General features: G+C 45.0%; 1 protein-coding gene across 1 annotated transcript; it reads right to left on the bottom strand.

The window, feature by feature from the left end:
* Nucleotides 1-21,973: 21,973 nt before the first annotated feature.
* Nucleotides 21,974-58,074, bottom strand: LOC144930177 (collagen alpha-6(VI) chain-like). Its single transcript, XM_078851332.1, has 5 exons — nt 57,885-58,074; nt 30,946-31,506; nt 29,095-29,652; nt 26,593-27,168; nt 21,974-22,554 (listed from the first exon to the last, which is right to left on the bottom strand). The coding sequence occupies exons 1-5, from the start codon at nt 58,072-58,074 to the stop codon at nt 21,974-21,976; spliced, it is 2,466 nt and encodes an 821-aa protein (XP_078707458.1).
* Nucleotides 58,075-60,948: the final 2,874 nt, after the last annotated feature.

Below are 60,948 nucleotides of genomic sequence, written 5' to 3' on the forward strand. Positions count from 1 at the left end.
CAATAAAAACTCTTTGGAGTATCAGCCATCACTCCAAAGTTGTATATCCATGCATTTTTCAACCTACAAGACCACACCATAACAGTGTATATCCATCCTTCAAGTGCAGAGCAGAAACTGTATTCATGAGAGCTAGAGGTGTATCTATTGACTTAAGAAATTGTGCTTCTATTTTATTTCAAATATACCACATTCATTCAGTGCCCTGCTGTAGTAGGCCAGTTAAAAAGTCTAAATCATTTAACCAGGAAATGCATGAGTAAAATTTCTGCAGCTAGAACTGGTGAGCTGGGGTGAGTTAAAAGAGCAAGTTTTACCACCATCCTTTAGCTTTTGGAATGGGTATTTATTAAAGCAACCCACTAATGTGATACTCAACGGATTCACTGAAGGGTGATGCAGATGGGGCACCATCACTTCCTGAGCAGCCCATTATGGAGGAGTGTGGTTCTGCTGTGGTCTGCCTCAGTTTCCCCTTCTTCCTGAGGGGACAATGAGGTCACTTAAACAGCCCAGTCAAGGAGAAGCCAAACAAACACTCTACAGCAGAGTAGCACCCTTTCAGAAAGCCTCCTGAAAGGAGCACTTCTGCAAATGTTCAGAGGCTCTTACCCAGATGAAGCATCAAAGTCCCAAACCAAAAGCCACTGGATTCCAGCACCTCCTTCTGTTGTAAGGCCTCTGGCTTCTTCACTGTTTGGAGAGCTCTACTGCCCTTCCCCAGCTTGGTCAGGATCTCTCCCAGGCTTCCCTACCTGGACAGTTTTTGCCTAGCTCAGACTCCCTCGGAGCATCTTCCTCACCCACCCCCAATCCAGGGCATCCTTCCTCTTCCAAAGGTTCCCCTCAGTTGAGCTCTCCTAGCCCTTTTATTAGGCCAAGGTGCTTATTTCTTTATTATCTGCTTTCCAGGTGTGTAGGCAGTTAACTATCTCCAGGTGGACCTGGGTTGGCTCATTCCCTTCAGTAGAGCCTGTCACAGGTAGGCTGGGCAGCTGAGTCCCTTAAAGGGCCAGCCCTGTGACAGGTAGCTAATGGCTAAAATTCCAGTTACTGCTTTTAATAGGGAGAGTCTACAGAAGCACCACACCCTCTGTTACAAACCTTGTGTTTTCTCCTCCAATAATCACTGTTTTGGTACAAAACGAGGAAAGGAAATTGGAACAAAATGATTTTTGCCCAGTTTCTGAAGATGAAAGATTTGCTCTGCTTGTTTATGTAAAACGTAATCTTTCCATTTGATCACCTCATAAAAATGAGACCAAAGCAAGAGCTCTGTGCGTATTTTAAAATCTCAGAATCCGTGTACGCCATTATTCGGCTTTTACCGATTGGTTTCCTTTTCATTTTTTATATCCCTTGCCACTTTCCACATCATACCAGCTCTTGTTCTCTTTTTCCATGCCATCGAGCGCCAAGGCTCCCAGTGATGTTTAAGGGCTTGCCTACACTTAAACCGCTGCAGCAGCACAGCTACACCCCTGTAGGGTGTCAGCGAAGACACTACCTACACCAACGAGAGTGGTTCTCCCATCAGTGTAAGTACTCCACCTCCCTGAGAGACAGTAGCTAGGACAGCAGGAGAATTCTCCCAGCGACCTAGCACTGTCTACACCAGGGGTTAGGTCGGTTTAACTGTGTCACTCAGGGATGTGGCTTTTTCACACCCCTAAGCAACATAGTCATACCAACCTAATTTCCTAGTGTAGACCAGGCCTAAGATACAAAACCGTGTACACCCAGGAGCTTCTGTTCTTGCTAGTCCCCACTTCTGCATTCACTTATGTCCAGGAGTAATTTACCCATCTGAGAACATTTCACTGGAACTATTCATAGGGACAGAGTTCAGCACGTGCATAAATGTTTGCAGGTTCAGACACTACGGCTATGTCTACACTACAGCCTATGTTGGCATCATTTATGTTGCTTGGGCGTGCGAATAAACCACCCCCCGAGCGATGTAAGTTACACCGATATAAGCGCTCATGTACACAGTGCTATGTTTGTGGGAGAGCTTCTCCCACTGACATAGCTTCTGCCCCTCGCGGAGGTGGTGTTTTTATGCCAACAGAAAAGCTCTCTCCCGGCAGCATAGAGCATCTTCACCAAACACGCTGCAGAGTTTAACTCTTTTTCTGTCATGTTCTTCTGTAGGGCAGTATGGCAGCATTGCTGTACATTGGAATGTTAGCACAGACGCTGAAGCACAAATACCAGTCTGGCCGTATCACCATCTGACGTCAGTATTGGTGTTTTGAGATCCCATATCTGCCTATCTACACTGGTGTTTACATACCATCCTTAACTTTCACCAGTAAATAGACACACACATATAGATATAGATATAGATATAGTACTTCCCAAATATTTAAACACTGAAATAATAATCTCTCTTCCTGTCCAGACTGTGGGAGAAACAGCTCAATTAGTTAATATATGTGCTGAATATATGCAAGTGGGTAGAATTGATTGAGTGAAGATGAAAAGACAGGCTTTGCATTTAGTTGGAATGCAGTGGAGCCTTAATTAATGAGATACTGTGATAAATGAGGGGGGTAGCTCCCTTTTATAGACACCCAGCCAGAAAGTAGCTAGAGCATCCTCCTTAGCAGCTGTACCCTAATTGCCTTAAGTGTAAAGTGTTAAGAGAAGCTTACTCTGAGGGTATGTCTACACTACGAAATCAGGTCGAATTTATAGAAGTCAGTTTTTTAGAAATCAGTTTTATATATTCGAGTGTGTGTGTCGCCACAGAAAATGCTCTAAGTGCATTAAGTGCATTAACTCGGCGGAGTGCTTCCACAGTACCGAGGCTAGAGTCGACTTCCGGAGCGTTGCACTGTGGGTAGCTATCCCACAGTTCCCGCAGTCTCCGCTGCCCATTGGAATTCTGGGTTGAGATCCCAATGCCTCATGGGGCTAAAACATTGCCGCGCGTGGTTCTGGGTACATATCGTCAGGCCCACGTTCCCTCCCTCCCTCCGTGAAAGCAAGGGCAGACAATCGTTTCACGCCTTTTTCCTGAGTTACCTGTGCAGACGCCATAGCACGGCAAGCATGGAGCCCGCTCAGGTAACTGTCACCCTATGTCTCCTGGGTGCTGGCAGACGTGGTACTGCATTGCTACACAGCAGCATCAACCCCTTGCCTTGTGGCAGCAGACGGTACAGTACGACTGGTAGCCGTCCTTGTCATGTCCGAGGTGCTCCTGGCCACGTCGGCCAGGAACGCCTCGGCAGACATGGGCGCAGGGACTAAATTTGGAGTGACTCGACCAGGTCATTCTCTTTAGTCCTGCAGTCAGTCCTATTGAACCGTCTTATGGTGAGCAGGCAGGCGATATGGATTGCTAGCAGTCCTATTGCATCATCTTCTTCTGGGCAGCCATGAGATGTGGATGGCATGCAGTCCTTCTGCACCGTCCGCTGCCAGCCAAAGATGTAAAAGATAGATGGAGTGGGTCAGAACAAGAAATAGACCAGATTTGTTTTGTACTCATTTGCTTCCCCCCCTCCTCCGTCTAGGGGACTCATTCCTCTAGGTCACACTGCAGTCACTCACAGAGAAGGTGCAGCAAGGTAAATCTAGCCATGTATCAATCAGAGGCCAGACTAACCTCCTTGTTCCAATAAGAACAATAACTTAGGTGCACCATTTCTTATTGGAACCCTCCGTGAAGTCCTGCCTGAAATACTGCTTGATGTAAAGCCACCCCCTTTGTTGATTTTAGCTCCCTGAAGCCAACCCTGTAAGCCATCTTTTCAGTCGCCCCTCCCTCCATCAGAGCAACGGCAAACAATCGTTCCACGCCTTTTTTCTGTGCGGACGCCATACCAAGGCAAGCATGGAGGCCGCTCAGCTCACTTTGGCAATTAGGAGCACATTAAACACCACACGCATTATCCAGCAGTATATGCAGCACCAGAACCTGGCAAAGTGATACCGAGCGAGGAGGCGACGTAAGCGCGGTCACGTGAGTGATCAGGACATGGACACAGATTTCTCTGAAAGCATGGGCCCTGCCAATGCATGCATTATGGTGCTAATAGGGCAGGTTCATGCTGTGGAACGCCAATTCTGGGCTAGGCAAACTAGCACAGGCTGGTGGGACCGCATAGTGTTGCAGGTCTGGGACGATTCCCAGTGGCTGCGAAACTTTTGCATGCGTAAGGGCACTTTCATGGAACTTTGTGACTTGCTTTCCCCTGCCCTGAAGCGCATGAATACCAAGATGAGCGCAGCCCTTACAGTTGAGAAGCGAGTGGCGATAGCCCTGTGGAAGCTTGCAATGCCAGACAGCTACTGGTCAGTTGGGAATCAATTTGGAGTGGGCAAGTCTACTGTTGGGGCTGCTGTGATGCAAGTAGCCCACGCAATTAAAGATCTGCTGATATCAAGGGTAGTGACCCTGGGAAATGTACAGGTCATAGTGGATGGCTTTGCTGCAATGGGATTCCCTAACTGTGATGGGGCCATAGATGGAACCCATATCCCTATCTTGGCACCAGAGCACCAAGCCGGCAAGTACATAAACCGCAAGGGGTACTTTTCAATAGTGCTGCAAGCTCTGGTGGATCACAAGGGACGTTTCACCAACATCAACGTGGGATGGCCGGGAAAGGTGCATGACGCTCGCATCTTCAGGAACACTGGTCTGTTTCAAAAGCTGCAGGAAGGGACTTTATTCCCAGACCAGAAAATAACTGTTGGAGATGTTGAAATGCCTATATGTATCCTTGGGGACCCAGCCTACCCCTTAATGCCATGGCTCATGAAGCCGTACACAGGCAGCCTGGACAGTAGTCAGGAGCTGTTCAACTACAGGCTGAGCAAGTGCAGAATGGTGGTAGAATGTGCATTTGGACGTTTAAAGGCGCGCTGGCGCAGTTTACTGACTCGCTTAGACCTCAGCGAAACCAATATTCCCACTGTTATTACTGCTTGCTGTGTACTCCACAATATCTGTGAGAGTAAGGGGGAGACGTTTATGGCAGGGTGGGAGGTTGAGGCAAATCGCCTGGCCGCGCAGCCAGACACCAGGGCGGTTAGAAGAGCACAGGAGGGCGCGGTACGCATCAGAGAAGCTTTGAAAACCAATTTCGTGACTGGCCAGGCTACGGTGTGAAAGTTCTCTTTGTTTCTCCTTGATGAAACCCCCCGCCCCTTGGTTCACTCTACTTCCCTGCAAGCTAACCACCCTCCCCTCCTCCCTTTAATCATTGCTTGCAGAGGCAATAAAGTCATTGTTGCTTCACATTCATGCATTCTTTATTCATTCATCACACAAATAGGGGGATGATTACCAAGGTAGCCCAGGAGGGGTGGTAGAGGAGGGAAGGAAAATGCCACACAGCACTTTAAAAGTTTACAACTTTAAAATTTATTGAATGCCAGCCTTCTTTTTTTTGGGCAATCCTCTGTGGCAGAGTGGCTGGTTGGCCGGTGGCCCCCCCACCGCGTTCTTGGGCGTCTGGGTGTGGAGGCTATGGAACTTGGGGAGCAGGGCGGTTGGTTACACAGGGGCTGTAGTGGCAGTCTGTGCTCCAGCTGCCTTTGCTGCAGCTCAACCATACACTGGAGCATACTGGTTTGGTCCTCCAGCAGCCTCAGCATTGAATCCTGCTTCCTCTCATCACGCTGCTGCCACATTTGAGCTTCAGCCCTGTCTTCAGCCCGCCACTTACTCTCTTCAGCCCGCCACCTCTCCTCCTGGTCATTTTGTGCTTTCCTGCACTCTGATATTATTTGCCTCCACGCATTCGTCTGTGCTCTGTCAGTGTGGGAGGACAGCATGAGCTCAGAGAACATTTCATCACGAGTGCGTTTTTTTTTCTTTCTAATCTTCACTAGCCTCTGGGAAGGAGAAGATCCTGTGATCATTGAAACACATGCAGTTGATGGAGAAAAAAAAGAAACAGCGGTATTTAAAAAGACACATTTTATAAAACAGTGGCTACACTCTTTCAGGGTAAACCTTGCTGTTAACATTACATACATAGCACATGTGCTTTCGTTACAAGGTCGCATTTTGCCTCCCGCTACCGCGTGGCTACCCCCTCAACCCTCCCCCCTCCCCGTGGCTAACAGCGGGGAACATTTCTGTTCAGTCACAGGTAAACAGCCCAGCAGGAACGGGCTCCTCTGAGTGTCCCCTGAAGAAAAACACCCTATTTCAACCAGGTGACCATGAATGATATCTCACTCTCCTGAGGATAACACAGAGAGATAAAGAACGGATGTTGTTTGAACGCCAGCAAACATACACTGCAATGCTTTGTTCCACAATGATTCCCGAGTACGTGTTACTGGCCTGGAGTGGTAAAGTATCCTACCATGGAGGACGCAATAAGGCTGCCCTCCCCAGAAACCTTTTGCAAAGGCTTTGGGAGTACATCCAGGAGAGCCGCGAATGCCAGGGCAAAGTAATCCTTTCACATGCTTGTTTTTAAACCATGTATAATATTTTAAAAGGTACACTCACCAGAGGTCCCTTCTCCACCTGCCGGGTCCAGGAAGCAGCCTTGGGTGGGTTCGGGGGGTACTGGCTCCAGGTCCAGGGTGAGAAACAGTTCCTGGCTGTCAGGAAAACCGGTTTCTCCGCTTGCTTGCTGTGAGCTATCTACAGCCTCATCATCATCATCATCTTCTTCTTCGTCCCCAAAACCTGCTTCCGTGTTGCCTCCATCTCCATTGAAGGAGTCAAACAACACGGCTGGGGTGGTGGTGGCTGAACCCCCTAAAATGGCATGCAGCTCATCATAGAAAAGGCACGTTTGGGGCTCTGACCCGGAGCGGCTGTTCGCCTCTCTGGTTTTCTGGTAGGCTTGCCTCAGCTCCTTAAGTTTCACGCAGCACTGCTTCGGGTCCCTGTTATAGCCTCTGTCCTTCATGCCCTGGGAGATTTTGACAAAGGTTTTAGCATTTCGAAAACTGGAACGGAGTTCTGATAGCACGGATTCCTCTCCCCATACAGCGATCAGATCCCGTACCTCCCGTTCAGTCCATGCTGGAGCTCTTTTGTGATTCTGGGACCCCATCATGGTCACCTCTGCTGATGAGCTCTGCATGGTCACCTGCAGCTTGCCACACTGGCCAAACAGGAAATGAGATTAAAAAGTTTGCGGTTCTTTTCCTGTCTACCTGGCCAGTGCATCTGAGTTGAGAGTGCTGTCCAGAGCGGTCACAATGGAGCACTCAGGGATAGCTCCCGGAGGCCAATACCGTCAAATTGTGTCCACAGTACCCCAAATTCGACCCGGCAAGGCCGATTTAAGCGCTAATCCACTTGTCAGGGGTGGAGTAAGGAAATCGATTTTAAGAGCCCTTTAAGTCAAAATAAAGGGCTTCATCGTGTGGACGGGTGCAGGTTTACATCGATTGAACGCTGCTAAATTCGACCTAAAGTGCTAGTGTAGATCAGGGCTGAGTTAGCACCTGACCAGGGGAACCAATAGGAAGGCTGTACCCTTTCAAATTGGAAAAACTGCTGGGTGTGGGGGGGTTTTTCTTTCTCTCTTGGGCTGGAGAGAAGGGAAGGTAGCAACAAGCTGTAGGCTTTAAGCCAGGTATGGGAAATCGTCAGCATCATACCTAGAAACTCCTCATTTGGAACCCCAGATATGTAAGTAGCACAGGAAAAGTTAAGACAGATGCGATTAGGGACCTTTTTAGTTATTGTGGTTTGTGGATTCCTCTGTACTAACTCCAGGTGCTTTTGTTTTGCTTGTAACCTTTAAGCTGAAACCCCAAGAAAGTTATTTTTGGTGTTTAATCCCTAAAGCCTAAATTTTCAGATGTTTCTTTCTTTTTTAATAAAATTTACCTTTTTTTAAAGAATCCTCTGATTCCAAAGTCCTTAAACAAGGGGTTGGTCTGTGCTCACGTTGCTAAGGCAACTGGTTAGTATTTTTGTCTCAAGCCTCCCCAGGAAGGGGGTGAAGAGGCTTGTGGGGATAGGGATTCTAAGTGACCCTTCCCTGAAAATCACTTTGTGGTAACATAAATATCTGTCCAAGGCAGGAGACTGTGCCTTGGAAGAGTTTTAACCTAAGCTGGTAGAAGATAAGCTAAGGGGGTCTTTCATGCGGGTCCCCACATCTGTACCCCAGAGTTCAGATTTGGGCGGGGGGGGGGTATACCCTGACAGATACTAACTTTCTTTGTAGGGGAAACAGCTAATATAATGTATCAAAATGGTCCTGGAGTAATTTCTATGGTATTTTTCCAATAAATTTTGTCTTGGAAATTTTAACCTGATCTTTTAGTGTAAGGACATTATGATACTTTTATCAAAAAGTTGTCTTCAAGACTGCTTGGTTAGTCACTGACACTTTCCTTGCTTTAGTCATTGTTGAGCTCCATAGTTTTATTAGTAGAGCAATGAAGGTGCTCTTGGATGAGTGGACAAATTGGTATTGGTAAGAGGAGCAAGTGTGTTAGATACATGATGTCTTGCTGGTCCTGGAAGACCACAGTTAAGAGTGGGGCTATACAATGAGATCCTGTGATAGTTTAATTGTTGCTTGAAAGGTGTTCGCTTTTTGTAGATAAAATATACTTTGCTTCTCCCTGGCAGTCAATACATCAGATAAGAGAAGCAGGCTGGATACAAGGGAAAGAGCTCATTTATATATCAACTTCTGTGTTATCCGCTATGATGGGTGGGTCAATACAAGAACATTACATGACAGTAGAGCAAATGGCATTTTGATGAAATACTAGTTTTGCAGGGCTTGCCTAAGCATCATGTTGGAACTTGAAGGCAGTCCTCTAATCCAGTAGGCTAATGTTCTACATGACCCGCAACACACTGAAGAACTTACAAAACAGGGCAGTTTACTATTATTTCAAGTCCTATATTCAAGTGCAATATTATGGTCCTCAGTATCTATATCACCACCCTTCTGTGGACAGGCTGTGCGGCTTCAACACAACTCCTCTGTGGGTGCTCCTACGGTCCATAGGCTAACAGAGAAGCTCTTACCACTTTTCACCCCTATCCAGTGTGTCAGGAATGCTGGATCTTTGTAGTCACACATTCCATGGCCTATCCCCACCCAGACCTACATGCACATTTCCCATATGTCCAAGTCTATTCAGGCCCTGCAGGAGCCATTATTGTGATGCCCAGGTAGTGAAGAGGCCCTCCCAAAGCAGCCAGTCTGGGCTAAGCCCCTTTTCTGGGCTAAGGCAGTGCAGTAATCTTTGGTGGACCCTCCATATTACCACACTACTGGGCAAATTTCACACTACAGTAAAAATGTTTGCATGAGTATCCCTTTCCGTGTTTGAAAGGTATAGACTTTATCAAAACGGGTTCATCTACCAGAAGGGTTTAAATGCTGTTTAGTCAAAGTTCACAGGAATGTTTTTTCTTAACAGTGCAAAATACTGCTGCTGTCACTGAAGGCTACATAGGTTGGCCCACTGACATCTACCAAGTCCAGATCCAATTGCAGGATCAGGGCCTAAATTTTCCCAGACAATGGTATCTCAGTTACACCTGATTGCGCCTGCTCTCACCACCTGTAAAACAAGCCACTGGCTAATTGCATACTTCCAGTTCGAAATGAGGTGTGTAGTTGACTGGTCAGTTCATAACACTGAGGTTCTACTGTATTGAAAGCTAACACGTTCCAAAAAATAATCTCTTTGCAAGTGAATGCAGATGGCTCCTTGTCAGACAGCATTCTTTGTAAGGTGTATTTGATAGAGAATTCAGTTCTTCTAGTTGATGAAATATTTTCTCTGTTTTCTCTGTGTATTCATTATTTCTTTAGTGCAGTACAGAACATAGACCCCACACATTTCCTACCTGAATGAGTGTATAATCTGGGGGCCTGACCCTGTGAGCTGCAGAGATCCCTGTAATATTTACAGAGTTCTCTCGAGTAAAATTGACTTCAGCGGGAATTAAGGGTGCTTATCCTCTTGCAGGATTGGGCCTTTACTTAGGCCCACTCCTTCTTGCATTGACTTTAATGGGAGTAGGATCAGACACATACACTATACATGCTTTGGTGTTCAACAATTAATATATAATATCCTGAGTTCAAATTACAAGTATTGAAAACTCCATCAAATGCATCTTAGGTTACGTCTACAGTGACCCACAGTTTGGCCTGCAGGGGTGTGACTACAGTGCTGCTCTGTAACTCGCCTGTGTGGGTGCTGCACGTGCAAACTAAAAGGTTCTTAATTTGTGTTTAATGTAGTCCTCTTCAAAGAGGACTACGTTAACGTGAACCAGGAACTTTTTAGTTCACACCCGCAGCGTCCTCGCAGGGGAATTACAGTGCAGCACTTTGGTGCATACTGCTATTCACATCTCCATAGTCCAAACTGTGGGGCAGTGCAGTGTAGAAAAATCCTTCCAAAGGGCGCTGTCTGGACAGATGCACTCTGCTTTCATTTTCAGACAGATACCGGAATGTAAGATTTCAGAGGCGGTTAGTAGTGCCCAGCTCTGTGCCTAAAAACTTAAGGCCTGATCCAAAGCCCACTGAAGTCAATGAGAGTCTCTCCATTGGCTTCATTGGGCTTTGATCAGGCCCTAACAATATAAATATGTTTGCGCAGGAAAAGTTGGACAGTTGTATGAACGAGTTTCGTTTTAAAAACAAGTTTTTTCATCTTAACTGATATTTGTTAAATATAAACCTTTCTAAACTTCAAAGAGAGCTTCAAATTGCTTTAAATCCTACATATCTTTTCTTTTGAAAATATCGGGTTTTTTTACTACCTATTGTTCAGCAGTTGTCACTGAAACTTGTTGCGGTCACATCTGACTTGTACATATTTCTTTATTCTTCCTGATCTAAAATAGCCCCCATTATAGCTCTGTGTGCACTTGACTATCTCTTTGCAAATACACTAATAAATACATCCAGTGTTATCATTCGTACCTTTACTATTTGTCTAACTGATCAAAAGTGGATGAATATGAAAAATTACCTCTTAAAAAAGTGCCATATCAGTTGTTAGTTTTTGTGTGTGTGCGTGTATATAGTTATAACTTTGTGACAATAGAAATTTAAAGACATCGTTGAAAGTATACGTAAACAAACATATTTTAAGGCCTTGGACTTCAATGCCACAGATTGCTGTGCAGGCAGCAGACCATTGTGCCTCTACAGAGGACCATTGGTCCACTTCTGTGTGTGTCTTTGCAGGATTGATGCCCAGCCCAGCAAGTACTCCAGCTTTAGAAATGTGGAACTTGTAGTTATTCCCTATTTGAGGCCGAATTGCTCCCCAACAATACTTTTAAAGACCCTCAAGTGCACCATTTCTTGGCTTCTGTTTTTTCGTTCCTTCATTGTTATTTCCTGGGTGTTGTGCTCTGGAAGTTGGTAAAAACCAAATAGCTTTGAACATTATGGTTCCCACTTTGACACTTACAATCATGTTCTCCTTTTATGATGTGCAGAAAGACATCAAAGATAAATGGTGTTGAGTATGTCCCGTTCATGAGTGTTGACCTGAGGGAGCGTTTTGCCTTTCCAGTGCCATTTTCGTAAGTGATCATCAGTTACTCCAGTTATTTTTGTGCTTGTTTTCTCTCAAATTTTTCCTGTCTTCATTGCATTTCCTTTCTCAAAAATCCAAATTGTTCAAGTACAGCTGTAGCTAAGCCTCTAACTGTTGCCAGCCAGTGGAATGTGCCATTCACACCAAGTTAGTCTGACAGTAGAAGAGAGTGGTAACAGCGAAAACTGAGGAGTTGCATGCAACTCCTGCTTAAAACTCAGCCATGATTTTCATAAGTGACTATGGATGTTGGGTGCCTCAAACTCTGGATGCCCCACTTGACACCTTAATGAAGCCTGACTTCAAGAAAGTGCTGAACTCCCAGCTTCTGAAAATCAGGCCCCATTAAACAAATTGTCTCAAAGTGAAAACCCAAAACCACCTGCTAATGGAAAATCCCGGCCCTCCTTTGTACTCTCTGAACCTGGTGTTGCTCAATGCATGCTGATCCTACTGTGCTGTGTTTTTTTGCCTTGTCTTATTCAGTTGCACTTCCAATTTGTTAGAAATCTTTGGACTTCGGGGGTGCGGGGGTGGGGGGGAGTATAAGCCTGACACATTCACCACATAATTTCAGAGGGCAGCTTTAGTTTCTCTTCAGAGTGGAAATGGAAGTGTGGTTTAGTGCAGTGGTTCTCAACCAGGGGACCCGGGCCCCCAAGGGGCCGTAAGTAGGTTTCAGGGGTTCCACCAAGCAGTTCCAGCATTAGACTCATTTGGGCCCAAGGCAGAAAGTCGAAGCCCCATCGCATGGGGCTGTGGCATAGGGCCACAGGCAATTGTCCTGCTTGCTATCTCCCAGTGCCAGCCCTGGCTTTTATACGCACAGCTTATTATGGCACAGGTGGGCCGTGGAGATTTTATAGCATGTTGGGGTGGGGGGGGGCTCGGAAAGAAAAAGGTTGAGAACCCCTGGTTTAGTGGATAGAGCACTGAACTGGGACGTGGGAGACCTGGCTTCTATTCTTGGTTCTGCAGCTAGCATTCTGGATGACGCTGGGCAAGTCACTTCACCTCTCTATGTCTCTGTTTCTCCACCTGTAAAATGGGGATAGTGATACTGACCTATTTGTAAAGCACTTTGGGATCTATTGATGAAGTTGGTTGTATAAGAGCTAGGTGATATTAGGAGAGCAGCAACCTGGGACTCAGGTGACTTCCTTAGAAGAGGGGACTGCACTGGAAACAGACACTACTTTTAGTTCAGTTATGTGAAACTGTTGGGAAGATTTATAAATGTAAAGTTCAATGACAATATGGGGGAGATGGGAAATTATGAGTTACAGTCCAGTATCTTGAGACTTGCCAGGCCCTGAGTGGAATAGCTCAACACTTTCCAGCACTGAGTAAACTTCTCCAAGTGCTGATCCAACACCTGTGATTTTAAAAAAAAATTGATCTTTGTTGTTAAAGATGGCTACTGGAATTCCCCTCTCCTATTTAGTTTCATATTGGAGGGAAATGTCAACATTTAGTATTTTATGTTTTACTTATGATATGTCCCAAATAATTATTAGCTTTGCAAAGCTATTAACTTAAACTACTTTATAGTTGTATTTACATATGTCATAGAATTATAGAAGTGTAGGACTGGAAGGAACCTCAGTAGATCATCTAGTCCAGACTCCTACACTCAAGTCAGGACTACATAATAACTAGACCATTCCTGACAGGAGTAACCTTTTCTTAAAAATCTCCAACGATGGAGTCTCCAGAACCTCCCTAGGCAATTTGTTCCAGTGCTTAACTACCCTTACAGGTAGGAAGTTTTTCCTAACTTCCAACCTAAACCTTCCTTTCTGCACTTTAAGCCCATTGATGCTGCTTCTGTCCTCAGGTGAAGGAGAACAATTTTTCACCCTCCGCCTTTTAACAACTTTTTATGTACTTGAAAACTGTTATCATGTCCCACCTCAGTCTTCTCTTCTCCAGGCTAAACAAACCCAGTTATTTCAGTATTTCCTAACAGGTGATGTTTTCTAGAATTTTAATGATTTTTTTGTTGCTCTCCTCTGGACTTTCTCCAGTTTATCCACATCTTTCCTGAAATGTGATGCCCAGAACAGAACACAATATTCTAGTTGGGGCCTTAACAGCTCAGAGTAGAGTGGAAGAATTACTTCTCCTGTCTTGCTGACAACATTCCTGCTGATAGATCCCAGAATGATATCTCTCTCTTCTCCCCCACCTTTTTTAACAGTGTTACACTGTTGACTCATATTTAGCTTGTGATCCACTATAATCCCATATCTCTTTCCATAGTATTCCTTCCTAGGCAATCATTTCCTATTTTAATATGTGCAATTGATTGTTCCTTCCTAAGTGGAGTACTTTGCATTTGTCCTTATTGAATTTCATACTACTTTACTTCAGACCATTTCTCCAGTTTGTCCAAATCATTTTGAATTTTAATCCTATTCTCCAAAGCACTTGCAACCCCCCCCCCAGTTTTGTATAGTCTGCAAACTTTATAAGTGTACTCTCTCTTCACAAATTATTTAGCTAATGGCATATATTGAAAAGAACCGGACCCAGAACTGATCCCTGTGGGACCCCACTTGATATGTCCTTCCAGCTTCACTGTGAACCACTGATAACTACACTCTGGGAATGGTTTTCCAACCAGTTATGCACCCACCTTATAGTAGCTCCATCTAGATTGTATTTCCCTAGTTTGTTTATAAGGTCACGCAAGACGGTATCAAAAGTCTTAGTAAAGTCAAGCTATACCACATCTGCCACTTCCCCTGTCCACAAGGCTTGTTACCCTGTCAAAGAAAGCTATTAGGTTGGTTTGGCACAATTTGTTCTTGACAAATCCATGCTGACTGTTACTTATCACTTTATTATCTTCTGGGTGTTTGCAAATTGATTGCTTGATCATTTGCTCCATTATCTTTCTGGGTACTGAAGTTAGGCAGACTGGTCTGTCATTCCCTGGGTTGGCCTTATTCTCCTTTTTTATAGTTTGGCACTCTATTTGCCCTTTTTCAGTCCTCTGGAATCTCCCCATTCTTTCATGCGTTTTCAAAGATAATCGCTGATGACTCATATCTCCTTAGTCAGCTCCTTGAGCATTCTAAGGCCTTATCTACACTACAAAGTTTTGTTGGCAAAAGGTATGCCGCTTTAGTTAAAGCACTTTAATTAAAACTGCTGTTGCATGTCCACACTAGCTCCTTGGGTCGGCAGAATGCATCCACACTAGCAGCTCTTGCATTGATACAGAGAGCAGTGCACTCTGCTATCCCACTGTGCAGTTGGCTGCAGGGTGCTTTGGGAAGGGTTTCCAGTGCCTCATGGGGTAGGCACAGCATCACATGATGCAGCTTTCTCAATCCCATCGTTCCATGAGCATCCTAGTAGATTATCAGCCGTTTTCAACTGAAGTGGGGGGGGAGAGTGATGTGTGGGGGGAGACAGCAGGCTGATCAACCTATCCTAAGGCAGGGGAAGGGCAATACCCACCCCCATGTCAGCCCCCCAGCTCTGATCAGCACAGCAGTCTCTCCCACCCCACCCCCCGCAGAAGCAGCCCGCTCTGCCTGCCTGCCTGCCTGCCTGCCTGCCTGCCTATGGCTCTGTGATTCCCTCAGAGTTCTCCCACAGCAGCACCCTGAGCAGCTCTGTGAGCTGTCAGTGCTGAGGAATGTCAAAGTAGCACAGCAATAGTCCCCCTCACTCCCTGCTGCCTGCCCCTGTGTTCCTAGTACAGAGCGGAACAGGAGCATTCCACAATAATTATTTGCTCTTTGTTGCTGGAGCATAGCAGCACGCTCAGCTGTCAGATACTTCACCGAGCTTTGAAAGGGGAGGGGCGCATACTTGCAGGGCAGCAGAGATCAAAATACTGAGCAGAGCGGTCATGGAGGGCATTGTGGGATGCTGGTGGAAGCTGGTTAGGTCGACAAAATAAACAGCAGCGTCTACATTGACACGTTGATGCTTTAACTTTGCCACAGAAGGCTTTATGCCTCTCGTTGAGATGGTTTTATTTTGTAAGCAAAACAGAAGAGTTTTGCTGCAAAAAGTAGCTTTGCAGTGTGTACAACTCCCCTGTTTTGTCAGCAAAAGGCAGCTTTTGTCGAAAAAACTTTGTAGTTTAGACAAGGCCTTAGGCAGATGTCATCACGCCCTGCTGACTTGAAAACTTTTAACTTGTCTAAGTAATTTTGAACTTGTTCTTTCCCTATTTTAGCCTCAGACCCTACTTTCAATGGCATTCACTGTGTTAGACATCCAATCATTACTCACCTTTTTGGTGAAAACTGAAACAAAAAAGGCATTTAGCATTTCTACATTTTCTGTAAGTGTCTTTCCCCCCGCTCATTGAGTAATGGGCCTCGTTAAGTAATGTCTATGACTGCTGTAAATAAAATGGGATATACCATGGAAAGTTGTTTCTGATCTGTCTTTGGTTGATTTGAATAATTTTTTTATTATTATTTTTAAATCCAGAGATAAATGTGGCAAGTTACCATTGTCTCCCAAACAAAAGGCAATGTTTGCAAAGTGGGTGCGGCCAGATGACCTAACAAATAACCCTACAATGATCTATACTGTGTCAAGTTTCAGCATAAAGCAGGTAAGTTGCAGAATGAGTTTGGGGTCTTTTAAAGTAATGTTGGGGTGCTCATTAAAAACCTAGCAAGTAGGAGAACTTTGCTTTGCCCTCTTCTAAGACCTACATTTGATTTCACTGTGGACCATTTAACTTTGTTAGGGCTGTCAATTAATTGCACTTAATGCATCTGATTAAATGAAAACAAATTAACTAGATAAAAAACCGTGTAATTAATTGCACTGTTAAACAATAATAAAATACCAATTTAAAATTATTATAAGTGTATTTGGATGTTTTTTCTACATTCTCAAATACGTTGATTTCAATTACAACACAACACAAAGTGTACAGTGCTCACTTTATGTTGTTTTGATTACAAATATTTGCACTGTAAAAAAGATAAACAAAAGAAATATTATTTTTTTAATTCACCTCATACAAGTCCACTCAGTCCTATTTCTTGTTCAACCAGTTGCGAAGATAAACAAGTTTTGTTTACATTTGCGGGAGATAATGCTGCCCATTTCTTATTTATGGATGCTGAGGAAGGGAGGAGAGGAAAGGTGATGGGCCAAAGGGGATCCTTGGCGTCTGGACTTAAACTTCAGAGAAGAGGGAGGCGGAGTGAAAAGGAGACTAGGAGAGAGGTTGCAGGGAGTTGCCGGCTGGGCAGGGCATGTGGGCAAAGAGGGGAGAGGTGCAGGTACAGTGGGTGGCTGCTTGGAACAGCTGCTCTCCCCCAGGGCCACCAGCCTGCTCTGCATGAGGCCCTAGCATCTTTGCTGCTTGCTCACTGAGCCATACAAAGAACCCTGCCCCTGCTCTTTTCCCTTTCCAGCCCGGCTCCTCCCAGCAATCCACAGGCTGGTTCTTCCTCCGCCCCTGCACTCCCTGAAGTCCCGTGCCGGGCTCTACCCTCCTCCCCCCGCCGCCCCCCCTGAGCTCGGCTCCCCCCCCCTCTTCCCAGGTATTTCCCCCCCCCCCCACTGCCTGGCCCAGCTCCACCTGCTGACTCACATGCAAACTTTTGCTCCTGCTGGCCCCCTGAAGCCCCCCCCCCTCAGAACAGGGATAGGAAGAGGCAGAGGGACGGACACTGAGACGCAGGGATGCCCCAAATTTTCGGGTGGCCTACGCAGCGGTGTATGCTACATATGCCTAAGGATGGCCCTGCCTGGAGCATGTACACTTGGCGCTCCGTAACGTTTAAGAGCCGCTCCGGGGCTTCTTTCTGATGTGCCACTTTCTCCTTTCAGTCCCTCTTCTTGCTGCCCCGCCGCTCCTTCAATTCCTGTTTCTCGGCAGCAGAGTACATCAGAACCTCATGGAGAAAGTCCCCCTTAGTTCTTCTTGGCCACTTTCTAATTCTGCGCTGCCGTTCTGCCGCCAATAACAAAGAGGGGGCTGGGCTCCCAAGGTCATCCTATTAAGTTTAAATGCATTTCGCAGAAGCAGTATTGTTTGCAACACAGACAACACTGATTCAGTGATTTAAAACACAGCCAGTACTCACACACCTCTCACTAACTGGCTGACCCCAGGCAAGCGCACACAAGACCCCCAAAATGGTGAGTAGCTGCAGGGGCAGGGTAAATCTCTCTTCCCGGACCCCACTGTTCACTGGGCACGTGGCTCTTGGGGAGAGTCAGCACTGTAGGGGGGGCCGGATAATCATTCCTGTCCCCACAGTTTCCACGGGAGCTGATCGTTATGGAAGATGTCTCGCTACTGTGGCAGCGGATTGCCCAGTATCTCCACGAGAGTTTCCTGGAGATCTCTGAGAGAGATTCCCGTGAAGTGAGAGAGTCAATCAACAGCCTGTCCCACTGCTCGGACTAGACATGCGGTGGGAGACAAGTCTGCTTTCTGCAACTCTCCTGCCCCCAACAACTCGCTTCAGCGATTCCCAAAATCAGATCCACTTACCAGGGGCCTCCTCTCCTGTTTGCGCTTCACCAAGATCCGATTGCTGTGACTGGCTAGGCTCCTCCGGGGTAGAAAATAGCTCCTGACTGCATGCATCTCTGGCCGCCGAGTCATCCTCGGCCTCTGGGTTGCCCTCCCCATCTTTGTCCAAAATTTTTTCCTCCTGGCTCAGTCTACTCTTGACTGGCACACAAGCCAACGAACTATCCACAGGGGCCTTCACAGTGGAGGTGGGGTCACCACAGAGTATCACATCCAGCTCTTTGTAGAACCGGCAGCTTGTGGGCCCAGCACCGGGGTGGCAGTTTGCTTCCCGCACCTTGTGGTAGGCGTTCCACAGCTCCTTCACTTTGACCCTACACTGCAGTGTGTCCTGGTCATGGCCCCTTTCTATCATGCATCGTGAAATTTCTCCATAGGTATCATAATTCCTATGGCTGGAGTGCAGCTGGGACTGGACAGCCTCCTCTCCCCAAATGCTGATGAGGTCCAGCAGCTCAGCACTGCTCCAAGCAGGGGATCGCGTGGTGCATGGAGCAGGCATGGCCACCTGGAAAGATGCGCTGAGACGGCTGCACGCATCACCAAGCAAAGAGGAAGGGGACTTCCAAATTTGCAAAGGAATTTACAGGATGAGGCTGACGATTGGTCACCTGAGGGCAGGGTAGTAGAGTGCAAACAGATGACCAGAGAGGCAAGAACAGGCATTGTGGGACACCTCCTGGAGGCCAATCATGGCAGTGTCATTGCCACGGTGTCTACACCGGCACCGCAGCGCTGTAGCCCCGGCGCAGAAAGCCGTACGCCTCTCGTCGGGGTGGTTTTTTTAGAGCTGTGCAGTTTCTGCGCACTAAGTGGCTTGGCAGTGTGTGCACCTCGGGAGTCACAGCGCAGAAAGCTGCTTTACTGCGCGGAAACTTGCCAGTGTAGACGGGGCCTTAGAGAAGGCCAGGTCAAAGGAAAACACCTTGCCCTTGGAGTGGAAGGTGGAGAGGTTTGTGATGGTCCTTAGTTCCTGTGAGTTCATTTCACACAGTCCTGGACTGGGCCCCCCCAAAAATGAGTAGCATGTGGTACTCACTACCATTTTCATCTATTTCAGAGGCGGCCAACCTGAGCCTGAGAAGGAGCCAGAATTTACCCATGTACGTTGCCAAAGAGCCACAGTATTTCGTCAGCAGCCCCTCCATTAGCTCCCCCACCCCGCTCCCAGCACCTCCCACCCACTGGCAGCCCCACCGATCAGCGCCTTCCCCCTCCCTCCTGATCAGCTGTTTTGTGGCGTGCAGGAGGCTCAGGGGTGCAGGGGAGGAGCAAGGCCATGGCAGGCTCACGGGAGGGGGCGGGAAGGGGTGAAGTGGGGGCAGGGCCTGTGGCAGAGCCAGGGGTTGAGCAGTGAGCACCCCCCGGCACACTGGAAAGTTGGCGCCTGTAGCTCCAGCCCCGGAGTTGGTGCCTATACAAGGAGCCGCATGTTAACTTCTGAAGAGCCGCATGTGGCTCCGGAGCCCCAGGTTGGCCACCCCTGATCTATCTGTACACAGTTTTATGCCTCTTTTGCACCTATTTAAATGCTTCTGTCAATACATTTTCTTAAAAGCCTTGGCTACATTGGGTTTGAACCGCATCTGGAACCCACACTGAAACTTGTAAATACGCCCGGTGCTGTATTACTGGCAACACGGATAGGGGCCAGACTCTGTGTGTGTGTGTGTGTGTGTGTCCTATCTTATCTTTTTCTAGGCCATTCATGGTTCCTGTGTAAAAGAGTACTACTAAAGTCTATCAGGTAAATACAACCTAAAGCAGAGGTTCTCAAACAGTGGTCCGCAAGCTCCATTCAGGTGCGTGCCTGGGAGGCCGCACACAAGACAATGAAGGGCCACCCACCTAATTAGTGGAGCTGGGCAGGCGTGGCTCCACGAATTAGGTGCCTGGACCCTGGAGAAGATGCACATGTAAGGTGAGGTGGTGGCCTTGGGGCAATAGGGGGTAGATGGGAGGGGGCAGTGGGGTGAGAAGAGGGGGTGGGGGGAATTTGGAACATGCAGAGCTGCGGCAGCCAGAGAAAGAGGCGACTCTCCCCAGCTCCAGGGCTGCAGCTGCTGGGGAGAGACAGCCCTCCTTCCAAGTCCCAGATCAGGGGCTGCTGCAGTGGGGGAGAAAGGGAGAGACCCCCATCCTTCCTAACCCCAGCTCAGGGGCTGCCGTGGCTGGGGAGAAAGGGCACAGCCGTCGCATTAGAAAGGTAAGACTACTGATATTAAAATATGAGTTGTGTGCTTTTATTTGTAGAACAGAAAAACATTTTTTTATATAGCACTTTTATGCAAAGCACTTTACAATAGTTAGATAAAGGTACAAACAACATTTGGAAAGATCATTAAGTGGTCCGCCAAGACCCTCAGCAATTTTCAATTGGTCCATGGGGAAAAAAAGTTTGAGAACTGCTGACCTATAGGGCCCATTTCTGCCCTCATTTACATGTGTACAATTTCTATGACTTCAATAGAAGTTGCACCCTAAATGAGGGCAGAACTAGGCTCAACAGTTAGGAAACTAATTGGAAAAATAAGTATAAAACATCCACTTTAGAAATTTAAAGCTATGAAGCAGGAAGAAAGTAAAGAATTTGCAATGTGTAAATAAAACATATGATTCAATTTAAAAGGTTAAAATCAAATATTCAAATTTAGATATGTCTTCACCTTGTGAACAAATCACTTATTTCTTTTGCCACCAATTAAGTCTTCCTATGTTCTTGCTACTGCCAGTGCTACTACATGACAGGGTTAGAGCAGCTGCACCCCCACATCAGAGAAAGAGGGCAAAGGCATACAGGGAAAAGGAAGCAAGTGATACTCTTTCCCAATCTGGAGATTTGTTTTCATTAGTCTCAAGCTCTAGGACCTGGCTCTAGTAAAAGAAAGGAGAGAGCAGCTCAGTCAATGGCTGTGAGGGCAGGGAAGGTGCCAGCCCAAAGAGGAGGTGAAGAGTAAAATATCAGGCAAGGCAAAGGAAAATCAACTCCTTTCTTCAATGGGAAAGCTCCTCTGAGTCAATAACTTGCAGGCTAAAAATCAGAATAGCTGAAGCAAAGGGAAGAAGCACAGGGGAGGGGTGGGGAAACCTTGACATTAAAGCATATAAGCTGAAGGAAAGTGATTGTAAAGGATCAGAAGCTCTGTTTTCAAGGCAGTGGAGGTTAGCTGGCCAGATTCTGCCTTCTACCAAGATCTGCTCAGTACAAGAAAGGAAGAGTGGCCACCAGGGAGCTTGCTAAGACTTCTCAGCATGGCTCTGTCCCAGCATGCTTTGACTCAGCCCAAAGGTGAATTTCTATTGGCTAGGCATAGCGAGGAGCCTACAGTTAACTTGATGGCATTCCTCTCTCTATTTGGATGAAATACAATAACTTTTGAACTGGCATCTTCTAAGAAGGCAGCTTCAACCAAGTCTGTAATTACTTCTCTCTCAGACAGAAAGAAAAAAGAACAGTGAGGGGAGAAGAGGAAGTTGGAGACAGGGCACGGGAGGGACACAGAGCTCCTGCCATGAGGATCAGGTTGCACTGAATCCCTGAAATAGAGGGGGATGGGAGAGGGGCACACAGAGTTTGTGAGAAGGAACAGATGAAAGCAAGGAGCCCCCAGTGTGTGCAGTGAGCTTGACCTACAGAAGCAACAAAGTGTGCAACCCCCTAGTTTATTTTGCAAGTAGTAGCAAAACAGGTGCAGCCATGTGTGTGTTACAGGAGTATGTAAACAAAGCATTTTCCCTGCATGTTCCAATCAGTAATTTTGGGCCAGAGTAATTTATAAATCCTGCAGCTAGAAAATTCAAACCTGGCTTTTATTAGACCAGTGATGGTCAAAAACGATATAAGTATGAAGAAAAAGAGCTCTAGAGGTGGGACAGAGACAAGAAGTCAGGATTGAAATCTGAATTTCCCCCTTATTCATTTATACTTGTAGGAATATCAGGTTTACATAGGTCATCAACTAGTCTTTTTTTAATAGTCTTCAGCTCATTGAAATCATGAACAGTGTACTTCCTTTCTGAGACGCCAGCTATTTGCATGAGTTGCGAGTGATCAATATACCCAACTCCTATAGCATATATATGAACACCTTCCCTTCTCAGATCTTCTGCTGGTTCAGCAACATCATCAAACGACTTCCCGTCAGTGACTACCAGCAAAACTGGTCGGACATTTCTTGTTACTCTTCTGCTGCCGCCTGGTGCAAAGAATTCCTTCACCTTCCTAAGTGCAGCTCCAATTAAAGTGTGAGTTCCTGTCATCCGTTTAATATTCTGAATTTGAATGTTCAGTTCTGATTTGCTCTGAAAAGCACCCAGGCCAAATTCTTTTTTATATCTGTCACTGTACTGGGCAATGCCAATTTGAACATTGTGATCATAATCAATATGATTTATTATATCTTTCAAGAAATTCTTCATCCTGGTGAAGTCATCTGGGTGTATAGAATTGGAACCATCAATCAAGAAAACAAGGTCTGCTTGAATTTCACACTCTCAAATGGAAAAAAGGAAAATTAGCTTATTATTTATATAGTGCTCCTAATGCGCTGGGCTCTTCGCAGACAAATAGACAGGCTCCCTGGCCTCAAAGAGTTTCAGTCTAAACAGAGACAAGATAAGACAAAACAAGTGCAGACAAACACAAAGGAAGTGGGGAAGGTGAGAGCAGGACAAGGCTTACAAATACAAGACTGTGTGATTGCTTTGGGGGCTCTGCACACATCTTGTTGATTCACTTTATGTATATTTTTATTGCATGGAAATAATCATAATCCTATTTGGGTTTTTTTAAGCTCACTTTGGGGAGAGAATGAGCATGAGGGAGTGTGGAGAGGGAAAGATAGTGCGGAGAGGAAGACTGAGGGGAAGAGAAGGAAAGTTCCGAAGGAAAAAGAGAAGAGAGATGGAGGCTGGCTGACATCCCACAGCCGGAGGAGTGTGGTAGTTGAAGAGAGATGGAAGGAGATTAGGACAAACAGCAAATCAGTTGTAAAGGCAGATCAGAGTTTGTATTTTAGAGGACAAAAATTCTGATAACATGATTGGGGGTGAGTGAAGGCACTCCCTAACAACAACCCGCCCCCCTGCCCCCTCGTTCCCTGCTCTGCTGCTGGAGGAACAAGAAAAGTTTCTGGAGCTGGGGCTTTAACACTCCAAAGCTCCTCCTGCTGTTTTTCTAAGTGGTCAGGGAGATGTGGCTGTGAGCCCATATTCCCAGGCATCTCCTGCTTGGATCCGGCATGGGATGGGGATTTCTGTTCCTCACTGGTGGGAGCAGAGCTCCATGGGGTGAGGTTTTTGAGACTGGAGCAACAGTGGGCTGTTACAGGCTCACACAGAACCTGTCGGGAGGAGCAGAGATTCAGGCAAAGGACATTGCTGAATACAGGGGAGCTTGGAGGAGTTTCCAGAAGCAGAAACCGAACAAGGTATTTGTAAAGGGACAGGCATACATAAAACAGGGCATGTGGGGCAATGCAGGGGCAGCCTAATTCTCACAACAGGGAAAGCAGTCTGTGCAACAACTGGATGCTAGCATGGAAGGGCCCCCCAAATAAGCCAGTGAACTGCAGACCTTACACATTCCAGCAGGTGTTCTGCTATTGTTCTCAGATAACAGAATGGATTAGAAGAACCTCAACTACTAGGCTTCAGGAGACCCAACCCTTTACTGGACTTTCCCCTTATGGCCAAGTTAACAATGGTCATTGTTGTAACTGACAAAAGCCTTGTCTACACTGGTGGCGGTGTGTAGGATATGTGTAGCTACACACCACGGTGAAAAGCAGGCTGCATCAACACTGTACTGGGTATCTACACCTCAGGGAAAAGGCTCAGGCAACAGGGAGCTGCCAGAGCCTTTCCTCACTGCCTGATGCTTGCTAGAGCCTTTCCTCGCAAGAGAGACACTATACTGCTAAAAATAGCATAGACAGTTGAGGCACGACTTGGGCACGTAAGAGAGATAGGATACATGCCTGAAGGTTCAGGCATGTCTTTTTTTTTTACCTAAGCAGAGCCTCTCTGTCTTGTGGTCTTTATACCTGGGGTAGAGGGGCATGTAGCATATGTACTTTGCACCCCACTGTCAGTGTAGATCTAACCTAAGGCGTTGTAATGCATGAGCTTTCCTCCCAGCCGTAGTCAACTATTCGTTCACACAGGCGTGCCTCCGAGTGCTTCCTGGGAGCCCTACAGGACCTAGCCCCTATGGTGCTTGCCTCTGAGGCGCAGTAAAGCTGTCACACTACTGACTATCTAAAGAAGTTTGGTGGACAGCAGCACTCCAGTAGCCCCAGGAGGAGAGGTTGATTACAGTCCACTCTGACCCAGGGCACCGGTCAAATAATACAAACAGCAATTTGTAAATATTCTTGTGACTAAATACATTCACACTGATGGTATCCATGGAATCATGTTATTCATCACTTGCAAATATTCCAACAGCTGCCAGACGAGTGAGAAAACTGTGGGAGTCACAGGAGTGCCGTGAATTTAATCTGAATGCTCATCTGAAAATGTACACCAGAAATACATTGTTACTTGTTATTCTTTATTCACCTGTGGGGGAAAAAAATTTACTCATCCAATCAGGGAGCAGAATCATGCTGTGACTTATGTTGGCTAGCTAACGGTGCAAATAATGAATAGAAAATAAGTGGACAGTTAGCAAAAAGCCCATAGGGTCACTGTAGCACAGGCCTGCTCACTGCCCCCTGGGCAGCCCCTTGCAGCCAGAGATCATTCTGCAGCACCCTGACTCTGTTATCCACCTTCCATGGCCCTTTAGATCTCATAGTTCAGAAGTGGTTCCAAGAATCCCACCAAAGACATCCCATTTATTGAGTCCTCTGACACATACTGGCCGTGAAGGCCCCAAGCAGTTCAAGGTCTCTCTCCAGATTAACATGCAAAACACAAATTCACACAGTCTTCATCCCAGCTGGCCTTTACAGTCTCTCTCCTGCTTATTCAGGGTCTCTCCCAGGCCTCACTGCCTAGAGACCTTCCTCCAACTTCAACTTTTTTCCCTGTTGACTCAGGACCTTTACAGGCACCTTCTTGCTTCCCTCCCTGCAATCTGTAGGCCTAATTGCAACTTTATCTCCCACCCCCTGAAGCTTCCTGCTCTTTTTATCCTGCCAGCTCCTGATTCAACCCAGGTGTGGTTCATCCTGCAATTAGGGCTGGCTTAGCCCCAGGCTATCCAGTACATGGGACCAGTCACCCTGTTCCTATGACAGAGGCTATTCAGTGAACATTTAGGAGTATGTGCCAGAAATCAGGATTTATTTGCAAACAGTTTCAAACACTAAAAAGGACCAAATGTGACAATTTATTTGCAATAAATCGTTCAACTAGCTGCACAGACCAGCAACCTAGAAAGTGCACCTAAAGTACTGAGTTTTAACAAGGGACAGAGAAGGGCATTAGGAAAAGTAGAAATTGTGGGGCCTGATTCTCCACTGACTTCCACATTATACACTCCAGTACATAAGCATAAAGTGGGCATAAAACACTGCTAAACTGGATTTCCTCACTAGTAGGAGTAGCATTTTACAGTATCTTTGCAAAGATGCAAGTGACTACTTTGGGGTGCAAAGATCTCTGTGATCCCTCCTATGGCCTGTGGGAGCATGGACAGGCAAATGAACATGAATCTGACTAGTTGGTCACTTAAATGTGTGTTCTTAATACAGCGCAGGGGTTTGGAAGTGTAGCAGGGGTGGGCAACCTGCAGCCTGACAGTTTGTTTGCATTGACCGTCTGCAGCTCCCAGTGACTGTGGTTCGCCGTTCCCGGCCATTGGGAGCTGCGGGAAGTCATAGGCCGCTGGGACGTGCTGGCCGCCGCTTCCTGCAGCTCCCATTGGCTGGGAACGGCAAACCGCGGCCACTGTGGGCAACCATGCCTGCGGACGGTCAATGTAAACACACAGTCTTGTGGCCCGCCAACGGATTACCCTGAGAGGCTGCAGGTTGCCCACCACTGGACTAGAAGATGCCACTGTGCAGTTTGCGTGGTGTAAGTTTCCTCATAATTGCCATTACATTTTGATTGCCACTTCCTATAGTCCCCATCTGCTTGTTCTTGCCTATTTCCTCAGCAGAGCTCATCAACCAGGCCAAATCATGTGATGCGTTTGTGATGTAGATAATTGCCTATCCCCACAACAACTAGTTTAATCAAACTGAAACCTGAACTCAGGCCTTTTAAAGTGAAAAGTTAGTACCCTAATTTTACCTTTATGAAAGTTCTGAACCTGCACAGACTAAGAATAATATCAACCATTTAAGCAATGAAAATCCTCAGTTGTAGCATCAAGTAAGGGTAAACTTTAAGAAACTTCCCTTTTTCCCTATAGGGTGGCTTTCTAAAGAGAAAAGAATACCATAAGGAAGCTAGATAAACAAATGAATCTATACACATTGCTTTGAAATTTTAGAGATGTGTCTCCCCATCTTTGCCAATTTTTAAATAAAATGATGAGGAAAGTTTAAACTGTATAGAGTAGTAAAACAAACACTTACCTGGTTTTGAATCATCACATATTTTTTCTGATATTGCTATAGATGTGTTTTTGAGTCCTTCAAATGTATCCACATAGTAATATTTGTCTTTTGATCCAGTCATGGCCAAAAGCTCATCAAGTTTTGCTCCTTCTATCCCAACAGCATAGATAATAATTCCATTGTCTCTTAATCTCTTGGCTGTGTCACCGAGCTGTGCTTTATCATGCGACTCACCGTCTGTTATCACTATAAGAATCTGTGGAACTCCCTTGCTTTTGCGGCTGCCACGCTCCTGAGCAAACAGAGCTTCCGAATAGCCAATTGCCTTGGCCGTATACGTTGAACCTCCTTTAGTTACGTCATTCTGGATAGCCTCAACAATCTCGGATTTTGCTGTGTACTTATTAAGGTAGAAAAACGTTTCCGGTTCATCAGAATATTTTACAGCTCCAAACTGAACTCTATCTGGAGCGACATCAGATTTCTTCACCAAGGCAATCATGAAGTCTTTCATGGCTTGGTATTGTAAGGGACTTATGCTCCCAGATCCATCTATCACAAACACAACATCTAACCTTTCTATCCTTTTGCATTCTGTAAAAGAACAAATGACAAAACAAAAAAACCCAAACAGATAAGTACGTACGGACTCTTACTGAATCTCTCTTACTAGTCCCTTTGTATTCAAGCAAAGCTTGTGAATTTGGATCACTTTTTGGAGGCAGTAATACAACTGAACATCCTATGTTAGGCATGTTTTGGGAAAATCCATCAGTGCACAACAGAAGAGCCTAACCACTAATCCTAAAATAACTGATAGTTTCAACTTAATCTAAAATCCAGAGGGACAGGGGAAAGAAATGAATAGTAACGCGACCGAATAGGATCAGGCTAGATGATCGTAATGGCCTCTTCCGGCCTTAAAAATCTATGAATCTGTATTCTAATAGAATACAAGCACCAATTAAAAGCTTTTGTTTTCCCCAAAAACATATTTTAAGTTTTTCATTGTTGGAGTTAAGTCAAATTTCTGTGACCCTTGTTCTACAGAGTCATCATACACACAGTTTTATGTACTGTTTACTAATGGAAATGAGCCAAATTCTGCTGCCATTTGCATCTATGCAACCACACTGAAATGCATGGAGACCCACCAGGCATCAATGATAGCAGAATTTATTTTGTGCTTTGGATCTATTGCAATTTTTTTTCTTTGTGTAAGAAAGATGTTCAATTTGGAGACTGAAGCCCTGCCACCCCTGTACAGCCCCCAAGGCCCTGTGTTGCAGTGACCAAAAAGGGCTGAACGGGACTTTTGTGAAACCCATTAAAACAACTCCTACACTAAAGATCAGCATTTATGACAAGGAGATGGGAAGTCAATACCTGATTAATAGTTTTGTAAGGAGGACATTGTAGTTCATAAACATGGAACAAAATATACACCTTTCAGGGCATAACACAGTGGCAGGTTTGGATCTGTTCTCACTTTACAACAGCAAAAATGTGTTTTGTGCAATTGGATAAGTGAATGCAAAAAAGATCCAGATCTCAGTCCTGTAAGCCCCTGAGATGGAACATGCAATGTGCAAAGAGGAGGGAGATTCCTTGTGCTCTCCCCAGCCCCATTGCACACCCATGTATGGAGCCAGGCATAACCTGGCCCTGGGCTATTCCATTTTTCAGGTTCTTATGCACCAGCAAGCTGTGCAATGCCCCCCCAAAATTAGTAGCATGTGGTACTCACTACCATTTTCATCTATCTGTACACTGTTTTATGCCTCTTTTGCACCTATTTAAATGCTTCTGTCAACACATTTTCTTAAAAGCCTTGGCTATATTGGGTTTGAACCACCTCTGGAACCCACACTGAAACTTGTAAATACGGTTCCAAGAAAACTTGTTTCCGATGCTATATTGCTGGCAACATGGAAAGGGGCCAGACTGTGTGTGTGTGTGTACCTATCTTCTAGGCCATTCATGGTTCCTGTGTAAATGAGTACAACTAAAGTCTGTCAGGGAAATACAACCTACAGGGCCCATTTCTGCCCTCATTTACATGTGTACAATTTCTGTGACTTCAATAGAAGTTGCTCCCTTGTAAATGAGGGCAGAACTAGGCCATTCGTGTAAACAAGAATCAGTCCCCAAGGATGTTTTACACTGCCAGAACACCACAAAGGAGCCTTAGTATAAGGGAGAATCAGATTCTTAGTCTTTTCTTACACACATTAGCACACATATTGTACTTTTAAAATATTATGAAATTTATATTATTTGTTTGAGAGAATATAGCATCTTTGAAAGCTAGTAGGACAGACCTCCTGGTACTGTGATCCAAATTCTACCTTCATTTTCTCGCATGCTTCTCATCCCTGTAGGCATCTCCAAGAGAAGATGGCATTGCAAGGAGAAAGCATGCCTGTTTATTTACTTTATTACAATTCTCAACTATTTGGACAGAGCAAAATTCCTACACAGAATAGATATGAGTTATTGAAAACTGCAGTACTTATTTACCCTCATGAGGCCTGCATATTCCAAAGATGATCTCATCTTCTATGTGCTTCAGAATATCAAACTTCTCGACGTAAAAAACCAGCTCACGCTTCCCACTAATCTCTTCCAGCTGATTTTTATTTGCATTAAACACCCCAATAGAGTAGATAACAACACCTTGATCACGTAGGTCTCTTGCTGGACTTTTTACTTCATCCTGCGCTTCCCCATCTGTTATCAGGATAAGAATCTTTTTGACAGCGGGACGCGCACCTTTGGGAGGCTTGAAATAATCAGCCACAAATGTCAATGCGCTTCCTGTTAGTGTATTTTCCCCTATAAGAGACATTCTATCAATAGCACTGAAAATGTCACTTTTTGAAGAGTATCGGTCAAGCTGGAACTCTTCCTTGTTTGTGCCACTGAACTGGACAGCCCCAACCTGCACTCGGTCTGCGCTGATGTCAGATTTGTTCACCAGTTCTCTCATAAAGTTTTTCATTTTCAAAAAGTTCTCTGGTCCTATGCTTCCAGAACTGTCCACTAGAAACATGATGTCAGCTGTCATTTCTTTGCAGGCTACAGAAGAAAACATTTATATTAGTATAACCCAGGCTGTACATTAAAAATAAGCAAATAGACTTAACTGGGGCAGGATGGTCTGGGATAGATGGGTGGGTGCTAAGATTTCTGGCTGTGCTGGGTAAATGGGGGAATAATGAGGTAGGTGAATGGATGGGTGGGTGCTGTCTGGAGAATAGCTGGGTCGGGGAGCCTGGGGCCAGTAATGGGCCCTCTCTCACATGCTGTTACTGCCCCCTCCTCCGGTTGCTGCCATGCATTAGAATCTACTAAGGAGCAGCTAGAAGTGAGGCAGAGAGGTCACCCAAGTGTCACAGTAGCTTCCAGGAGAACCAACTGCAGAGCTGTCCCTGCAGCCTGACTGGGTGCATGAGGATCCGGATGGGCTGAGCACAGGTGTGACAGGGCTGCTGCTTGTGTGAGTGCCACCCGAGTTGCATGACACTGGACAGCACTGCTATAAGTTTAGTAGGGTTCCTAAGGAGAGGTTTGCTAGGTACATGCATTTACACACACAGGAGAGATATTGTTGTCTGAGCCACTTCCATTTCCGAACAGAAAGAGATTCTGTGGTTCACAAATCAATAGAGGCACAAAAGATTCAGGTGTTTACAGCTGTGTATAAGCATATGGCACTAGCATTCTAATAATGTACCTGTTAATCACAAACACCAACTTGACATAGCTCACTGCTAGAGAATTTAGCTTGCATTTGTATTCCTCTTACTCTGTGTGTGTGTGGTGGTGGTGGGGTTGAAGGCTATTGAGCATTACAGTCTTACAAAGACAATGATCTTAAATGCCATCTTGCCTGACTGCAGACTGATTGTAGGGTTAGTGCTCTGTGGGCACCTGAACAATTCACGACACAGGTATTTACACTGGGACAATAGCAACACAACATGACAAGTTGGAAAACACACTACTTGATGTAGGACTACCCTCTTCAGTTGAAAAGCCATCTTGTTTGTTACAAAGCTGAGGGAAAAAAGGAGGAAGGAGAAGGAGTGCTTTGATGCTGTGATTGAAACCAAATAAAAATACCCTTGCTTTTTTAAAGCATATGATGAACATACACATAATAGATTTAAGAAAGAAAGAAAACTGCATTATTTATAATTGGCTTGCGGACAGCCATCTCAGTTCAAAGTATATTTATACATTTCAGTTATTCAGGCTGGAGTAATATGCTTATCATGTTTTGAATTTGAAATTGTTTGTTATATAAGAGGAGGCTCCATGTTCATTTAGCACTATGAGTTCAAAGGGCAAAATCAAAATTTTCCTTACCTTCTTCAGAACGGATAACTTGAACAATTTCATTTTTTATGTTTTTCAAAGAGTCAAACTCTTGCACAAAGAAAGTCCTGCTCTCTGACCCTGCAATCTCATGTAGCTGTCCTTCATTTGCATCTTTTACACCAATGGCATAAATATTAACCTTCTCATTCCTCAGGCTCTCAGCAGGCTCCTTCACACTGTCATGTGACTCCCCATCTGTTAGGACAATGAGGTGACAAGGCACCCTGCCAGCTCTCTGCTCCCTTGCCTTTTTAAACAGTGGCTGCATGAAAGTCAAAGCTTCTCCAATATAGGTATTCCCATCAATTTGCCTAATGTTGTCAATGGCCGTCTCTAAATCATTTGTTTTGTTGTATTCATTGAGTTCAAACTCCAGTCTTTTGACATGTGAGTACTGCACGGCTCCAAAGCGAACTTTATTCGGCCCTATGTTGAACATGTTAACCATTTCCTTCAAAAAATTTTTGATGTCTCCAAAGTCATTAGGATGAATGCTTGTTGAGCCATCAATGAGCACATAAATATCAGCTTCCTCTGTGACCACAGATCCTACACGGAAAAAGAAATTGTATACAGCATTAGTGCGAGAACAAAATGTAAAGAGAAACACTGAGAGAAGCACCAAAGCAGATAGACATGTAATTAGGGCCCAGAGTCAACCAGTATTTATACAATGACACAAACCCAGGTGGAGTTCCACAGCGGCAGAAAATCTGCCAGAGAGTGAGGTGATTATGGTGCAAAGTGGCCGTAACCTCAATGTAAAGTAACAATGTCTGAGAAATGCTGGTTATTTATCTTATGATACCTGGAGTTCTTCAGGTTATGTGATCCCTATCTGTACGCCACTCGAGGTGTGTATGCACTCCATGTGCCTAAGACCAGAAGATTTTTCAACAGCAGTGTCGCTGGGGCCGCATCAGTGCCCATCTCCTCCTTGTGCTCTAAGTCGAGGGCATAAGGGACCACATGGACTGACCACCTCCTCCAGTTCCATGAATAACCCAAGGAAGGGATCAGAAGCAGAGTGGAAGGAGGGTGGGCAGTGGAATACAGATCAGGACCACACATCGTGAAGAACACCAGTTACTGTAAGGTAAGTAACCAGAATTTTTTCTTCAAATGATGGTCCCTATGTGTATTCAATTCAAGGTGACTCACAAGCAGTACTCAATGAGGAAGGTGCAGGGAACCCTGATGTGTTTGTCAGCGTGATCCTGCAATCTGAAAGGATACATATGCCGAATAGACTCTTTCAAGGGCATAATGCCTAGTAAAAGTGTGCATAGAGCTCCATGTTGCCACTCTACAGATCTCCAGAAGGGGAACTCCATGAAGCAAAGCCACTGATGTAACCTGTATGCCTTGTTTGGGAGGGGTCACCATCAACTCACAGCTTACAACACATGCAATGCCTCAATTTAGCTCTCACTGTGCCTGGGATTTATACCAAAGACCCAGTTCTGCAGAACGTTACATGTAGAATCCCAGTGACCCCCAACAGAACTCGTGTGAGTAGGGTGCAGGAATGGATCCTCCTTGTGCACATGCTGAGTTATTAAATCCCAGGTACCCACTTGAAAATAACTAAATTACAAGTGTGAGCTTCATTTATACACTATCTGCATTTTCACCTCTGAATTTGGCCCTAATCTATGTAAGTCTGTCAAGGTTTACAAGAGCACTGATCTACACCTAATATGTAAATCTAATGTCCATCTCCATTATCCAAACACAGTTTCAGTCTATTATACAAAGTCTCATAAGGTATAGAGATCCTGACTCAAGAGTCTCAGGCTTCACAATTGGGAAAATTGGGGACTAAATATTGGTGTTTTTTTAAAAAAAAAACATCACATAATACAACAGAGTACAAAGGATACTGACATACCAGGTGTCTGAGTTACTGAAGTTTGACTCCCAATAAGGAAGAGAAACAAAGTCAGCAGCATCTTCATATTATGAATGAATGTTCCAAGCTTTCATGCTGGAAAAATAAAATAAAAATCCCATATATCAAATATCAAAAGGACCCTGGAACATGATTGCATAATACACTAGTATAAGGAAACTTATAGGGTTGGGAAAGATGTAGTCCAATCCCAATATACTGTTATAAGAATCTAAAGCACTCCAGATAAAGAAACATGAAAATGGTAAAGGGTTCATTGTCTTCTTCTTTATCCATGAGATCAGACATTAATTATTGTAATCTCACCTGTGTGGCACTCATGCCTCCAACCTTCACACTTCATACCTATTTAAAATGTTTCCAAGGTGATTTTGATGACATCATTTCCCCTTTGTACCCCTCCACTGGCTTCCCCTTAAACACCCTTGGGGCTGCCATCTGATGTGCCAAAACTACTTCTGCCCCTGCTTTCCCTGCCAGCTTGGGACTCCAGCACCCTGCCTTGCTGAGCCAGACATACCAGTCTACTCCAACACAGACCCAGGGTCTGAACCATGTGCCCCAAAGCTGCAGACTTAACAGAAAGCAACTTAAGAAGTATTCCTGTCTTTAACACTCAGATGCCCAACTCCCAGTGGGATCCAAACCCCAAATAAATCTGTTTTACCCTGTTTTAAGCTTGTACAGGGTAACCTCATAAATAACACTGATAGAGAGATATGCACAGCTGTTCCCCGCCCCCCGCCCCAGGTATGAATACATACTCTAGGTTAATTAATAAGTAAAAAGTGATTTTATTAAATACAGAAAGTGGGATTTAAGTGGTTCCAAGAAGTAACAAGCAGAACAAAGTGAATTACCAAGCAAAATAAAATAGAACACTCAAGTCTATGTCTAAGAAAACTGAATATAGACAAAAACCTCACCCAGTAAGCTTCCCTTTACAGACTAGTCTCCTTCTAGTCTGGGTCAGCAATCACTCACACCCCCTGTAGTTGCTGTCCTTTGTTCCAGTTTCTTTCAAATATCCTTGGGGGTGGAGAGGCTCTCTTTTTAGCCAGCTGAAGACAAAATGGAGGAGGTCTCCCACGGGCTTAAATAGACTTTCTCTGGTGGGTGGTGACCCCCTCCTCTCTCCTATGCAAAGTTCAGCTCCAAGATGGAGTTTTGGAGTCCCATGGGCAAGTCACATGTCCATGCAGGACTCAGATTCTTACCAGCCAAGCCACATTCCTGGGAAAGCTCAGATGTGGATTGGCATCTTCAAGTTCATTGTTGGTTTAAGTGGTTCTTGACTGGGCACTTAATTCATGCATTCTTTTCTCAAGAAGCTGACCAAATGCTTTACAAAGGCTACAAATCAAGCCAGTACACAGCCAATATTCATAACTTCAAATACAAAAATGATACATGCATACAAATAGGATTAATAGATTCAGTAGATCATAACCTTTACAGATATATGTTACCTGTCATAGGTAGCGTAAAACATATTCCAGTTATGTCATATATATATTCATAAGCATATTCCATAAAGCCTTATGGGGGGCACAGTCACACCCTTCTCCACTGAATCAGCAGCCCCTTACCTTTCAAATCTAGTTTCTTATTATGGGCCTGACCCTCACCTTCGCTCTGCCAGTTACAACCTTGAGCATCCATTTATCTGCTTGTCTCAGAAGCACCTTCCTGCTTTTTCCCATGCCACCCCACATGCTGCAGAAGAACCTTCTGACAACATTCACAAGCCATCACGTTATTCTCACTGAGATTCCTCCTTGAAACCTACTTTTAAAAGATACAAGCCTACAAACCTTTGCCACTTGGGACTGATTAGGCTGGCAGCCAGGTGTTACTGAGACCACACTGAGTTATGCAAATGTGCCTGGCTTAGGGGTGCCAGGCAGCTGGTTTTCGACTGGAACACCCGGTCAAAAGGGGACCCTGGCGGCTCTGGTCAGCATAATAGTCCAGTCAGTGGTGCAGCAGGGCTAAGGCAGGCTCCCTGCCTGCCATGGCTCCGTGCAGTTCCTGGAAGTGGCCAGCATGCCCCCACGGTCGCTCGGCTCGGGGTGATCAGGGAAGCTCCTTGTGCTGCCCCCGCCTTGAGCGCCGACTCCGCAGCTCCCATTGGCCCTGGTTCTATGTTAGTTTTTCCTTCTCTCACTGCCCTCCCATTTGTTAGTTTATTCTCCTGCCCCGTACTTTCTAACTGCTAGATTGTAACCTCTCTGGGGGCAGGACAGTGCCTAGTACAATGGGTCCCTAACCCTTGATGAGGGTCATTAGGAAATACTGCAGTGTTCTTCAACCAGTGGCCTGCCTGGGGCCCAGGTCTGGCCCCTGAGGGCCTTCCGTCTGAACCACTGGGCATCAGCTGTTCCACCCCGCTCCCTGCTGTGAGCTCTACTGTAAGGACTCCGCCAATACCTGGCTCCAGCTCTGCCCTGGACAGCGGGCTCCCAGCAGCTCCAGCCACTGCCCAGTCCCAGCTGCAGCATCCCCATGCTGACCTGCCTCCAAGTGCCCTGCCCGGGCCCAGCACCTGCTGGTTTGGAGGACATTGCAGCCTGGGAGGGAAAGGGGCCGCCTAGCAGGGGAATGCAAGGACACTGCTGCTAGAAGCCCGGGGCGCGCTTAAGCCGAATCGTGGAGCTGCCCTTAGAGCAGAGCCACCAGTGAGGAGCAGGAAGGAACAGCTGGTGTCCAGTGGACCAAACAAAAAGCCTTCATTCATGGTTCTGGCCCCTTTCCCTCCCCAGCTCCAGAGCATCCTCTGAGCCGGCAAGTGCCAAGCCCTAGCATGGCAGACTGGGGGCGCTAAGAGATGGCTCAGCAAGGCACACTGCAGCCAGGGCTGAGCAGGAAAGCACGGGGGTCGAAGAGCCCAGGAGCACAGGGTAGACCCAGAGTCAGCAATGAGTCATGGGGCCAACCTTACAGCAGAGCCCCCAGCTGGGAGCAGGAGCTGAGCACAGGCAGGAGGAGGCAGGGACAAGACAGGCTCTGGGGCGGGGGGTTCATATCCTACTTCCCTGGGCCTCTACTGCTCCCATTTTCCTCCCAGCTCCCCTCAATCAAGGAGTACTAAGTAGGCTCCTGTCTCCTGCAGCTACTCCCTGTCTCTCTCCCCCATCATAAAGAAATCAGTAATTGCTGTATTTTTACTAGAAAGCAAACCCTGAAGAGCCTTTTGGCTCTAGAGAGAACCTGCTGGCCTGCCAAGATTTGGACATTGCCTTATAATGTAATTGAATACTACTGCAACACTAAAGATCACTACAAATTATGACTATTATTGCACATGAGGCTCTCTGCAATGATGAAAGGCAGTTTAAAATGCTACCACTGTTCCTTCCAACTACATGTTTCTCTGCATTTCAGGTTTAATATAAAGAAACTCCTAAGAGTTCATGTTTTACAGGTGTTTTTATGTGCCCCTTGTGTATAGCTATTAAAACATAATATTTAAACAAATAAAATACAGCTTAAACGAGAATAGAGATTTATAGTGGTAGCTGTACAATGAAATGGCTCTCTGCATTCCATTGTGACACGAGATCTAGATGTACTTTGCTGAGGGATGTTAGGCCCGAGAGCCCTGAGAGCCTCTTATGCTTTTTACAGACGCTCAATAAACCCTTCCATTTTACACTGGCTGAGTCGCTGCAGTCTAGAGATCGGGGTTGCATTATCCCCTCTGGATGTGGTGGCCCTGGGGGTCCAGGTTGAGTGGACTTCCTGAGGGGGCTCACAGCGAGAGACAGGCATGCTGAAGGCTCAGAGAAGGAAGAAAGGCTCAGAGTGGTGCAGTCCCAGGAGGCAGTGGAGCCTACAGCTTAACCCCAGAGAGACAGTGGGCTCCTGAGAAGACTCTCGCACTGAAGGCGGTTCCTCCCAGGGAGCCGAGAGAGAGCATGAGTCCTGTGAGTCCGTAACAACTTGTTGCTGAGTTACTTGTCTATGGAAGTACTAACTGCATCAAGATAGGTTTCAGAGTAGCAGCCGTGTTAGTCTGTATTCGCAAAAGAAAAGGAGGACTTGTGGCACCTTAGAGACTAACCAAGTTATCTGAGCATAAGCTTTCGTGAGCTACAGCTCACTTCATCGGATGCATGCAGTGGAAAATACAGTGGGGAGATTTATATACATAGAGAACATGAAACAATGGGTGTTACCATACACACTGTAACGAGAGTGATCACTTAAGGTGAGCTATTACCAGCAGGAGAGCGGAGTGGGGGGGAACCTTTTGTAGTGATAATCAAGGTGGGCCATTTCCAGCAGTTGACAAGAACGTCTGAGGAACAGTCGGGGATGGGGGGGGAATAGTTTTACTTTGTGTAATGACCCATCCACTCCCAGTCTCTATTCAAGCCTAAGTTAAAGATATTTACTTGTCAGTATGTCATTTGGCCACTAGATGTCTCTGTGCTATACTGAAAGTCCCAGCAAGGGTGCAGTCTCTGGTCCCACAACAGATGGAAGCCAGCTTGTTTCGTTTATAGTTTATTCCTTTATTAACCAATGTCTGCTTTGTAAGGGCTGTGGCTACACTTACTATGACAATCTGCACAGAAGTCCAAATCCTGGACCCATTGCTCAGTTAGGAGTAAATGGACTACCCTCTAGAGGAAGCATATGGGAGATGGAATCCTCTGCCCAGATCATAGATTGGTTATGAACCACTTTGCAGCAACTACTGCTGACTAAAAGTTACATCACCTGTACACCAGTTGCAGCCACTCTCAAAGAGAATTATTACCCAGTGAATCTGCTTTAGTTTGGAACCACCATCCCTAGCAAAGACGCTCTCTGCCTTGTGATGCAGGGAGCTCCTGGGGTGTTGGGGCATGCAGTTGGTGCAGATTCCTTGCATGGACGATCTACAGCCCCCACCTCCTTTCCACAAGCACTGGAATCGAACATCAGTCTGCACCCTTCAAGGTCCTCCACTCCAGTGTAGGATAGTGGAGGGAGCGGGACAAGCCACATAAGGTTGGCCCTTTGGTCAGTGATGTGTGACCTTGCATCTTTAAAATCAGAACTGAGTCCATAAAATAAACTGATCTGTAAAGGGAAATTGCCTTACGGGTGTATGCACACTCAAAAAACTCCACTCTGATCTATACCTGCAACTGCCATACACTTAACAGCCTTAACACAAATCCTCGTCCTTCCGGCCCAGTGGAGAATGGGACCCAGCAGGCAGCCTCAAGATGAGGAGCAGGGCAGTACAAGCAGAAGGAGCCCTGCCAAATGGCCAACAGGCTGAGGCAATGACAGAATGAACAGTTGCGCCTGTGGCCACACCTCTAAGCAAAACATCTGTAACGTCCCTCAAAGAATATCCTGTGTTCAAGGAGCTCTCTGACAGTTGTAGAGTTGGTTCAGCAAGCTCTGCATGCTCCCATCCCTGTTACGTAAATCCCCAGCATCAGGAGTGTACCAGGGCATTTTCAGGGGGGTTGGAGGTATGGCAGAGGCAGTCTTATTAACAGCTGTTTCCTAGCTGCCAGAAAACTCATACGGACCATGGCCAGCTGGGTTCAAGTTAAGCCAATGTTAAGGGCTTCCCTAAATTGTATTGGGGAACTAACCAGCTCTTTGAAGCCCCAGGGAAGAGGAATCACATTGCCTCCCTTCTTAGTCCCTGATGCAGGGCTCTGCATCAGTATCGTAGAGATGAATTCAGGTTTGGAATTTTTGGAATCTGTGACAAAGCCAATTTCTATGAAGGTTGTCAAGGTTCCTCCCCCACTCTGAACTCTAGGGTACAGATGTGGGGACCTGCATGAAAAACCTCCTAAGCTTCTCTTTACCAGCTTAGGTCAAAACTTCCCCAAGGTACAAAATATTCCACCCTTTGTCCTTGGATTGGCTGCTACCACCACCAAACAAATACTGGTTACTGGGGAAGAGCTGTTTGAACACGTCTTCCCCCGCAAAATACTTCCCAAAATCTTGCACCCCACTTTCTGGACAAGGTTTGGTAAAAAGCCTCACCAATTTGCCTAGGTGACTACAGACCCAGACCCTTGGATCTTAAGAACAATGAACAATCCTCCCAACACTTGCACCCCCCCTTTCCAGGGAAATGTTGGATAAAAAGCCTCACCAATTTGCATAGGTGACCACAGACCCAAACCCTTGGATCTGAGAACAATGAAAAAGCATTCAGTTTTCTTACAAGTAGACTTTTAATAAAAACAGAAGTAAACAGAAATAAAGAAATCCCCCCTGTAAAATCAGGATGGTAGATACCTTACAGGGTAATTAGATTCAAAACATAGAGAACCCCTCTAGGCAAAACCTTAAGTTACAAAAAAGATACACAGACAGAAATAGTTATTCTATTCAGCATAATTCTTTTCTCAGCCATTTAAAGAAATCATAATCTAACACATACCTAGCTAGATTACTTACTAAAAGTTCTAAGACTCCATTCCTGGTCTATACCTAGCTAGATTACTTACTAAAAGTTCTAAGACTCCATTCCTGGTCTATCCCTGACAAAGACCCTTTGTTTCTCTCCCTCCTCCCAGCTTTTGAAAGTATCTTGTCTCCTCATTGGTCATTTTGGTCAAGTGCCAGTGAGGTTACCTTTAGCTTCTTAACCCTTTACAGGTGAGAGGATTTTTTTTTTCTGGCCAGGAGGGATTTTAAAGGGGTTTACCCTTCCCTTTATATTTATGACAAAGGTCAATCAAAATTACACTATCCAGCATAGTTTAGATTCCACACTTTGTTTTCTGACTTTATTATTTTTCTTTAAATAATCAGCACAATCGCAAGAAACAGCTGAAAAAAATGTAGTTCGATTACACACTGTCAGTGGCTTGAAAACTATATTTGGCTGTAGAAAATATAGTGAATGGAATCCTAATCTTTTGGAAAGCAGACAGAATCTATTGCTTGACAGACAATATAAATTTTCACGGTACGTGCAAATACTGTCCAATTGCATTTATAAGAAGAAAAGGCTTTTAGGATAGGAGGCAAGCTAGATATAACTTTTTTTCAATCTTGCGATTTGTGAGACATTTTACAAATTCAGGGTCGGTTTCATTGTATTACATTTAGGGCTGTCGATTAATCGCAGTTAACTCATACGATTAACTCAAAAAATTAATAATGATTTAAAAGATTAATCGCAGTTTTAATCGCACTGTTAAGCAATAGAATACCAATTGAAATGTGTTAAATATTTTGGATGTTTTTCTACATTTTCATATACTGTATTCTGTGTTGTAATTGAAATAAAGTGTATATTATTTTTATTATAAATATTTGCACTGTAAAAATTATAAACAAAAGAAATAGTATTTTTTAATCCACCTCATATAAATACTGTAGTGCAATCTCTTTGTCATGAAAGTGCAATTTACAATTGTAGAATTTTTTTTGTTACATAATTGTACTGAAAAACAAAACAAAGTAAAACTTCAGAGCCTACAAGTTCACTCAGTCCTACTTCTTGTTCAGACAATTGCTCAGACAAACAAGTTTATTTACATTTACAGGAGATAATGCTGCCCTCTTCTTATTTACATCACCAGAAAATGAGAACAGGCATTTGCATGGCACTTTTGTAGCTGGCATTACAAGGTATTTATGTGCCAGATATGGTAAACATTCATATGCCCCTTCATGCTTTGGCCACCATTTCAGAGGACATGCTTCCGTGCTGATGACGCTCATTTAAAAAAAATAATGCATTAATTAAATTTGTGACTGAACTCCTTGGGGAAGAATTGTATGTCCCCTGCTCTGTTTTGCCCCTATTCTGCCATATATTTTATGTTAGGGCAGTCTCAGATGATGACCCAGCACATATTGTTCATTTTAAGAACACTTTCGCTGCAGATTTGACAAAACGCAAAGAAGGTACCAATGTGAGATTTCTAAAGGTAGCTATAGCACTCTACCCAAGATTTAAGAATCTGAAGTGCCTTCCAAAATCTGAGAGGGACGAGGTGTGGAGCATCCTTTCAAAAGTCTTAAAAGCAACACTCCAATGCAGAAACTACAGAACCCGAACCACCAAAAAAAAAAAATCAACCTTCTGCTGGTGGCATCTGACTCAGATAATGAAAATGAACATGCATTGGCCTGCACTGCTTTGGATTGTTATCGAGCAGAACCCATCATCAGCATGGGTGCATGTCCCCTGGAATGGTGTGAAGCATGAAGGGACATATGAATCTTTAGTAGGGTGACCAGATGTCCCGATTTTATAGGGACAGTCCTGATTTTTGGGTCTTTTTCTTCTATAGGCTCCTATTTTCTCCCCCTCCCCCCCCCGGCGTCCCGATTTTTCACATTTGCTGTCTGGTCTCCCTAATCTTTAGCCCATCTGGCACGTAAATATCTTGGTATGCTGGCTACAACAATACCATGAGAACACCTGTTCTCACTTTCAGGTGAGACTGTAAACAAGAATCAGGGAAAATAGTTTAATTTAAGATCACATCAGGCAAAAGGTTTCAGAGTAGCAGCCGTGTTAGTCTATATTGGCAAAAAGAAAAGGAGTACTAGTGGCACCTTAGAGACTAACCAATTTATTTGAGCATAAGCTTTCGTGAGCTGTATTTTCCACTGAATGCATCCGATGAAGTGAGCTGTAGCTCACGAAAGCTCATGCTCAAATAAATTGGTTAGTCTCTAAGGTGCCATCAGGCAAAAGAGATATTCTACCCCATAATAGGAGTAGCCAATGTGCTGCAGCAATCTCGATTAGAGAGTACTAAGCTCGGCTCCCCACAACATAACTCTGCTGGTTGTTAATGGTTTCCTCAAGGAGAAGCAGGGGAAATTAAGTAAAATTCACAGGTAAAAGGGACAGCCAACCGACAGAATGATAATGCTGTAAGGACAAGGGCTTTACTTGTATCTTTCACATCAGAAAATCGACACTCAAAGAGCCAAAGTGTACACTCCCCAGAAATGCTCATGTGACAGGAGAGAGGGGGCCAATAAATTTCAACTTCAGGGGATTACCTTTGAATTGTCCCCTCAGCTGGAGGGATCGGTAGAGCCACCAAGAAGGGAAGGGTGCTGCCTCTCAGCCCCATAGAGTCTGCTGAACTACAGGGAAGAGTAAGCTTCCCATCCCACAAAGGGGTGGCTTTTTGGTGCTACTCCTCTGACAGCCCTCTACCCCGTGGCAACATTCTTTCTGCAGGAACCAAGCTGCCATCGGCCAGGCACGCCCATCTCTACAAGAAACAAAACATAAACATGCCAACTAACAAACCCTTCACCACAGGGGTTCAAGCAGGAAGTGGAAGTAAATGCTGTTCCAATCAACTGTTACTATAATCATAAATACCTACTGGGAAGGCAGTTGCACAGGAGGAGAGCAGAACTGCTCCTCCTAGGAATGTGCAAACAATGCAGTGTCACAGTCATAGTACACCTTGCATGGGGCCTGCCTTTGGTGACCTAGGTTTTGGGGGCAGATGTAATGGCAGGCTTTTTCAACAGGAAGACAATGGAAGGGCAGGGTTAGAAAAAGTTTCCAGGAAGGGGAGTTGGAGCAGTAAAAGCCTCTGGGTGGAGGAGGCATGGAAGGTGACGGAAGGAAATTGCCCCTCTGGGAAACACTTGAATTTTCTTTAAAAGTATTCAACACCTCCACTAATATGGGCCCATCCTTCTCCTGAATGGGACCTCCCTCTCCGTGAGTCCCTGCAGAGCCCATTCTTTGCAATACACCCAAGGAGGAGCTTCTGGTGGGTAGTAGGAAGGAGAGATAATGCAATGGAGGAAAGGGGGATGATCATTAATTTCTAATACTACATTTTATACTGAATGATGATGGCAATATAATGTTATAGCAAACATTCAATACTATTTCAAAATGCTGGAACAATATTATTGGGGATTCTGCTTTTTACTACTCAGCTACAATCACTGGTAAATTATACTCCTGGCTTAGCACACCAACGTACCTGTTTTTCTTTCTGCTCTCTACAGAAAGTCTCTAACTCTGGGAGAACAAGCCAGGCATATTATCGCTTTCCCCTTCCATGCCCAGATCTAGACAGAGGCAGAAGGGAGATTGTGTTTCCCTGAGTGGTTATGCAGTCCTGGACAAAGTCTAGCACTTTGTAAACACAGCAATTTTGGGATCACCTAGCACAGTGGTTATCAACCCCTGGGGGTACACAGAGGTCTTCCAGGAGGTACATCAACCCATGTAGATATTTGCCTAGTTTTACAACAGGCTACATAAACACTAGCAAAGTCAGTAAACTAAAATTTCAATAATAGTGTGCTGAGACACCTTTGTATTTTTATGTCTGATTTGTAAGCAAGTAGTTTTAAAATGAGGTGAAACGTGGAGTACGCAAAACAAATCAGACTCCTGAAAGGGATACAGTAGTCTGGAAAGGTTGAGAACCACTGACCTAGCAAGACCTGAAAAGTGAAACACACTTGTCACTTTTTAGTATCAAGTCTTATTGCAGTTTTGAGGAACCTAGTAATCCCTGCCTTTAAAGTCATCAGGCTAAAATATCCATTTATTAGATGAGGTTAAAAAAACCTTCCTTTAGATGCATATATTTCTAATGCAGTGGTGGGCAACCTGTGGCCCACACACGGCCCATCAGGGTAATCCGCTGGCGGGATGTGAGACAGTTTGTTTACATCGACCATCTGCAGGCATGGCTGCCTGCAGTTTCCATTGGCCGGGAATGGCGAACTGCGGCCACTGGGAGCTGCGGGCAGCCGTGCCTGCGGACAGTCGATGTACACAAATTGTCTCGTGGCCCGCCAGCGGATTACCCTGATGGGCCACGTGCGGCCTGCAGGCTGCAGGTTGTCCACCACTGTTCTAGTGGAATAATTTATCAAATATAAATTACTACCATTCCTCAATATCTTCAAATGAGAGCATAAATGGAAAAAAATATGTGATTATAAATTAGACAAACCTAGGGAATTCTTCATAATCTATATGTTAAGTTGATTTGTAAAAGTAAAATACTAAAAAATAAGAAATGCTGGAGTTTTGTGAAATATCCAGTTCAGAATAAGAATGAAATTATCTTGGGAATATTAGATTTTCAAAGAATGTAACGCCTTCATTTGCAAACCAGCATCTTTTAATATACAAAAAGTACAGTGTGTATATGTATAGCTTTATATACAATACATTAACACAAGCAGAAACTTTCATCATAGTTAAGATGGCAGCAGGACATATCATACTCACCCAAAATTTTAAAAACATTGATATAAGATATGAAGGGAAAAGCCTCTGGCATTCATTGCCACTTTCTCATACCCTACAACATCATCAATAACTCTTTCACTTCCATCTCTAGCAGATACTGAAAAGCCATATGTACCCCAATTTTAGCAAACCTGTGCTCTTAGTTTCAAAAATCTTAGTTTCGACCTTATACACTTTTGTATCAAGAAACTGGCACATCTGACTTTCATACAGTCCATATACATGTAACATCATTCCACCTCACCATCACAGAAGTTGATTTTTGTGTTAAGAGTGCGAGTATGACTAAAGGGGTACATATGGCTTATTGGTATCTGATGGGAAAAGAAATGGATGCCTTATGGAGTGTTAATAATAATGCCTAGTTCTTATATAGCACTTCTTATCTGTGAAGCTCAAAGCACATCACTGTCTTGAATGTATTTATCCCCACAACACCCCTATGAAGAAGTGTTATCATTCCAGTTTTACAGATGGGGATGTGAGCGACAGAGGGGCTAAATGACTTGCCCAAGGTCACAAAGGAGGTCCATGGCAGAGAAGCAAATAGAAGCAGGATCTCCTACATCCTAAGCTAGTGCCCTAGCCACTGGAGCATCCTTCCCCTTTACTATATTTGTGAACAAAAAAAGTAAAACATTTATCTGGCATTAGGGTTGGGCAAACGTATCAGTAATTTAAGAGTCTAAAACATTACAAGAACATCGTAATTATCTTAAAAACAAGCATTGCATACTCAGGAAATTCAGAATTAAAAAGTTAAACTTAAATATGTGTACACACATTGGCTATATATAATGATATAAATAAGGGGGAAGAGAGAAAAAGATTATACTGATAGATCTATATACAAATCAAAGTTCAAGAGATTTGAGAGAAAAATCTGTATATTACCAAAACTTCAGAGTGAAAATTTCAGACTAACAGTATATTTAAATGCAAAACTTGCCACAGAGTAAAATGTAATTTTGTAGCTTTCCTTGGTAATGCAGAAGACAGCTTGTGATACTTACCACATAAAGGGAAGATGTTTATCAGCTCAAAACTTTAGACCCTCCAAAGTGGCTCAGGAAAGACTGAACCCCTTTTAAAAGCAACTCTATCAGTAGTTTGCCAAAAAAGCCCTCCCGTGATGACAATTAAAATATGTATCTTTCAAAGGCTTCCAAACCACCAGAAATAATCTCTCCCCGTCTCCTCACACAGTGAAGAAGTTTGGTCTTCAGTGCTGAGTTCACTGCCAACAGCAGCTGTGAGGGTGAAGCTCAGGGCTTCGTCACACTCCTGGGTTTCTTACTAACCTGATTTTCACTTTGAGCATCAGTCATTCCTGTAAATTCTGCTGCTGAGGGCTGGGTAGCAGCCTTGGGCAAGGTTTTTTTTCTCAGCAGCTTTTAGAAAGGGTGCTGATGTTTTCTTAATTTATCTATATTAATCCCTTCCGATGCTTCTTTTCACAAGTTCTTTTTACTGCCAGGATAATGAGATGACCCTCATCCCTCTTTAGGGAGTAATGCTGCAAAGATGCAGAAACACAGGCTTAATGATGTGCCAAGTGAATTTTCTGCCCCAACTGACTCACTAAGTTTTTGGACTGCTCACAAAGAGATAATTAGCGGGAAAGCACTTTCCTCCTTTCTTCCAACTTTTATTTGTAAGTTATATAAACAACAACACCTCCTACTGGACCACAGAAATTCCTCGGAAACTGACAGCCATGATCTACTGTATATTCTAGTAATAATAATTTTAAAGAGAAAGTTTCCCACATATAGAGTGAGGAAATGGCCATTTAAAAAGTGGGTAGATAGATAGATAATGCAGTATACTTTACAGTTGCATGCCATACATGGCATTTTTAAATTGAGTGCTATTGAAAGGTATGAAATTGGCAGCCCTGGGAAACTGAAGTCATTTATTCACAGAGCAAGTTCACTAAGGGAAGCAGCAGTGTAAGCTATGCTGCCCTGCTACAACATACTTCTGTTGCCCCAAACCTAAGCTGGAATTTAGGAGGAGGAGGAGATCTATGATGAAGAGTATGACACACTAGTTAACAACAGTGGATAACAAAAGCCAAAACTAGACATTTATTTGAAAGTGAACATGCCCAAGCTGATGAGTAGGCTTGGAAAGAGGAGATTTTTTAATTGGTACTGTTGTTCAACATTGATTTTCTTGCACACGCACACACACAAACCCACAAAAAATATTTCCATTGATAATAATCATAATGCACAGATAGGCAAAGAAAGAAAAATGCTGCTCAAGAACTTCGTAGAGTTTGATTTAAGGTTATTTACTTTGAATATTTTGACATATGGTGTTGAAAAATTGCATTTTAACGATTATAAAGGTTTAATTTTTTCAGCATGTACTGTCATTAAATAATTGTCTGACCCCTCCCATTGTCTGACCCTCCCCCCTAATTTTCTGCAACTGTGGAAATTTAAATCAATACACATTGAAAAAAAATGCTTAAAAGCCATATACAGTAAAACCTGTGTTAACTGGCACTTTATCAACCAGAAAGCTCTATTAACTGGCATTTCTGATTTTCCCCTATACAAATCTTCAATCTAGTAACCAGGACTAGTATACTGCCCAGGAGGTTATGCAATTGCCCATTCTGCACTCTACTTTTATGCAAAAGAGGCAGAAGACAAGCAAGCTGAAATCAGGGATTTATTCAAAAAGCAGCTTCCAGGGTATGGCATAGGGCATTACAGATTCAATCCAATCTCATCAAAATACATGACAAATGACCAACGTATGGAACACCTGGGCTTTTTTAGCCACTGTGCAGCAAGTGAAGGATTATAATGGCTTTTAGCCATAAAACCTGATTTTAGGGATCTTTTCTCATTGCTGAACTAAATTGCAAAACTGGCTTATTTGGACTCAAACAGTGAAAATACACCCCCCCCCCCAAACAGGTTTTATACTTAAGAACCATTGTAATCCATCAGTTATGGCACAATTCACAACCAAAGAGCCCCTTTGCACTACCCATGTCCTTCTCACAAACAGTATCCTTTGCCCTCCTACCTCCTCTCCCCAGTCCCATTTTCCCCTTTGTTCCTCTTGCTGCCTGTTGTTGCCTCCTGTTCTCCCCCACTCCCTTACTTTTGCTCTCCATATCCGACCCCAAAAGAGCCAGGAAACTATCTGCAAATTCTTCAGGGAGCAGCAGCAACAGTAAAGTCAGTGGTAGCTCAGTTCCTCTTCAGGCTTCCTCGCTCTTCCTCTCAGCCTGTGGGCTTGCCTCAGGCAGTGACAGTGGTTGTGGAGGGTAGCTCCACAGAGTGCTCCCCAGCTCTGCTGTTCCTCCGGCTACAGGTTGGCAGCAGATAATGGCTCGCAGAGGCTCCTCTCACACGCCCAAGGAGAAGAGGTGCTGCCAGCACGTGCCTGTGTCCTCTTTGTGGTGATTTCACCACACACACACACATCCAAGGACGTGTGCTGCTTGGTGGTGTCTCCTCTTGTTCTCTCACTGGCTTCTGCTGACTGCTGTACCAGCCCCAGCTGCTACAGACTGAAGAACACCATTAGCCTGCATGTAACAGCACAACCATGAGCCTTAAATGCCCCATGGCGAAAACTACAATGAAATATGATACAGCTGGGAGGCCAGTCTCGCTCCTTAACTAGACAGGATAGCCAGCCACATCACTCACACTCCCCTTTCATGCATCCCCCAGTCTCCTGTCCATCACCTACACCCACTAATTCCTTCTCTTCCCCCTCTCAGTCTCCTACCCGTCATATTCTCCTTCTCCACCATGCCACTTTCCCCTGCACCCACTTCAGGCTCCTCCTGTCCCCACATACCTCAGCACCTCTTAGTCTGACCCATGCTGACTCTTCTGGGTCCCCCACAATCTGCCTCCTGCCTCCCCACTGCCTTGAACCCACTTTCAATCTGCTGCCTGCTCTCTACACTCCTCTGCACTCCCTCAGTCTCCACATATTCCTGCATCTCCTTAGCCTTACTCTTGCTCCCTCAGACTCTTCAGTTTCCTGTACAGTTTCCTAACACTCACCCACTCACCCAGATCCTTCATGTTCTCTTGTCCCCTGCCTGGTCCCCACATGGTGACTAAGGAGTCACCATGACTTCCCTGAGGGAAACCTGGCTTCAATCCCCTTGGAAACAATCAGAGATGGTGGCCATCTTTAATGGGGGCAGCGTCGCTTTGATGTGTAAAGGCTGTAGGGAAGTGGCAGCCACCATGCTGAGGGCAGTCAGTCCTACTGATAGCAATTGGAGTTGGTGGCCATTTTGAGTTAGGACAAAATGTCACTGGTCTGAAGGAAGAAATCCACTGTTGCTAACTTGAATGATGTTATCAGTATTGCCAACCCCAAAAGAAGTCAAAAAGTCAGGAATTAGACTCCAAAATAGCATCAGCTGGGCCTGTAGGAATATAGACCCATGTTAGGCCTGAGTGAACGATGTTTTTAAATTGAGTTTGAATATTAGCATGAGCAGTAGGCCCAAAGTATGTGAGCAAAAAGAAAATCATGAGAAAGGAGGGTTATTTGTGTTAAACATATAGTGACTCTTTGGAAACTCAGTATTAGCTTATTTAAGGTTTGAGCTGAAGTAATACAAATAAAGAAAACATGGTTAATTGGGTACCAAGTGCAGTAAATAAGTGGTTATATGTTTGTTTAATTTATTATAGAGAAATGCTTAGCTTAGTAGTTAGGGGAAAATATGGCAAAGTGAGGTAAGAAAAACAAACAAACCTTGAAGAGAGCAGAGTGCAGCCCTAAAGTGATTCCGCCGACTTTAAATAAGGTCCAATAACCAGCAGTGACATCACTTGTTTGTTATAGTGTGTTAAATGGAAGGTATCCTAGCCATTCTTTGTCAGGCCTTTTCTTACCTGCTCTAGAGTCATGCCATGATGGAAAGGTACCTCCCGATCCTGTTGTAAGTATGTTGGCCAATGCTTATAACTGTATTGTTGCTATGGATATAGAATATAAGGGTGTAAATACTTAAGCTGATATTGTGGATGAAACCAACACCATGTGGCCTTTGACTAACAAAAGAATGCGTGTGTGGAATCTGACGTCATGGTAAATCTTAATAAAATTATTAGGAAAATTATTTCCAACAAGGCTAGGGTTGCCAATTTTGGCTGGCTATATTCCTGGAGGTTTCATCACGATTCATCTTTAATTCTCGGAGACTCCAGGACAGTCCAGGAGGGTTGGCAACTCTAAACAAGGCCCAAAATCATGACTTCTTTTAAAGGTTAAGTTGTGTTGTTTGGTCTGTCTTTTGACTTGCAAATCACCGTGTGTGACAGTTAGTGATCCCAACTCTCCCAAACGTAGCACATAAGCTGATTTTGGCCTCTGATGCGAAGCTTTGGCTGCTGCCTGATGGTGTGGAGCTTCTAGTTTCTTCCCACAAAACTAACGTTCTCATTGATATTTCTTCTCTGTTCCCTGCCCCACATCTGTCCATCCTTCAACTAATTATACTCCCCGCAACCCCTACATCAACTTTAGGTCCCCAACTCCACATCTGCCCCTTGCCCCGCCCAGTGTACCTCTGGTGGTTCATCGTGTCTCTCTCCAAGGCAGAAGGGTGCTGCTGCTGCAGGGTCCCCCCAGCTGCTGCAGAGTCCCCTTCTCTGCTTCCCAATCCTGGGGGGAGGGTGGGCACCTCCAGCAGTTCCCTCCTCCTCCCAGGCCACCCCAATGAGAATATCATCAGCTGCTCCCTCTTCTGCTTCCCTCCCCAAAAATCTCCTATCTACTCTCCAGGGTAGGGAAGACAGCTCTGCCAGACTCCTGTGCTAGCCCTGATTGGGGGAGGGCAGCCAATCAGAGGGGATCTTGCCCCTGAGCCAGCTGGAAACTCCAGGAGAGCTGCTCCTTCTCCTATCATATTGAGACTGGCTCCAGCAACAGCCAAAAATCATATTACTCATGGTGAAATCACAAGAGTTGGCAATGCTGTATTAATGTGTGTCTCACAATATTTATTGTTTGACTTAAAGTCCCAGCTGCTTTAATCAAGTGATCAAATGATTGCATGAGAATCTCACTTTAAAAAATAAAGCTGAGTTTCTAGCCCTCATGATTGTGGAGAAAAGTTCACTCCCACCATTCCAGTATTAGAAAGCCAACACACACAGTTAAAAAGGAACCTCACGAATTTTGGAGCTTGACTCAGGACTTTTGACCCATGAAGGCTGGCAATTCTGTAAACCAGAAATTCATCAGAACCATTAGCCAACCCAAATATTGAGAGACTCTGAAAAATAGCTAGAATTGGTAATACTGGAGGTGGGCAGGCTGTATGAGGATCTCCGAACTGCTATAGGAACCTAATCCACAGCCTGCTGAAGTCAATGATCTCTCTTTATGTATGGGAGGTAAATGGTAGAGGGCACTGGGGCCACTTCAGAATACAGGTGGTTCCTCTTGTATAGCAACTCTGAGACACTCTTACCTTCCCTATCTTCCCTTCTGCATGGAGGGGTGAAGCTATCAAAGGCACTAACTTCCGAAGTTCAGACAAACAGCACCTAAGAAAATATTTAAATAAAAGTCTATTTAATCTTCCAAAGTAAATCAAACACCTGGGTGGAGCTGTGTAATTTTCAAAATTGATGCTCTCTGATGCCATTAATACAACAGAATCCTAAACCTCACTTGGCAACAGGTTTTACATATGTCATAAATCTTTACTTTCCAAGGCCAAATTCTGTCCTCATTTACGCCCATGCAAATAATGTGATTGGAATGGGAATTCATGAGTTTAATGGTGACCACCATTGGTCCAATAGCTCAGACCACCCACAATTACTTGAACTAGAGAAAATATCTCGAAGTTTATATTAAATTCTAAGAATTGCACAACTCAACACAAATGCTCAATTTGCTTTATAGATAAGGCTAAACAGACTTGAGGGGTTTTTGGATGACATTTTGTTCATCTACCTTGTTTGTGCATGTTGTATGTACTTTCCCATGTTTTCTTAGTTTTTATGCAGATAAAGCTAAACCACCAAATTTCAAACCAATGTGTACTACACAGATAAAACAGGACAAAATTTAACTTTCATTCTGCAAAACTACCTCTTACACTTTAGTTATCTAAAGTGGATTGTGGGTAAAGCTCATCCGTGTAGGAGACAGAACTTTCTCAGTGGCTGGTCTGAGACAGTGGAATGAACTCGCAGAGGGACTAAGGACCTCACAGGTCTCACCACTTCTGCTCCAAGCACGAGACCCTTATCTTTGCCCTTGCTTTCTCTAACACACAGCAACATGTATGTTAAAAGAAACAAACCAAACCCTGCCAAAACAAGACACTCCCTGCACAGACTTCTACCACTGAGGAGAGAATGAGAAAACAAACAACATGGCACAGATGTTAGTCAAGTTGTGCTAAACACTACTGGAAGGCACTTAGCCACTATAGCAGTGAGCACGATAGAAGAACCGATATAAAATAGCCTTTGAAGGCTCACGAGCTATGGACTTACAGTGACAAGTGACCCATTGCACCAGTAGTTCTGCTTTTTGTTACCTGATACTGAGCTTTCTTTTCCTGATATGAAAGTGCCCTCTCACACATTGCTCATTTATATGCAGCAGCTTTTGCTAGGGCAGCCAATGAAGTATCAACTTCAGGAATAGGAACTGGGGGGTGATAAGCTTCCCATAAGATACGATGTTGAAGGAAACAGTGTTCCCTGACTCCCCTGCATAGGCAGAAGTTCTCAATTTAATGCTTAGAGTACAATCACTTCCAGGCTTTTACGTTTCTCGCCTCAGCAGCTGTTTTATCTCCACAGCAAACTATTTGCTAGTGAGTTTATTTTGTACTCCTCCAGTAATTTTCTATGGCTCCTAGATAAAGCAATGAGGCGACTTATGTTGGCAGTAGCTCTTGTAAGAAGGGTCCATGAAGAGGAATGGGAAAGGGAGAAGCTGGATAAGGGGAAAGGAGCAAAAATGGATTGGGGTAGCCTTGGGGTATGTACAGTGCCCATTTGTTGGTTGTGATTGTAGACCAAGCCCAATGAAAGAGTGCAAGGCAGCTTCCAAAAGATGTTGGGAAGCCCTGGGTTTGCTCTGGTGTGGCTCCCAACATTCCCATCAAACCTGCTGCCTCTGAGAGGGTGCCATTTTTGCAACAGAGAAGATTGTCGCTTCCTGGAGTACTGGGTTTTTTTCTGAGAGAGTGCTCCAGTTGTTGAATCTGGTGCAAGAAGGGAGCTCTCTTCTTCTGTTGGGGCTGGTATTTGTATGGGTAGGGCCATGGTGTGTAAATCCTTCGTGATTGCTGTGTGACCTTAGAATCTTTGAGAGGGGAGCGCTTCATCTGTTTGGCTGCTGAAGAGCTCTAGCTCTCCCAGTGGCAGGTCCTCTATAGCGTGTTGCTCTTTTCTAGGGATTCCAGCGCTTGAAGCCAGAAGGCCTGTCTCATGATGATGGCTGTGGCCAGCCACATGGCAACCACATCCAATGCATCCATGGCCACCTGTAAAAGGAGTTTTTCTGACCATTGGCCCCCTTTATGACATCTCTCAGTTCCTCTCTACTATCCTGTGGGAGTTTTGCTAGAAAGGCAGCCACTCTCTCCCATATGAAAAAAAATTATATTTTTGCAAACAGGGCCTTTTTTTCCAAATCTCTTGGATGAGAGCTGAGAATGAGGAAGAGTGGCTGTGGTTTGCCAAAGTCCCTTAACTGGCTTGAGTATACCCTTTTTGATGCAGTCCTAGATTGCCTTTTTGGGCAGTCCTATCTGGGGCTGATGACCTCAGGATATTGACGAGCTCATTGGACTTCTCCTGGTTTACCAATGTCCATGGTCTCAGTGAGCTGGGTCAAAAGGTCTCGGAACACTTACGTTATCAGGTACCAGTGCCACTGCTTCATCTGATGAAGATGAAGACTGTCAGCTGACGAGGAGGTTGCTGAGGTTCCTCCAGTGTTGCCTCAATATATTTGCAGAGACCTGATCCTGGGTCTGCCATGGAAGGCCTGGCTACCAATGCTGCTAGGGGAGCGAGATTTCTTCCTCTTCCATGAGGCATGTGTGATGGTGGTCCCCAGTATGGCCAATAGGGCCAACAGTGACATGTGTATGGGTATTGGCCAGCCCACTATCACTTGAGCCTTGCCTGTGATGAGACCCTGATGAGACTTTTTCAGCCAGTATATATCGTGGGACCCTTGTGGGTTCAAACATCTGTGCCTGCAAGATTTTGCTTGTGCTCTGTCTTCAGCACCAGGTCTGTCATCTTTGGGGTCAAAGCCGAGGTTGCCAGTGCCAAGGCTATGGATACTGGGGCTGCCACTGTCAGTGTCTTCCGTGCCCTTTTTGACTTCTCGTGGCTGGACCCTGCTTGAGGGGTCTCTTGATGCCTGCTTGAGGGGTCTCTCCAGTTTGGCAGCTGCCAGTTCCTCCAGGACTCAGGTGACCCTCACAGACTGGTCTCATGCGGCTTGAGATGAGTCTCTGGACTTACAGTTCCTGGAGGAAAAGCAGCAAGAAACTGAGCACTCATGTGGAATGTGACTCTCATTCAGCTGTCTCTTCTGCCTGCTGTGCCCAACTGCAGGGGGTGAGTCTGCCACAAGATGGACAAGGTTTAAATCTGGATGGTTTAGAGTCCACCATTAGACATGGCAGTTGGCATGAAGCACCAGACTCCACTATATAGGGGATTTGTTGCATTAGTCAGTATCTTTATTAAGTCCAACTGGATCAAAGATCTTTTTAGAGGAGAATAAATTCTTCAAGAAACTGCAGGTCAGACACTGCTGGATTCTCTCTCACGGCCACAGGGGGTAAGAGAGAACGGAGGGAGGGTTGTGGCTGCTCCGCTCTTTATGCCGTCACGCAGGAACATGAAGTGGCACAGGCCACATGAGTGGCCTTAATAGATATGGCTATTCCAAAGACTAATTTTGCACAGATGTGGCACATATGCATCTCCAGTAGGATCCACATGGACAAATATTCAAAGCAAAACAGAGGCTTATTCTGTAACTAGGTTTCTATAACAGCTGCAGCAGAGGCCATAGCAAGGGATAGCATGAGTAGGATGGAATAATTCATTGCTAGTGGGGAAACAGACCCTTGAGTGTTTTCACAGGTAAACACACTATACCTGATACAGTCTCATGCTCAGTCTGAATTTGGTTTGATAATCTCTGTCCCAGACACATTTGTTATCTAATCGCCTTACAAGCTGTGTATTACAAATACAAGGCAGAACCAAAATATAGTGGGCCAAATTCATCCGGACATACCTCCATGTACTTCAGTTATGTCCTGGATAAATATGGCCCACTACATTTAGAGATGACATTTTTAGCCTAAGACCCCTTCCACCTGTTTGACAACATAACAAAATAGCTCCTATTTGTAGAAACAGTAGAAAAGAAACACAAAGGTTTACGTTATGGATACACAAAAGGCTTATGATACAGAGTGAGAGTAAAGCAGATCTGAATTTGTTCTGCAAGTGTCACCAGTCAGTAACAATTGAAGAGGATAATTAGGATTGGGTGAGGAGCAGTTTGGTGCTGAGAGAATGGTGGTATATGGTGGTCGTACATATTTACATAAAGATCTGAAGGTAGTGGATAGAGAAATTGCTGGCCAAAAAATCTGGAAACATTATTGCTTCCAAAAATTCAGAATAACACAAACTAGTTTTTAATTGTAATAGGGGTGGAAAGGGGAAAAGGGGTCATACTTTAGAACTTCAAGCATACTTCCTTAAGTGCTACATAAAAACTTGGGGATACTATTATTATTCCTACAGTCTATTTTATTTTAGGCCAACACTGATATAGCATAAACCTGGATTTGGATATATTTAAGGTAGAACCCTTCCACGTATCACTCAACTACCTATCTCCTGATTTACTCTAAAACCAAATGCAGCAGTTATTGCTTGGTTTTTTCTGCATGCATTTGTTAAAACTACTGTTTTAAATACAAAAACTAATTTCCCCTGCTGATACTCACACTTTCTTATTAACTGTTTGAAATTGGCCACCTTGATTACTTTGGCCTCATTAGCAATACAAAAGTGATTTCCACTCTTTGTCAACTGTTGAGAATAGCCCACTTCCACCTTAATTGAATTGGCTCATTAGCACTGACCCCCAACTTAGTAAGGCAACTCCCATCTTTTCATATGCTGTGTATTTATACCTCTCCACTGTATTTTCCACTCCATGCATCTGATGAAGTGGGTTTTAGCCCACGAAAGCTTATGCCCAAATAAATGTGTTAGTCTCTAAGGTGCCACAAGGACTCCTCGTTGTTTTTGTTTCCTAAGACTTTCTTCATTACCTTTGTGTAATTGGATTCCAGCCCTTCTCTTTACAAGTTTACACAATTTCCTAAGAAATTCATAACAGGATACAGAAATCATATGTTATTTTTAGAGAAATATAAAAAGTCAGAATTCTAAAGCTATGAAATCACCACTGACATTTCTCCTTTCCAGCAAATGAGGCCAAAAAGAACTATTTCTTCAGAAACTACCACAGAATAACTAAAATGAAAGTTAATTTTTAGAACACTATGTAATATAAGTGATATAAGGGGTCACAGCCTGTTTACTTAGCTCAGGCAAGTAGCCCCATCTATGTCACTATGACCAGGGGTGGCAGGTTTATATAATTTTTGGTGGTGCCCAGAACAGGTCCAAGTCATGCCCCCCCCCACATACACCCCTCCTTTTAAGCCAATATAAGCTGTTGGACCCTGCATCATTCAGTGCAGAAATTGTGTGCAAGTGAGTGAGAGGGCTACAAGAAAAAGAATGGTAGTGTTAAGGCACTGAACTGGGACTCAGGGAAACCTGTCTCTGGCTCTGCTACAGACTTCATGTGCAATGTTGGGCAAGTCACAAACTATAATTTTCCAGTGTAAGACAATGGAAGGGACAGATGCTTAGCACCTCTGAAAAATCAGGCTTTACGTGTTTCTAGCTCAGTGCCCAGAAAGAGAGGAACACATCATTAATGTCCACCCTTGAGAATTCTGGTTCAAGTGATTCACCCACCACCACATTGGGTGTGTTAGAGCCTTGGATAGAATCCAGTTTTTCCCTAATTCTAACTGATGTGGAAAGAATTTAGAGGAAAAGTCTTTGCAGGGTTATGTGAGGTATTAAGTCCACACCCTTAACTGAAATCATATGACTTTTATGGGATCATGTTTATCACATAAAAGGTCAACCTTCGACCATTGTCTCAGGAGGTCTCATCAACAACCAAGTTTCGACCTTGTGTGTCAATTCTGGCAGTGTCCTGTGGCAGTTTGTTTGAGTTGCCAGACTCTCAAGATACAACTGGGCCAGATCTGATCAGTAGTCACTTTATTTATTTGACTATTGTATTTAAAAAAGAACTGAAAGCAAGATGGTATTGTGCAGAAAAGAAATTACTCCTTGAGCACCTCACTGCTGGTCCTCTACTCACCTGTGGTTGCAAAGAGCTCTTGAGCCACCGATTGAATTGCACGTAACTTCTCACTTTCCACTATACTCACCTTTTCCCTGCTCATAGCATGATAAAAGGACAAGACTACTGCTAACAATAATAATGAGCACACAGCTCCAATTCTTCTCTTGCTTCAAAATCAGAAGTATGATAAATTGTTAAATTGATGCTCTGACCATTGTGACAGGGTCAGGCCAGATGGCTACAGGAGAGTGATAGAAGGCAGATATATTAGCCCCAGGTTAAGTAGGTCCCTTTTCCCTGGGTAAGATAACAGGGAAGGTTCCAGAACAATCAGGAACTTTCTGGAAACAGTTAAGGCAGACAGGCTGATTAGAACACCTGCAGCCAATCAAGAAGCTGCTAAAATCAATTAAGACAGGCAGGCTAATCAGGGCACCTGGGTTTAAAAAGGAGCTCACTTCAGTTTGTGGTGTGCGTGCGAGGAGCTGGGAGCAAGAGGCGCAAGAAGCTGAGAGTGAGAAGGCATACTACTGGAAGACTGAGAAGTCCAAGCATTATCAGACATCAGGAGGAAGGTCCTGTGGTGAGAATAAAGAAGATGTTGGGAGGAGGCCGTGGGGAAGTAGCCCAGGGAGTTGTAGCGGTCACGCAGCTGTTACAGGAGCCACTGTAGACAGCTGCAATCCACAGGGCCCTGGTCTGGAACCCAGAGTAGAGGGTGGGCCTGGGTTCCCCCCAACCCCACAACTCCCTACTTAATACCAGAGGAGTTGACCTGGACTGTGGGTTCCACCAAAGGGGAAGGTCTCTGGCCTGTTCCCCGATCCACTAGGTGGATCAGCAAAGACTGCGGGGATTGTTCTTCTTCCTGTTCCCCATGCTGGCCAGTGATGAGGCTAACTGAGTTAACGGCAGATTTGAGCCATGAAAGTGGCCAAACTGAGGGCTGCCATGAACTTCTGAGGTGAGCAAATCCGCCAATAAGCGCAGGACCCACCAAGGCAGAGGAGGAACTTTGATAAATAGTAATTAACCTTATATATGGTGTGACAATTATATAACAGTGTAATGTATGTGCACCTCTATCAATCTGCCACAGTATTTTGTTATATATAGTATACACACACTCAGGAGCTTTCACAAGGCGGGGCAAGCAGGGGCATGGCCCCCAGGGCTGAGGCAGGGGCACAGAATGTGGCCCTGCAAAAGCAGTTAAATTTCAATTCTTGCACGCGCCCCTACAAAACCTCAGAGTGCTGTCAGGCTTGGGGACCAAGACAGTAGGGCTGGACCACTTACTGTGGGATTCCTCAACCATCCCAAGTTCCAGCATCTTCCTTACTTCTGCCCTAATTTCTTGTCTTTTTTCATCTGGTATACGATATGGTTTTATCGTCACCCTTGTTCCGGGACAGGTGATGATGTGGTGTTGGATCAGCGTCTTATGGCCTGGTTGTGTGGAGAACATGTCTTGGTTCCACTGGATCATTTTGATGACCCCTGTTCGTTGTTCTGGGGCTAATTCAAGGGATATCCTTTTACCTGTCCTTGTGGGCCATCTGCCTGGGGTGGAGCTGGCAGGATGGCCAGGCATGCCTCCCAATCGAGCCATGGTTTCAGTAAGTTGATGTGATAGATCTGCTCTGGCCTTTCGCAGTCTGGCTGCTTCACCTTATAATTCACCTCCCCAACAGCTTCCATGATCACGTAGGGTCCATGCCAGCTGGCCAGGAGCTTGCTTTCTGTTGTTGGTACCAACACCAGCACCCGTTCTCCTGGTTGAAATTTCTGTGTTTTTCCCCTATGGGGGTAGTAGGTTCGCTGGTCCTCTTGTGCTTTCTCCAAATACTTTCGTACTATGGGCGTCACTTGGGCTATTCGTTCTCTCATCTGGGCCACGTGTGCGAGGACGTTCTTTCCCAGGTTGGGTTGTTCCTCCTATTCCTGCAGGGCAGCAGTGGCTTGCACCAGTGCTTTGACCATGTCCTCCATCTTGGGGCAGGGTGGTCGTGACCTACCCTGGGTTATGTACACAGCGCAGAAATCCCACCCGTAACACCACGTGTGACAAAATGGCTGATGTTGGTATGGTGGGTCCCACGCTTTTCTTGGCAAGGGGATAAGACGCTACCCCTTGCCCCTCCTCTTGGGATGCCAAGGGCCCCACTAGTGGCCCAGGAAGGTGGTAGAGGAGGGAAGCAGGAGAGGGGTCTGGGTTTGCTCCTCACTCTGAGCCCCAGCCCCTCTGAACCCCTGCAGTTATCTTATCCTCTTCCCCCTTGGATAGGGTCACCCTCGGTCCTTGACACTGGAGGAGGGAGTCTCCCTGCCCTGCTGGGGCAGGGTCTCCCTTCCTCCGGTTCTCTGGTCTCTCAAGTCTCAGCAACACACCTCCAAACTCCAGTCCCCTCTCCTTCCTCACACACCCTGACTGCCTGAAGCAGAGGGTTTTATTCGGTTCCTGACAGGGCCTTAATTGATTACAGGTGCTCCAATTAACCTGTAGCAACCCTCCCTAGTCTACAGAGAACCATGCCTTAATTAGCCTAGGGCTTATATATCTCCCCTCTAGCACTCTCCCACTGCTCCCTGGCCCTGCTGTATCACAATTAACATATTGTTCTTACTGGCCCAAAAGCCAGAAGCACTTGCTCCTCTCAGTTTATTTATCGGATCATAAGGAACAAAGCTCAGCAGCCGTGCTGGTGGCTTCCTGCTGCTATAAAATAATCTAACCCTACAGCACTGAGCCCTTAAAATCAGCTGCTTTGTGTTACAGAAAGACTGCATGTGCAGTTGTACAGTGACTTGGAGTAAAATCCATGCTCTGCTACTTGCTCTGCTTTTGCATCCACCTTCTTAAGCAGAAACCGTGTAGTTGCTGGTGAGTATTTGCTTCAGGTTGGCATTGGCACTCTTACAGCAGGATTATCTGACTATTTGGACTTTCTCCTCAGACCCTATGCTACCAGCACTCCTAGCTATCTTCGAGACACCACCAATTTCCTGAGGAAACTACAATGCATTGGTGATCTTCCTGGAAACACCATCCTGGCCACCATGGATGTAGAAGCTCTTTACACCAATATTCCACACGAGGACAGACTACAAACTGTCAGGAACAGTGTGCCTGATGAGGCCACGGCACATCTGGTGGCTGAGCTTTCTGACTTTGTCCTCACCCACAACCATTTCAGATTTGGGGACAACTTATACCTTCAAGTCAGCGGCACTGCTATGGGTACCCAAATAGCCCCACAATATGCCGACATTTTTATGGCTGATTTAGAACAACACTTCCTCAGCGCTTGTCCCCTAGTGCCTCTCCTCTACTTACACTACATTGATGACATCTTCAAGGGCCTCCTTCCCATGGGTCCCTATGATGAAGAATTCCACCTGGATTTTAACAATTTCCACCCCACCACCAACCTCAGCCTGGACCAATCCACATAAGAGATCCACTTCATGGACACCTCAGTGCAAAAAAGTGGTGGTCACAAACACCACCCTATACCGGAAACCTACTGACCGCTATTCTTACCTACGTGCCTCCAGCTTCCATCCAGGACGCACACAATCCATTGTTTACAGCCAAGCCCTAAGATACAACCACATTTGCTCCAATCCCTCAGACAGACACAAACATCTACAAAATCTCTATCAAGCATTCTTAAAACTGCAATACCCACCTGGGGAAGTGAGGAAAGATTGACAGAGCGAGATGGGTACCCAGAAGTCACCTACTACAGGACAGGCCCAACAAGGAAAATAACAGAACACCACTGGCCATCACGTACAGCCCCCAGCTAAAACCTCTCCAGTGCATCATCAACGATCTACAACCTATCCTCCAACCTGAAGCAAATACTCACCAGCAACTACACACCACACCACAGAAACACTAACCCAGGAACCAATCCCTGTAAAAAACCCAATTGCCTTCTCTGTCCCCGTATCTACTCTAGCAACATCATAGGACCCAACCACGCCATCAGAGGCTCATTCACCTGCAGATCTACTAATGTGATATATACCATCATGTGCCAGCAATTCCCCTCTGCCATGTACATTGGCCAAACTGGACAGTCTCTACGTAAAAGGATAAATTGTCACAAATCCGACATCGGGAATGGTAATATACAAAAGCCATTAGGAGAACACTTCAATCTCCCTGGACACTCAACAACAGATTTAAAAGTAGCCATTCTTCAACAGAAAAAACCTTCAAAAACAGACAAAGAGAAACTGCAGAACTACAATTCATTTGCAAACTTAACACCATCAATTTGGGCTTGAATAGGGACCGGGAATGGCTGGCTCACTACAAAAGCAGTTTTCCCTCTATTGGCATTGACACCGC

This window comes from Lepidochelys kempii, chromosome 2, assembly GCF_965140285.1.
Source record: "Lepidochelys kempii isolate rLepKem1 chromosome 2, rLepKem1.hap1, whole genome shotgun sequence".
NCBI classification, from domain to species: domain Eukaryota; kingdom Metazoa; phylum Chordata; order Testudines; family Cheloniidae; genus Lepidochelys; species Lepidochelys kempii.

Excerpts from the sequence above, each read along its gene's own strand:
- LOC144930177 (XM_078851332.1), bottom strand. The coding sequence starts at position 58,074 with ATGATCCAGTGGAACCAAGACATGTTCTCCACACAACCAGGCCATAAG. Across the intron at positions 31,507-57,884 it reads GATGGTTGAGGAATCCCACA|GATCTGTGGTCACAGAGGAA; the intron begins GTAAGTGGTCCA and ends TTTTCCGTGTAG. Across the intron at positions 29,653-30,945 it reads AGTTATCCGTTCTGAAGAAG|CCTGCAAAGAAATGACAGCT; the intron begins GTAAGGAAAATT and ends TTTCTTCTGTAG.